The sequence below is a fragment of the Eurypyga helias genome, unplaced genomic scaffold, assembly GCF_000690775.1.
Source record: "Eurypyga helias isolate BGI_N326 unplaced genomic scaffold, ASM69077v1 scaffold2550, whole genome shotgun sequence".
NCBI lineage: Eukaryota > Metazoa > Chordata > Aves > Eurypygiformes > Eurypygidae > Eurypyga > Eurypyga helias.
This window is the reverse complement of record NW_010226046.1, coordinates 17,713-89,801: the sequence shown is the minus strand read 5'-3', so window position 1 is coordinate 89,801 and position 72,089 is coordinate 17,713. Positions and strand designations below refer to the sequence as shown.

The following is a 72,089-nucleotide window of genomic DNA, read 5'->3' as shown; positions in this document are numbered from 1 at the left end:
ATATCTGAGCCATCATCCCCCACTGGCTTGAATAAACACTTCATTTTACTTACATCTGAATGCAAAAAGTTCTAGGGCACAAACCTACATCTAACTGAAATAGAAAAGAAAAAAAAGTCTATTATTACTAAAACCCATTTTTCATTTGTTTAGTTGAAAATTATTTTCAAATACTGCTTTCAATTATTAAATCCGTATGTGATTAAATGGCATTATTGACATCGATTTAAATACAGATTGCTGTTCAACCCTTTTTAAATGTTCAAGCTCACAGAGGAGGGAGATGGACTTCTGTTTCCTAAAATCTGAGACTGAAGACTTCCCTTCCTTCCACAAATTAAAGAAAACAAGAGTTGGATTATTTAATGCTGGGCACACTTACATGCATCAAGGAGTGAATTTTTATTTTAATTCTGGATTCGTATACACTTTGATTATATATATTTGCATCATTTAAGCTTTAGCATCACAACCTACAGTCCCATCAATACTGATGAGAGGCTTTTGTCATTCTAAGGAGGTTGAGCCAAACACTGACTCAAAGACAGCTTTGAAAAGGAACGGAGTGAAAGTGATGTCAAATTCAAGCCCACAATCAGATCCAGAAGACTGCCTATTTTTTCCTTGTTCTTTAAGGTATATAACAAATAGTATTAAAAGTGCCTTAATGTTTAAAACGAAGATGCGTTTCAAACTACAGCTTTGAAAGCAGTGGGCTGCAGATTCTATAATGTCATTGAATCCTTTTTATGATACAACTGTGGAAATGTTGAGGCAGCAATAACTCTCAGTAGGATTACATCCTAGAAAGAAGCAAAGCAAAATGCCTGAAGTAATCCCACTGTGTGTTAATCACATGGTTAATTTGTTAAATTTGCATTTCATTCGTTTCTGTAGCATGGCAGAAATATTATTGATAAGGGGTTTATTATTATTATTTTGGTTTGGGTTTGCTTTTATTTTTTCCTTTATCTTCCAAGAGATTCTGCATTGATCAATCTGGTTTCTGTCTGCAACTCCATCATAATTAGTGACTGAGTATGTAGCTGAGTAAGAAGAGTTAATGATAGGGCATAGTCTTTTGTGTAGTCTCTTGTCGTGTAATTGTTGCTTTTCTGGGTTCTTAGGTTGTGTGCAATTTGCCTTGGTTTTGATCTTATTTTCTTGTGAAATTGCTTTAAGATAAGCCTCTCTCAGTGATTTTTTTTAAGTCTTTCTTCTTTGTTTGATTAATTTTCATCCTCTTGATTTCCTTATTTTCCTTTATAGCAAATGATTGGGGTGAGAATTCTAATATGGGGCCAGCCTAAGAATCCAGCTCTCTTGCTCCCCCCAGCTGCTGAAAAAAATAGCGATGTCCTGAAATGCGCCCATCACTCCTCTGGCCAGACATCTCACCGAATTAATAACAATCGCTTTTGAAAGAGAAAAATAGTTGCATCAGGACTTAGACACTCAGCAACAAAATTTTCCTCCATAACAACATCAGCCCCATTGCTAATCCCAAGCAATATAACCATAGGAGAACCTAAAGCTAAGCAAAGCATTTCTTACACAGCTTCTCACAGCTCACTGGAACCAAACATAAGCATATCCTCAGCTAGATCACAGTCCATCTGAAGTGCAGGGTGTTCCTAACCCCTTAGAGTAACAGAAAACTGCTACATGAAATAGATAGGACATTAATTGGTTAAACTTCATAGACAATATTGTCAAATTTCCTTCAAAACAGACAGGCAACTAGCCTTTGGTTGAGTCCTTTTCTTACTACCTTTTGCCTGACATAAAGGATCAGTACTGCAGTAGCTTTTCAAAGACAGCTCCATAAAGACAGCACTATATAATGAATTATCCTCAGGTATGGGTCAAAGCCACGCTGGTTTTACTTGGATTCATGGGCCAAACATTAAGTGGAGCAGGAAAAGGAAAAGTGAGTTGCAATGGTAGACCAAATGTCTCCAGGTCTCATAGAGACTTGTGATTTCTGTTCTTCTTCTCTGCAGGAGCAATCACATACCCCTGGACCTTTTTTTAAGAAGTGACATTTGCACTTCTGATTCATTGTGACTAAGGGAATCCTGTTTGGATAAATACAGGGTTTCATCTTTCAGTTGTTCCAGCTTTCTCTTGCAATTAGTTTCACTACTTCATTCACTGACGTGCCTTCTGACACTCACATTTCTCTAATGAATCAGCAAGCTCAGTTTCCATAGGCAGAACTGTATTCCCAATTGATAATATTTTACACTGAGGAAGCTTTCAGAAGGTCTCACCACTCAATACTGCATCTGGAAATGTAGAAACTGTTGAGCTCAAGTCCTGACTCAATGCCATGGCCTCTCTCATGCAAGGGTATGGAAAATGAGGGGGGAAAACATCCTTTAGAGGAAAGAGCAGAAGAAGAGGTCCGTTTATGCATGTGTATGGCGTTCCTTTGTTCTCAGGTATGACACATGCCTGCAGGAGATATTCTCCATTAGGAGAAATCCTTCAAGGGGATCCTTCAATGAATGATCTGAAAGGTGACTTAAGCACACAGCAAAGGTCTGATGGAGGCCCTGGGGAGGGGATAGAGAACTGAGAAAAGTGCAGCAGAGAGTTCACTGATCCTATCTTTTCCTATCTTTCTGGGAAGAAGGTAAATGGTTTGTTCTCTCCACTGTCTTTCAGGGAATACCATCTGCCATGAACCACCTGGCTTTTGCTTTGAAGGCCTGTGGGGGAGTTTAAGGCCACAGTACCTTTTCTAACAGATATATTTTCCAAAACACAGTTAGAAAACGAACGTGTTCAGCAGTCAGAGCAGAGCTTGCAAGGTTATTTTCACATTCTCAGAGTGAAATAAGTAATATGTATTAGAAGTCAATGCAACAGACTAGAGGGCCACTATCTCAGGGTCTGGAATGTAAGGCGGTAAGAAACACAAACCATATCTGACAATACATGGAGTAATAAAGTTATCTTCTAGGTTCGGCATGAACAGGCGTTCAGGCTAGCTTTTAGCATCAAAGCTGATCAATGTCAATGCAAATCTCAACATAGAGTGCCACATTTTACTGCAGTCCTTACGTAGAGGTTGAAGTATCCCTGGGGTTTCATCCTTTTCAGCCACACCCAGAATGGAACCAGGAATAAAGTCCTCTCTAATTTTGGTTATTACATAGGTCCCTGCCCAAAGTCACAGAAATAAATTCTGTATCTAAGATGTCAAACTAGAACTAAGTTTTGATCTTGCAGTCTGGCTAGAACTCAAGCTGATGGAATAATTCAGGCACACTCCACCTAATCAATCAAATGTTTAGAGAAAAATCAATCCAAACTTCTACATTTGGGTTTGACAAAAAAATCCTATATATCAGTCCAATGCCAGAATATTATATAAAAGGGCCAGAAAAGCTTTTCTTCAGCATTCTTGACTTGTGAATGCAAAATATACAAAAAAAAATTTGGAATATCACTTGTAGTTGTATGCCCCTAATGAAACAAAGCCTGATTTATTTAATCTCCTGTTATTGTTAGAACTACCAAAAAGAATTTAAAAAAAAAAAGAAAAAAAAAGAGGAGAAGCCCCTTACCCATGTTCACAAAAAATATGATTAAGAAAAAGTTGTCACATTTTAGTCTATGTTGGAATATGCCCTACAGTTTCAATAGTGGCTCCATTATTCTAACCACTGTGTAATGAAGAACTTGCTTGAAGATATATTAAGAGAAAAAAAACGAGTCCAGTATTATCCGCTCCTTGTGAACTTATATCTGTTGTACATAGAAGAGAATGCCCTAAAGAAAACTCCTAAAAAGTGGTTAATTAACATATAAGCCACAAATGTCGGAGTATCATAAATATTCAAGTAGTGATGGATAGTGGGATAAACCCTGAGTGCATGCCGTAAGTTTTTTATCTCCATAGCTATCTTGAGTTGGATATTTACAGTAAATTACAGCTGCACATGCTTTACTCCAGAGCCATATGTTTTATTATTCAACCAGATGTAAGCCATAAAACTGTTTTATCTATTTTGTGGTTCAGCCTAGTACTAATAAAATAAACTACAAATACCTGACTTATAGCTTTGCTGGCATTTTTGCACTCCAGTGAAGTGCAGTGCCAATACCTCAAGCAGTGAAGTGATCTAAGAAAATCAGATGTTCTTCCCATTTCTTATCCCTTCATAAGGACCTTAAATATTTGAATGAACAGTGTTGAACTATAACTTGTTCTTTTATTGTTTTTCATCACACGGACTATCACCATCACTGATAGTTCGCTTTTGTTTCCTACAGATTGAAATGGACATTGTAAGGGGCCTGCACTCTGTCTTGGCATTTACGTCACTGATTTTCCTTAAGTGTTACAAGGTAGCATCAAATTACTAAAATAATCATATATCCTAGGAGGATGTATTTAATTATGTAAAAAATATAATGTTGCAATTAAGACAACATTCCTTGCTTGGCTTTTTTTTTTTTTTTAATCTATCATATTAAACCTTGGACACAAGAATCAAATATATGAGTTTGTCTTGCCACTCTTTTGGGATTAAGAGTCCTTTAAGCATCTGTGAAAGCTGTTCTAAGTGCACACACAAATGTTTTCCGTTTATGTCAATTGTGTTGGAAGACAAACTCAGTTTTCATATCACTATTTTTGACCCAAAAACTGATCTCAGAGGTCTTAAAATCTTATTTTTGGTGTGGAATGTGACCATAAACAAGAGAGTATATAATGGGGGTAGAGAAGACATGAAGAATAATGTGAAAAGATCACAAAATACCATCAATTTTCTGAACATTTTTAGATACACTACTGGTCTTGGAAAAATACGTTCAGTCTCAAGGTTGTCATGTACATCTGTTAATAAGTCTCCCTAGCCCAAAAACATTCATTTGACTCTCAAAATGCATAACCCTAGCAGACTAATGAGGAACTGAATGCTGAATGTTTATCAAAGGAGACTCTCGTCTATTCCATCCACCTCTCGCATACTTTCAAAGAATTAATCTATTTTAACAAGAGACCCTCTCCCTATTCTATGGCCTCAATTCAATCTCTAAAACAGGGGATTAAATCCTACATTCTGCAAGTTGGAATTAAAGTGGTTTTGGTCGTTGTTTTTCAGGCTACTCTGAGTGTTAATTGGGGTAAAATCTGCAGCTTCTGGATTACCATTCACATTTCGGTTAACAGAGGAGGAAAACTTTGCCAGAAGTACCACAAGGACTAAGGAAAAAGAAGTCTTAACCCTTTCTCAGCATAGTAAACAGGTATCACTTAGAGGAACACAGGCAATTTAAAATGCTTTGATTGCTCTGTACACAATAATAAAGTTGAAGAAAAAACAAAGTATTTTTTTCTCTTCAAAATCCTTCAGATTTCCTTATGACTGATTAAATAATTGAGCAGATGTTACAGGCAGTAATGCTTTTAACCTCTTTGTGCTTAGATTTAAATCTGAAATAATGCAGATAAAGGAAGTGTGAAAGATTTCATACCATGGTCCCACAAGTATTTGTAAAATGTAAGTGCTGTTTAGATACTTTCTTATGCCCGATACTTCATCATTTTTATGTTGCTGCTGAAAGGATAAGGTCTCAAGTGTGAGTTCCTGTAATAAACACATTTTCTTTTGGTTCATGAGTCATAGACAATGCAAAAAGACATTTTCCTCTCAAAATACCAATATTGTGAACATCTGGTTCATACCCTTCTTAACAAAATTTGTTCCACTGCTCTATTACATATAAACATCTGTCATTTATATCAAGCAGTTGACAAATTCTCTATCATGAATTCTAAGAACTTGCATGCTAAAACATTAAATATCTTTCTTATACAAAATGGAAACTGTATGTTTGTGCTGAAGAGTGAATCCTATTGAACTGAGGTGACTTCTTTATCAAATAAGAAAATGGGTTAAATTTATTTCAACAGTCTTCAATTTTCTTACTCCTGACAACTGTATGTAATTACTGTAAATCACTCTTCACATAAAAGACAATGACATGCTACTGGGTGATACTGTGTGGATACTGTTTAGTAAATCATTTTGTCTACCTAAAAGACTGAAAATTTTGAGAAGTTTCAGACCCTCAGAGTTTTCCAGATATTAATGGTTAGAGAATTTTTTTTTTTTTTAAGCAGTTTTCTGATGGTGTTCGGTGCTAAGAGATTGTTCTCCTTTGCTTTGTTCAGAAGGGACAGCCACAGGAACATGGGTGAGCAGTGCATTCCAGAAAACTTTCTACTTCCAGAGGTTTGGAATCATTTCTGCCTCTCCTTTTTGGGACTTAGAGGTTCATGAGATCAAAATTGGGTCAGCTATCACTCATTTGTGTATTGCCCCAATGACTGTTCAAGCAGAAGGACTTCACCTGATTTTTCTTGAGGCCAAATAGCTGTTGTGTGGTCCTTTCTGTGTTCAGGAAAGACCTCTTTCACAGCAGGATACAACAAACTCTCAGGTGACTTCTGCCATGATCACCACAGGATCCTGCATCCTTGAGTATTCAAAGTTAGAACTGGGACCCAAATAGGAAGGGCTTGCTGTAATTTTTGATTCATTACTCCAAGAAATGAATCCAAAATCTACGTATGACCTCCAAAACCAGCTGTATTGGGTAGAGTCCACTATTAAGAGCAAGTCAAGATGTATAAATGAGGTGTCTCCTTCTCTCCATTGACTGTACAGACTAAACAGAGAGTCACCTGGCAACAATTAATAGAAAAATGGATTGCATTTCCTAAATGAGGTGCATAAAGTGGGCAGTCTGCACCTGGCTGTATGAGCGTTAAATTTGCCATCCTTATTCACAATGTATGAAGTATTTTTCATAGCTTTTCAGGACAGGCATTGCACAAGACATTTGTAACTAGCTGAAAACAAAGAAACTCTGTGATTCACTGAGAAAAAGGATATTTAGTTAGATGCATGACAGAGCCAGAGGCAACTTTGGAGCTGCAAATGTAATTACTGTTGGCCAGAGGCATTTGCTTTTCACTTTAAAGAAAAAAAAAAAAAAGGTGGTTTGCTCTGATTTGGCTGATTTCTGTCCAAAGAAGAACAGCATAAAACACGTTCAGTCTCAGGAGATCTGGAAGATCCTTCCTAAGAAGACAAGAGGTTTAGAACAGTTCCCTTTACCTATATGTGTAACATGAAAGAAGATAATTTCATCCTACTCTGCCTTTCCCCCACCCTTATTATAATAGGCTGAACATTGCTTTTTCATTCCAGGATGGACAAAGAATATGGAGCAATTTGATATGCCGCCTGTACTAGCACTGAGAAAGCCAAATCTAGTGTCCTAATGAAATCTATTGCAATATAAAAATGGTGTGCTTATTAATAAGGCAGAACATTATTAGATTTTCTTATTGAGCTAGAGCATTTCAAGGCCATTTGGGGCAGGGAGACACAGCAATGCCTTTACAGTACATTCTTTGTTTCCTTAACACTGATCACCTGTCATACTTGATTCCCACAGTGGACCTTTTATAGCAATTTGCTATTCTGACCTTTACATACATTTTTTGCAAGCTTTACTCTGGGACCATTTTAACTGGGATGGGTGGGTATATGATGAGTAGGGTAGCAAAGAGTAAGGAAGAATTAAATTTCAGTTGTGAACTGGCTGCATCTCTCGAACCATTCATTACTAGATTCTCTAACATTAGGGTTTTCAAAAGGTGATGAATTTTTGTGTGGAAAAAGGTACTTTGTTGGCTGGACTCCACTGAAGCATACTTTCAACATTAACTCCCTATTGGCAGCAGTTTCTGCTTATGATTTGTTTTAAAGAACACCAGTTTAAATTGGGCTAATCATAATGTCTGCTGGGGAAAGGTTAAAGCCCAGCATACTTTATACAAGCCTGACCCAACCAGAGCTCACATGCTGCAGATGGTAGCCATGCAAAAGGACATTTCTGAGTGTGGGAGTTAAGTCTATGTGGGATATGGCCAGATTACATTGGGGAAATTAACATTTTTCCATTTCTTTTTGCTTCCTGTTACCTCAGTTCCCTATCTCTCTAGCCACTGCATGCACCCACCACCTTCTGTCTTTCTGACTTTGTTGATGTCTCCTCTTTGCCTTTGACCTCTTCTATTCCTACATCCCCTGCTGATCTCAGTTCCCTCATGCTCAGTTTACATCCTCTCAATAGGCTGATCCCACTGCCATATGTCTTCTCAGCCTCCTCACACATTTCCATGGTTTCTTAAATCCGTCTTCTCACATCTCAGGCCAAACAGCTGGAACCAGAAAAGGAACAGCTTCTAATTAAAAACCTCCAATTGTAAATATCATATATTTAACAACTACTCATTGAATCTCTCAGAAATGTCCCTAATTAAATCCCCTTGAAAATATGGAAAGGTCTTCCTTACCAAAGTCCACAGAACAAAGCCAACGCAGAGTTATGTTTATTACTGATGTCATGAACTGAAAAGTCATTTTTCATTAAAATTAAAACATAAGCAAATATCATAACAATAATAATAATTTTAACCTGAATTTTACCTGGATATTCAGAATTAAATTTGCAATAAAAAATTTTCTGGGAAAAAGTATGTAGTTCTGATGAAATTTAGGAATCAGCAGACAATCAGCTTTACAACACGACATCAGGTAAACCCCCACTGATAGAGTCCCTGTGTCATTGGGCATCTGGTTTGCATCGCTGCTGAATTTCTGATTAGACCTTCCCAATCTATTTGTCAGTACTGATCTATGAGTGATAGGGCTGAAATGTATTTTTCTATAGAAATGTCTGTCAGTGTTTCATGTATTTTGGTTTAAAACAGATTAAAGCAAACATGGATCTTAGCAGAATGGTGAAATTCTCTTTGGGAATAGTAACCATTACAAATTGAGGACAAAATTGAATAGGTTAGTCATTAAATATGAAGGGGCAGATCCTCAGATAACATAAATTGTTATTGCTATTCCACTGGTGTCATTAAAGTTGTATTGATCCAACCCTGCTGAGGATATGCTGAAACAGATTAAAGCAAACATGGATCTTAGCAGAATGGTGAAATTCTCTTTGGGAATAGTAACCATTACAAATTGAGGACAAAATTGAATAGGTTAGTCATTAAATATGAAGGGGCAGATCCTCAGATAACATAAATTGTTATTGCTATTCCACTGGTGTCATTAAAGTTGTATTGATCCAACCCTGCTGAGGATATGCTGAAAAGTGGTACCCCACAGGAAGTCAGGAATACTGAAAAAAATACTGTACCTGTCCCTTACCAGAATCCACTTTGCTTGCAAAAAAAATTATTTCTTTGTAGCTTTATATTAAATTTTATTCTTGTAAATATTTTGCTCTGAGTTACTTTCAAATCCCTTGGAGCCTTTTCCCTTTGAAATGCAAGGGGCTCAGTGTTTCATTATTGCAAGGAACAATAACTTTATGCAATTTACATGTATAACTAAGCGCTTGGATTTCTAACCTCGAGAGTGTGGTATTGGAGCAGTAAAAGTTATTTCTTGAATACATAACCCATTTCAATTATACCTATACTGACCCCGTTTAGTTAAGAAAATGAAGCAACACTTATTTTATTTGCTAGAATGCTATTTATTCTTTCTCCTCCTTCTTTCTGTTGCAAACATCTCTCTACATACCACTGTTCAGTAACATTAACAGATAAACCTGTGGAGGCAGGAAATCCTGCCTCTAGGATGGTGGGAAAAAAGGCTACAAAAGACTCAAAAGGAGTTGCAAATATGAAGACCAGAGGTGAGATTTCTAATGCATCAGGCATGTAATTGCATTAATTCAATACAAAAACCTTTGAAGCAATGCTGCTGCCTCATCCAGACAGATTCTGATTAAGCAACAGAGGTGTAAAAAACGGTTACAGATCAAAGATTGATAAGATATAAGTTGAAGAAAATAGGTTGGGAAGATTTAGAAAAGATATTCAGTGGCTCTGAGGAAAAAGAAAATGTGTTAGATACAAGCTATGCAACAGATTGTTATGTAGCATTACAAATCTTTTCATTAAATGTATACTTCAAGAAACTCAAAGTGATAATGGATAATTTAAAGTTTGTATTTAAAAAATATTTTAAGAAAGAGAAAATGGATCATTCAGTTGCAGTTCAAACATCAGCCTCATTTACCTTCAACTTAAACATCTAAATTTAAACACTGGTGAAATAGCTCAGCTTCTGAAATATCTAAACTCACTGGTGGATTTAGGGATGTATCACAGGGTCTGTAACACATGCCCCTATTAGCTCCATAACCCCAGCGTTCACTCTGCGCAGCCAAATCACCCCAACTTGATTTTTAGGGCCGCAGAGGATTCATTGTAATTACATTTCTTCCTGACTACAAATGTCTCACTCAAAATCATAAAGAGCAAGGCAATACACTCAGGCATTCAGTCATATAGAACTCAGCAACTTAGTAGTATCACAAGTCCTGAAAATCAAGCACAGGAACATTATTTCTGATTCCATGTCTTTGCTGTTTGTGTTCAGATTAGTGCCTGTTTGGCTTTGGTTTTTGTTGGTTTTTTTTGAGAAGAGGTAGTCCAGAAATAGAGTGAGGAAAGGTGGGCACCTCTAGGAACCAAGATTTGGCTGATGATTGTAGTTTCAGGTATGCATGAAATGGCCATGAAATGGCATGGGCCTCTGGAGAAGTCAACAAGAGACTGGTGTGTTAGCAAATAAGCTTTTTATTTCCTAGTTGTTTTGTGGATAGAAATTCACTGGACTGCATATTAATATGGAGGCTTCCTAATACTTCTCAGCAAATTGCTTATCTCTGTAATTTTAAAAAGGTATTTTAAGGATTCAACAGGAAACAGCTACTGCTTAAGAAAGAGAGCAGTAGGCTAAATCATGATGAGGGTTTATGAGCAGCAACTGACAGAACAAAATTTATGTACTAGCAGCTGCTACAGGTGAGAATTTATATTCCAGAAACAGTAACTTCAGACCCCAAGCTTGTTCAAGAGTTTTCCAATAGGCAATTTCTTGGTTATACATTTTTTCTTGTGATATATAGCTGCAAAAAAATATTACCTGGAATCACCTTTCTGTAAAATAAATATTTTACAAATTTCCAGTTGCTTCAGATCTTTTCAGGATACACTCCTCTAACAAATGAAGTGAATCAAAACAGTGGTTTTTTGAAAGTTATGCATCAGCCACTACTGTAGAATCTTCAGATGGTGCTAAATTCTGCACCCTCCCTATAGCAAGATGAAGAAACTGAAAAATATCATGACATAAAATGGGAATAATACTACACAGGGAGCCCAAAAGTGAGCTGTGTTTGAAACTGTCCAGGGAAGCCATTTTCTATGCCCATTTTAAAACCCTGTGTTAAGACAAATACAGCTGTGGTGTCTTTCTCAACACACTTTGGCAATCTGAATTAGATGTTCTAACTTTGGCCAAGCTATACCAGACCACAGAAGTTGGAAACAGGTGACAAAGGTCCCCCTGTGTCCATTCTGTGGTCATCTAAAGATTGAAAGTCTAGTTTTGACACCTGGATAATTTTAGCACTCTAAGGATCTCTCCACATTACATCCACCCACAATGGCCTAAGCAGCTTCTCCAACCTCAGGTGTTTGCAGTGAGGCAGTAGTTTTTTCCTTTCAGAATTTCTCTTTTGTTTGGGGAATTCCCCTAGAAAACACCACCCTCACCTCCCCTTTTGTCATTTTTCATTAGTACTGTGTTGCAGCTCAACAAAAACATAATGGTAATGAGTTCCCACATACTGACACTGAAAGGACAGGCTATGGCTCACTGAACCAGCACTGTTTCTTCCTACACTCTGAGTGGTTTCTGGCCTATTTTAACAAGTCTTCCAAGTAGCAGTTCCTTTAGACTTAGGACACAAACCATGCCTCTTTTCTGACAACTGAAAAGAGCATAGGATAAAATAGCGTGGCAGCAAAGACTTAGTCATTGCATAGGTGGGGTTTGGAGTTCTTAACATTATGTTTATCCCCTGAAATTGCTTATATTTGGAGCTTTCTTGTGCTTAGAAGTGCTAATCCCACTGCTTAAAAGGCTATATAGAGGAATACATGCTTTGCATATAATTATTCTCTTCCTCAAGTTGCGCTGTGAAACTTATGATGTTGAGTCCTTAGTGCTCTGCATAGAAGTATTGTTAATGTCTGGGTGAATACCTCCAGAAACAGAGTAAAATAACTCTTCTTAGTGTTCTGTTGTCTGTCTGTCAAGTGAGACATTATTACTCTTTTTTTTTGGACTTTTGGACTGGGCAGAGATGTTGGTATTGAGTAGATCAGCAGCACGTGACAGAATCCCTGGGATGTTGGGAGGAAGAAAAAGAGAATTATGTAGTTAGCTGTATTGGTCTGTAGATTTCCATTAAACTGATGTCTCTGGCTTGCTATCATTCACTGTAATTGCAGTGTCTGGAAAGTCGACTTTCCCTTGGGACTAATCTATTTTAAGTTCAGTGGATCAGGGGAAGCTTTTGAAAGCCTTGTAAAATTCTTTACACTTGATTTTTTAATCAAAAAAATCCTTCCAAGGGAAGACAATACTGTGTACGATATGTAGTTCTTGGTCAAGAATTTATTAGAGTATTAATTTGAGGCTATTTCTTATGTAAATTTCCACAGGGAAAATATACATAGTGGAGCATCAAACACACATAATTATATAGATGCTAGTGGTTTTGAGAGAACACATCTAGATAATTTTAGTTTTTACATTTGGAATTATATTCTTTCTATTTGTCTATATTTCCCATGTTTTATCATCAGCCCTGGCAGAGCTATTAAGACAGTCAAAAGTTGCTGCAGAGAGTTTCAGACATGCTCTAAAGGAAACAATATTATAATTTAAGGCATTTTTGTCATTTTGTCCAAAAGGGTATGGTATAAATAGGCCTACTAGTCCTTTAGCCCTTCTGGAGATTCATTTCTTCACTGAAATAACCTAGAGACACTGTTAGAAACTCTAAACTCATTCCAAAAAATTTCAGAAGAGGATATCCATTCTGCCCTGAAATCTCTAGTGGGCAAAATGTCATCCTTCTGGCCTATTCTAACTATGGCAACCCCATCAAACATGCTAACCAAACAACAATGGGAGAGGTGACCTTCCTAATCTCATTTCTGTGGCTGCCCTAATGTCTGTGACTACTGTAACCTCTGTTCAAGTCTCACAATCAACACTAGATTCATACAATACATCAGTGGCATACTTACACCTTCCTTACTCCTCTGAACATCGTATAGCTTAAGAACCCTACATTATCTTCATCGACAATGGCAATAGAAAGCAAGCCGTGGTAAAAAATCAGCGGTTTATGTTCTTTTATCAAAAGCCAAGAGTGACCAACTTCATGGCTTTCACTGAAAAAAAACATGCCACAAGGTATGTTCTTGGCCCATATGGCTGACTACACAAATTGCCTCTTGAGAAAGAGAGAACAACCGCAAGTAGCAGCTGTTGAACATGTTGCTTAATGCATGGCTGGAAGGTGCACATTTGCCCTGTAAAAAGAACCATGCAAAAACTAAAGAATACTTTATTTTTTCAGTCTTCATAATCGAGCATTCTCAGACCTTTCAGACTCCCTCTTGCTTCCATTTTTGGGGTTGCCTAGGAAGCCCATATAACAAGATGCTTAAGGGGTATTAAGAAATCCTGGTGTTAAATAGATGCATAAATAGGCAGTGGAGTACTCCAATCCAAGTGATAAGCCTTGAAATGTGCCCAGTCTTCTAAACAGATGTTTAGAAAACAGGAGCACTGGAGATACTCCATGTGTGGGATCCTTTCTCCAGCACCTCAGGTAAAACTCAGCACATACAAACTCAAAGACTGATACTAGATGTGAACCTGAACTCTAATTTAAGAAAACTGAATCCTCCACCTTGCCCACTCTTCAAAAGTACCAAAGTACGCCCTTCCTTCGTGGGCCTGCGTGAAGAAAGGGCACTGAGATCTTCCCTCCTGAGGAGAGGGGAGACTCCAAATTAAAAGGCACAGCCTTTAATTGCGCAGCTGTGCAAAGGCACAGCACTACCTTGCACCGGTGGTCTCACAGCATACTTTATATCCTATCATTTGTCTGCTTTATGCTCAGCCTGGAAAAACCTACATGAGCATGTGCAGCAATGCCGTGGCATGCCCAGCCTTCCATCTGCACTGCAATGACTTTAACTGCTCCCAAGGCTGAACCTGCATAGGGAGCAGTACCTAACAGTGAGGTCACTGGACAGGCATTTTTTTATGACCAGTGTCATCAGTGTAGACCCATCACATAATATAATATCAGGGATTGCTGCCATCAAAGCCATGCCAAGACTGTATTTGCATTTGTGGTTTTCACACAAGAAGGCTCCCTCGTACTCCTGTTTAGGAAGACACAGGTCACATTTGCTCAATCCGTCCCTGTGTTCCCACCAACAGTGTCTCGTTGCCTGACACAGCTCTGGCGCTGATATTGCCTTTAAAGGCATTTTTCTGTTAGCATTAAACATCTTCTGAGATAATTCTTTCTTCCTTTTCTCTTTGGATTGGATCTGCTGTGAACTCAACAGGTTTCTCCATATCTGGCTGTGTGAATGAGAGACTTTGAAGACTTTGCTGATTCAAGAAACTGGAGTGATTGACTGGAACAGCAGTACAGTAATAGAGGGAATCACTAGGGGGATGTTGGAGCAGACAGCTGTTATATTATTTCGGACAGGCAGTTTTCCTTATAAATATTTACTGTATTGAAAAACAGACAGCTATTGTAGTAGTGATCTGGAAAAAATTTTGAAAAATGACTGGGATTTTCCCTCTGAGACCAACATCAAAAGCTGTAACTGAATACACTTATGGTCCAATATTGCAAAAATTTGGATTCAACCTTTATTTAGGCAAAACTTCCAGTCAAGCACTGTATTTTTAATGTGAGGGGTCAATGTGACTTTTTTTTGAACAGACATTTCAGGACTCCCACTTATTGTTCGAAAGTTTTACCCAACCTGAGGCATAATCCTGACAAAAACGACCAAACGCTGCTCTGATATAAAGGGGCCTTTACAGCACACACCACAGCTGGTTTGATTTACACCCATGGAAGACTTGATCCAGCGGTAGAGATCAGTAAATTTATTAAGAAATCATGTAATTGCATTTAAAATATTTTTCTGAGAATCTGCTGCTACTTTTGTGTTAGACTTCTGCACATCTTAAATATAATAAACCATTTCTAATAGCCATAACAAACAAAGATTACTCGGAAAAATCACAAGATGAAATTTCAAGAACTTAAATATTTGAGAGAGCCATAATTTGGTTGCTGCTGTTGTTGTTGTTTTTAAATTGGCTCCTTCGTTATGTAAAATGCTGTACCTATGAGATAATTGACTTTTCCCTATAATTAAACCTGCAATTAAAAAATTGTTATCATCACTTAAATAACTGCTTGGGAAACAATTGAATGAAAAGACGAGCTGAAATCGAACGAATGGTCTTTTCTCAGAGTGTGAATAACAACAAGGTTTCATAGTCTGTCAGTCACAGTACCAGCAAGCTTGGCTTTGAAAATGCTTCCATTTTTCAAGCTGTTAGAGGGATTGCTATAGATCCTGGGGGCATAAGCCTGAAAGAAAGATCATAATTCAGCAATAGGAGGTCTGCTTATCTCACTCAACAGTGAGCTGGCAGAGGACGGGGACCCACGCTTTGTTTACACAGGGAATAAACAGCATACCTTCTTCATGCCTGAACGGGCTTTCAGCCCCCATGGTACAGTGGTGCTGGATGGAGGGAAGAGACTGGGAGGAAAAAATGGTGTGTATGATTGTGTAGGTGCGTAATTAATGGGGCCATTCACACCTTCAAAAAAGAAAAAGGAATCTGCCTGGTCCTCACAGTATTCCTTGATCTCTTTGTTAAACTGTATTTGTAGGTTTCTATTGAAATGTCATTCAGGAAATACCACTCAGCTTCCCCCGACACAGAAAGAGGGAGGATAGTATTAAGTGACCTGTATGGTGAAAGGAAAGCCGTGACTCAATTTTATATTATTTCTAATTAAACAGAGGTAATTACAAAAGAGAAGGGGAAAATGGGAAGAAAAAAAAAAAAAAAACAGAGGAGAAATTAGATCCTATTTATAACACACATTTCACAGGGCTAAAATTATGCTGTGCCTACTTATCCTGAATTACTCTTCCACCTAGGGTAGCCCCATTGATTTCAGTGGATTGGTCTACTTGCAGAATATTCCTCTAAAAAAACAAAAACTTGCAGGAGAAGTTAAACTGATCATAACAGCAATGTGCTGGTTTATCTTGTAAGAACTGGCCATTTCACCCTTTTAGAAGAAATGTCTTTAAAATCTAATTACAGTGGTATATTTTAATCTGGAGTTACAGGTGACACTCGCCAAATAGAAAAAAGAGTAAATACCCAAGTTGGATGCTACAAGGCCAAGATAATCAAACGAAGCAAAAATAAGTCTTGGCTGAAAGAGAGATATAGTAGAAGAATTTAGACATGATAACACTATTGTATCAAATAGTGATATTCTTTGTCTTTGGCTTCTGATTTTCTCTATACATTTCTAAATAGCTTCCTGTTTGGATATGACTGGAAAATATACTGAAAAAAACACACATTTATTATATTTAAGTTCACCAACTTAAAAAATTACTATTTACAAGTTACAAACAGAAGACAAAGATTATTTATATTCCGCTACCTATGGTCCAAAAGATAAACTGACCTGAACCTACTTTTAATGGTCTTTAAGAATTTAACCAAGTAAATATTTCTATTTTCCTTCACATGTTTTTTTACCCCATCAAAACCAAATGAATGTAAAGCAGTTTTAACTGTTTTAAGTAATCAGCTTGACTGTCTCGGTTCTTCATGAAAGATAATGAGGTGTATTTGATCAGAAGGTTCATTAAAAATGATTACATGAAAAAAGGAAAGTCATTCCAAACAGTGTTGTTAATTGGAAAAGATGACTTGACGTATGACTGAAGTTTGGATCCAAGTTCAGAGTCAAAGAAAATGTGTAACAATTTGTTTTCCCATGTGCATTAGTTTGTGTGATGTTATGACATTAACAAGTCCCTCAGCTATATCAACTTTCATTCCACTGTGTGAAGTTGAAATAATTTACATTTTTCAAAATTACGTTTGAGTTTCTGAGTATAAATTACCCAGGAAAGTAATTAGCTGTTTAGAAATCAATGTTTCTAATAACCAAACAAGTGTTGAATCATTACATTTTCCAGCATCAGTCATATTCTTCATATGATTTCTGAATTGAGCGTGCTACATCACTGATATCTTATCTCTTTTAAATTGAATTACAGTAGAAATGGTAGCTGGAGAAAGTAATTATTTTTCATGTGTCAGACCTCACAGAAGACACACCTCTGATTAAGATTTACAGAACTGAATATCACATGCCATTGTTATCATTTCAGAGGAAAGCAAGCCTTGTTTTTTCAGACATAACAAAAATCATTGCTTTAATAAGAACACTCATATCTTAAGATACTTAAAATAATCAGATAAGGTAGATAGATTTAGATTAGATAAAAGAAAGAAGTTCTTCCCTGAGAGGGTGGTGAGGCACTGGAACAGATTGCCCAGAGAAGCTGTGGATGCCCCATCCCTGGAAGTGTTCAAGGTCAGGCTGGATGAGGCTTTGAGCAACCGGGTCTAGTGGAAGGTGTCCCTGCCCATGGCAGGGGGGTTGGAACTAGCTGGTCTTTAAGTTCCTTTCCAACCCAAACCATTCTATGATTCTATGAAATGCAAGGGAGGAAGAAGAATATATAGGACTGTTCAAAAAGAGATGTCCACAGAAACCTACAGCAAGATGTCAGCATATGGAGACTGGATTACACCATGTACATACGCTGAATAAAATTTCTTTCCTCAGCAAATTCCACAGCACTTTGAAGTACAGCTGGGCAACAGGACTGGACTGGGAGCTCCCCTCCAAAACCTCTCCATCCTAAACATCTTGTCAAGACAGAATGAATGGCATATCTCTCTTCATTGCTGTAGAGAGATATTAGATAATGAAGTTAAACTAAACTCCTCACTTCTGCACAGCTGATGGGTGAGATGAATCCTGGGCACTCTGTACTCTTTTTGGGGGTTTTGCAATAAGTCACCAAAGTTCAGGTAACTGCTCTGATCTAAGGAGAATAGGTGTGCTTTTAAAGACTGTATTAGGTAGGGTTTTTGGAAAACAGTCAAAGTTTCAACTTGATCAAACAAACAAAGGTGTGAAAGTGCAACTTTTCTCATGAGGAATCTGTGTTTGATTACTAGAAAAGAAAATGACTCCTTTAAAAAAAATGTACCCATGGCATGCGTCATCTGTCTTCTCTGTTAAATGGGTGTTCCTGAAGGTTTCACAGGGATGTTCAAGGCTAATTTACAAAGTCAGTTTGTAAAGTAATTTACTACTTTAGAAAGAAATGTCATTAACTGCTGTGTCTTTAAAAGATGGGAATGTATTCTTTATCAGGGACTCTAATCAAGGAGCAACTAAGAAGAATACTGCGAAGACAACATTTGTTCTACCTTTTTTAAGAAGTTTATGCATCTTACATAGTACAACTGATAACTGTGAAGTAAGCAGGAAATTACTATATTTTAAGCTAAATTCTACAGGAAATAAATTCAATGTTTTTAAGCACCTGGAACTTGATTTTTCATTGCCTTGTCCTTGGATATTTTTTTGAACATAGTTTGTACAAGTTAATGATAATGCAAGATATGAGTGTGCAAAGAGTCCAGTCATTGAACCCTAAAGCTTTGAATCTGAAACAGTCTCTCTATAAGCAAATATATCTCCCAGAAAATTCAGAAAGGGCATAAATATTATTAAATGGGTATTAGACAGAAGAACAACCTACAGATAGAAACGGTAATACTGATTCTTATTGGAGGAAAGAAAAAATATATTGATGGAATGTATCACTTGATGTTAGTTGCATCACCAAATTGCAGACTACATACTTACAACTGAAACCATTAAAACTTTGCTGGGATCCAGGGAATCATTAAACATCCTGGGACTCTCGTTCTGCAAAGAACTGCTTCATATTCCACTTGCCCAAATACAGTTTCTGCAGAGAAACATCTAGACAGTGCACCACTGTAGGCTGCAGATCCTCTGAAAAGGTATGGTGCGCTGAATATTAACACCATTTCACACATTCCCAAGATGTATGCAATTACCTCAGGGAGAGGAGCTGGGAATGTGAGGTCTCAAGGGCTTAGATAATGACATAAAATAAATTGCAACGATTACCCATGTATTTTTCCAAGAGACATATTATTTAAAACCTGTCTAGGCTTTCGAGAATGAAAGACAGAGGAATGTCCACTTTATGAAATTGCTATTAATGTGTGACCTAGAGTTGAAGACAAGGTTAATTATGGGTTTTTAACGGAAGTATCATTCTGGTTTAATATCAGTACCCAGGCCTTAAATATTGAAGTAAGTCACATTTTTCAGGGACAATTGCCTTTGAATGAAGAATGGCGGGGCTCTGATCTTTGCTGACCCTACTGACACCCACTGTGTAATCCATAGCAACAGCGTTGCTACAGCAACCAGAGAACACGTCGTAAAATAGGATAAGACCATGAAATCTGATGTCATACTTCCATGAGACAAAAAATTGCAAATAGCTTCCCAAAGAAGATTTATTAAATTATCGATATATTGTATAGAAATTGTATGGGATCAGTCTGAAATTTACAGGGATCATTGTGCCATGACACCATCAAAATAACTGGAAGGCAAGCCAATCTTACTGCACATACTAGTGTTCTGGACAAATGTTTGGCGCTTAAGAAAATTATCCTCCAGTCTTGTGTATCTTACCTTTACATTTTTGTTCTTTCAAGTTTTTTCTCTCATCAGGATGTAGTAAGCAATAAGGTAAACTTGATCTAATCCCATACAGTTATTCCTAAATTAAATGTAGAAGAAGATACAACTGTAACCAGTGCTGTGTGAATAGGAGGGAATTATTCAGGATATTATAAACAGAGTTTCATTTTGCCATGTTTACAAGCTGATTTTTCCTTAGGTTTGTGTACATCCATCCAACCAGCTTGTAATTTACATGGACGTTCACAAACACAACAGAGAAACTGGTAACATTAAATAATACTTTCTGACCAAAAAAAAAAAAAACCAACCTAAACTTTTGACCACAATATGCTCCAGAACAAAAGTATAAATGACATGTTATATCTTTTAACCATAAACCTAAAAAACTAAGCAATAAAATACAGCATCACACAGGCTGAGCTCTCAGCAATTTGAAAAAGGCTATGCTTTATCAAAAGCACAACAAAACAATCTGAGAACAGAAGTCCTATTCAATAGTAAAAAGTTCTTGCCACTCAGCCCTCACAACATTTGTTAATTAATATAACTTTGCAGTCAGCTTAAGTATGTCTTGCTGAATGGATGGATTGTGCTATACATATTATAATAGGCTCAGTAGCTACATAGCACAATGCAGGGAATTTTTTTGAAGGATCAGAAGGACTTACACTAATCAATTTCATACTTTTTTTTTCCTGTGTTTAACAATAGTCAGAGCTGGATATTTCAGAAGAAGATGTGAAACCCTTACATTGTATGCAACCATGGAGTTCTATACCATAAAGCTAAATTTCTGCCAGAGCAGAGATGGTGATCTACCTATTTCCACAAGCACAAGGTTTGATGGCTCCTGTAATTTGACTCTCTCTTGTTGATACAGCTAATCAGTGTGGAGTGCCTTTCTCTGAAAGTTTTGCCTGTATATTAATAGCTTGTGATGCTATGCTCTACTGCACATATTATGCGGTAGACATTCTGCCTCCATAGGAGATTTTAAAAGTATGTTGGTCAAAAATATTAACCTTACTGACATCTGCATCTCTAAAGATGACTTTTTGATACTGAAAGTTCAAAGAGATGCTCATACAAATCACAAAGTCAGGCAACAGTGATTTTGTTCTTACAAGGTCTAAGGGGATAAAAAGGTATGAGTTGTTATATGCTCTTTGAATGCTTATATACATGATCACAGCAAACCAAGCATGTTATTTGTTTGGGGTTTTTTTTAATATATATATATTCTAAGGTTGATACAAGACAAAATATTTCTTTTTTCTAAAATTACTTGCTTTATCACCAAACATATGAAAACTGACCATTCTCTTCTAGAAGTATTTTTGCTTTTAATCCACTGATGTTCATATTTATGGCTTCTGAAAACAAACAAAAAACCAAAAAAAACATAGTCTTTTCTTTTTCATTAAAACATAAACAAATCCCAGGATTTTATTTTAAAAATCATTACTATTCAACCAGCTCTAACAATCCTATGGTTATCTGTCACAGAGGTTTCACTGGAAACACAAGATTATCTTTGTAAACTAATTGAAACTAGTCAGCAAAAGGATAGGTTTTTATGGCTTAAATTCTAATGCTGACACCAAATTTAAACTGTTTGTGAAATCCGGCTGAAAATTCAGAAGCAGAGAATTGAATATAATTCTCTTTTTTTTTCCAGGGGGGAGGGGTGGGGGTTGGGTGGTGGCGAGGCAGGGTAAGATATTCACAGCCTTGGTCTCCCTACTGAATCATACTATTAAGTCCACTAACTGGTAATATAGGAAAATCTTCTGGGAGATCTGTTGACAGAAAAAAAAAAGGATTTTCCATGTCCATTAGCTGTAATTTCAACAATACTTGTTTCAGTGGGGTCAGTTTCACAGTTAAAATATAAACTCCTGCAACAACCTCTTTCCTTTACTTTGACTCTAAATTTCTATAGGGTCTGGAGCTCTTTTAGCCAGATTAAAAAATGTGTTAAACTGAAATTATTACATTGTTGGAAAAGCAGGAAGTTTCTTTTAGGTTTGGGTTGAGGTGTGTGGTTTGTTGTTTGTTTGTTTGTTTGTTTTTAAATAGTGCTTCATTTTTTAGTATCCCCTTGCATTTTGCAGTAGAAAGGACAGTGAGCCAGTCTTTCACCTTTGTGAAGGACGTCACTGAAGAAAGTGTTGGTGTGCCGAAAGTCAGTAACAGCTGTTCTGGCCTTTGTGTCAGGTGCTATTCAAAGTGTAATCCTTAATTCCAGGTGGCTACTGACCCCTGATACAGGGCTGTCACCTTCCTTGGTGTGCCTTATAGAGAGGGTCCCCTGACTCACAAACTGGAGGATCTATTGGTGTGTGTGTCAGCACCTTCCCTGCTGACATGTCCCTTCAAAGGGAAGGACACCTCTGACCAAAATATAGATACAAAGTGATTTAAACAACTTGCCTAGATCCTTTCTTGCATGGACTTCCAGTTCAAGAAAGCATTTAGCTTTCTTGTTTCCTCAACTGAGATGATCTGAGACAATCCTGGACAACCTTCATTTCCTTGTATAGCATGTAAGATCTAGATTTCAGTCTTCCAGGCTCGGCCATCTGCTTTTATTTCAATTTTCTCCCCATACTTCAGATTTTCCTGCCAGTCTGATGGGCATTACTCATTCATTTTGCTTTCTCATATCCCTGGATACACACAAATGTACACATGCACTTATCCAGGTCAAGCACAGACTCTAGTACTGGGGATTCACAGGCAGCAAGAACACCTAAATTAAGAAATACATCCACCTCTGCTCTTTCCAAATGCAGATTCAAAGATCTACTGCTGATTCATGTAGTCTGCAACCAGTAACTCATAAGCTCGATTTTCTTTACCTGAAATAAAATTAGTCACAGAACACCCAATGAGGGTTAAACTATTTTCAGTGGATGTAGTTTATTTCATGGATGATTTTTTTTTTTGTTTCTATGAGTTTCTTCATTTTCACAGAGGTCCCCTTCCCTGTTGTATTCATTGTGAAAAGCAAGCAAAACTAATTCTTATGTTTGTTCCCTTATGTTTCCTGCTCCACTGCCATCAGTAGGAACTCTGCCATTGAGTTCAGAGGGTGTTGGATCCAGCCCTAAACAGACTCATGTACTGCAGTAACATCGTTTCCTCTTGTTTTCAGTGGCATACCTTGCTCTTTCTATTAATGTCCATCCAACACATCAAAGACTGATTGAGTCAAGGCAGGTTATGGCTAAAAAGAACATAATCCCCACCAGCAAAGTTTAAGGCTGAAGCTATGACCTATTTTAGCTAATAAACAAAATTGGCTTAACAGGTGTCAGAGTTCCACTGCAATTAACCCCTAATTTTTGTTTTGCAAGAGTGAAATAACAACAAAAGCAATTTATCTGTAAAATGACAAGTTGACTCTTGCCAGTTTTGTGTTAAAACCAGAGAGTTTTGTAGGTATTTTTTCAATATATTTTTAATCACGAACATTTAATTCTTCACATATGTGAGGTAGGAAGGGAATATTTACATTATTTGATTGTTTTATCTACTTTCCAGGCTCAATTATTTTATCAGCTGAAAAGCTGGAAAATATTCTTATGCCTAAATAACTTTATGTTTATCGTTCCTTTTATTTTTTTAGCCAGTCCCCATGATACCATTCTAGTTCTGGTAATGTTGATAGAAGGAGATGGAAACATTTACATTAAGTTATCTAATAATTCTATTCATTCAAAGACATTGTCAAATATGTAAACCACTCACCAATAAACTTGTATAATAAATATATTTTGTACTGCATAGTTGTACTGCACAGACAGATCCTAACCTCTTTTACAGCTTTTATATTTTCATAGGTTTATAGCTTATTTTTGTATGTAAATATTGGTTCTATTAAGAACAAATCATAAATAAATCAGATTCCTATTAAACTGTAAGATCTTTAGAGTTGATATTCTTGATTTAATCTGTGATAGAGGATGTACAAGAACACTGGTGCTGGTTCACCAATCATAAATAATTATCATCTCCAGTTTCTTTACATTTTCCCTATTTTGTAACCTGTTGTTATCAAGTAGGCTTGCAGAGTCAGAGTGAGTCTTTATCTTGCCAGCTATGTAGGTAACTTTGATTTTTTGAAAGTAATTTTTGTGGCAATTAAATTTTGATGGTCTGTCAGACATGTGCAGCCAGTAACATAATTGGCTCTAATTTAAAAAATAATAATTTTTGCTGTGCAAGTAGCCAAAGAAAACAAAGAAAGGGGACAAAGGGTTAAAATCTGAGCCAACTGCCTTTCCTCAGGAAAAGCCTGTAGTTGAGACAAGGGGAAATCATATATGAGAATCATTTTCTCACTCTATATATAAATAAAGAGAAACTTTACTGTGAAAATATTAGTCATGAGGTTGTTTCTGACAGATGTCCTTACATCTTGATTCCATCACAGTCCAATGTAATGTTTTTCAACTCTACCTCATTTCAGTATATATTTACTCAGAGACAGGGAAGAATGACAGGAAAATGTAATATTCAGGGTGTTTATTATAATTTCAGAGCACAGAATATGCAGATAGCCATCATCACATCACTGCTCCATAGTGCTGGGCAAGTAACAATCACAAGATTTAAAATGTGCACAAACGTTCCACGTTAAAATTTGACAGTTTGTATAGTACCTCCCACTAAAAAGAAAAGGAGGAGAAAAGAATAATAAAAAGATGTTGAGGGAGCTATAAATTGTTATGCCTTTGCTTGCCCTTGATTGCCCCTTTATATTCATAAGAACTCTTCCTCTCTTCAAGAGGCTGCTACTTTTTGTGTTAGTGTGTGGCAGAAGAGATGGTCGCTGCTCCCACTCGAGGCAACTGGGTTTTTGTTCTCCCAGGTTTCTTTGTTCTGCATTTATGTGGCTTCCCTTTAGGTATAGCATGCTGAAACAGGAGTAAGGAAGCACTTCTCTTCACAGCATGTATATATGCAGTGTATACAAGCGCCTCTCCCCCTTAGCTTACGCTGGCTTCAGATGGATGAAACTCGATAGTTTTTAGTTACGCCCATTGGAGTTTGCATTGTGTTTCAAGTAAGCGAGATCTGGATGACTCCTGAAACATTCCATCACATGCCTTGCTTCAGAAAACCCAGATCTCTCTAGATGTCCCTAGCACATGTGTCTTTGAGGGTGAGAGTTGGTTTGTGTCTCACGTGAGTGAGGCACCCAGCTGTTCATCCTCAACAGCTGTGGCCCAAGGGAGTACTTCAACAGGAGATGATGCTGTGGACCTTCCTCGTCTTCTCCATCTCTGCAACACCCTGGACTGAAGATCAACAGCTACTGTGGGAACGGGGTTTTGAATATTTCCTACTGAAGTCTTATGTTCACTAATAAGAAACCTCTCCACCATACTGTGAGGGGCCCAGAATTTAACTTTGCCTCCTCAGGCTCCACCGGGTCAGTGACTGAGCTCCCCATTTTTCATCTCTGCTGTTCCTTTAATGGCAGGATACAGATGAAAACCTTGTGCTTTCAAAATACGTGCTTTCAAAATAGTCTGAGCAGATCTTCCCCACAGCTGCTTTTTTTTTCTTTTTCGTTTATTTTTAATGAAGGTAAAAATACAACCATGAGTGTGATGTTTAAGGAGAAAAAAATCCTGCCATGAGGAAAAAAGAGGAAAAAACCCCTCACAGTCAGAAGAATATCCTATTGTTTGTTCCAGAAGGCTCTCATGAAGATGACCAACTTAACCTAACATTGGCAGAGTCAGGATAATTATTTTTTAAAAAGTAAAAAGTAAATCTGGTTCTCAGTCAGCTCCATATGCTGTTTATGAAAATCCTGTCTCACCAGAAAGTTGCTGTTTAATAGCTGTGAAACAGAGCTTAAAGAAATATCATTGATTAATATAGTACAGACTGATAGAACAATCTCCATTTACTTGAAGCTTTCACTGATCATTATTTCAGATATTCAATAGGGGTCTGGAAGAGGCAAAATTAAGAGTCACTACAGATCCAGATTTATATTACTTGGACATCCCATTAGGCTTTCTGAGATGCAAAGAAGGGAAAAAAATATTTTCCCACCCTCCCATACAGAATAACTAGATGAGGATCTCATGACCAAAAGTTATTGTTGAGGCTTGGCTTCCCAAAGGGATTTGCAAAACCTCTAAGAAGATAGAAATGTTTTTGTCATCCTCACAACAAACAAGTCAGAAAAGCCACTGTTAATCAGGAGGCAATGTAATTGCAAACATGCTCTTTAGAATACTTGTACTACCACTGTGTTTAACAGTGATGTATGATTTTGAATGCCCTGACTTTGTGTAACCATTGTGACTTCAAAAAACATGATTTTTATAGGATGGAGCTGAGGCATTTGAAACCACTAATTCAAAAATCTCAATTTTCTAGCATATACAATACCTTGAAAAAGTGAAGTTCTGCCATCAGTTATCTGAGACCGCTTCCTAATTATCTCAATATTCCTAGGATATAGCTGCTCAGAAGTGAGCTCCCTGAAGCACAGAGCTATCTGGACTAACTTAACCTAGTTAGCTCAGACATCATTACCACTCCAGGGGCGGCAGTCCGAGTTAATTTCTCCTCCTCAACAGTGCAAATTGCTCTAACTTCAGTGGAGATAGTCTTAGAATAAGAAATTACCAGATTCCATAGACATGGTGTACAACCTCTTCTTAAAGTTAGCTTTTAATGTGGGCACAGTAAATCATCATTAGCATTTGTGTAATATACCAGGGATTTTTCAAGTGGTGACAGATTTTCAGGTATGCAATAAAACCTTTTTTTTTTCCCCGTGAAGAATGAAATGGTGAAGCAAATCTGAACATTTACAAATGTTATCATTCATGGTACTGAAAGATCAAGTAGCAGAACTAAAGACACAAGCAGATGCACTTAGGAAAAAAATCAATGCGTATGAGATATTTCTTTGATGACACATGCCTAGTTTTAGACTCCAAAGAGGTGACAGCAGAGGGAGGCCAGCTGCAGGGATGGAAAAGATGAGTGAAACAGAGATAAGGCACAAGAGAAACAGGATAATACAAAAGATAATGATTGAGTAATTGTGAAGAAAAATATTAAGAGAGGAAGGAAGCACAGCAAAAACAGCGAACGCAGTAACAGTGTCTAATGTATCAAGTATTGGATATCATAGATGGTGAATCAGAAGTTTTAATACAACACTTGAAAATAAATAAGAAGTGACAAAACAATGTAATCAAGGCTAGAATATTTTTCACTAGTGGCAAATTAAAAGCATAGAAGGGAACACAGAGAAAGAGGCATTTCAAAGAACTAAAAATACGGAAGCAAAAACATTGTGAACTTTTTCCTTTATTTAAAGTTCATCTTTATTCTCTTGTCTCGGTCAGCAATAGTTGCTCTTTATTACTGAATTTTATTTTCTTTCCTGTATCATGGGTTTTTTTATTATTATTACAAAGCTGTGTTTAATTAATAGCGGCTTTTATTTTGCAGGCACATGGCTGTTAGGAAGCGTTTCATAAAGGCTACATTTGTTAACAGGTACCCTCAGTACCAAATATATCCCTCAGGTATTGGCCTCCTGGAGGTGGGTAGAACAGCACAACCTCATATCCAACCAGGTAAACACTCCACTGCGTGACACACAATTCCTGTCAAGAGAGAAGGACATATGGCACAGCTTCATAGCAGATTTGTGTCACTAAAAGTGAAAAGAGAGGTACTCAGGAAGAGTAAGACATGTCATGGAGGAGGTCCTGTTCCACAAAGCCATAGCCAGGGAATATGTCTTCTAGCGGGAGCCCTTTTCACATGGAGCCTGATGAGAAGACACACAGCATCTGTATTTGCACCCAACACCACTAACCCTCAATGCCTCCAGGACAACAGCACAACTGCTGTGGTATCACTACACCAGCTACAAATTGCAGAGTATGATTGAACAATTTGCTCAAGACATGAGATGTGAAAGGTGCACCAAGATTTTTTTTCTATTATAACTTTTAGTAAACTTGCAAGAAGAATAAAACCCAGTATGTTCTTTCTGGATGTGATGGGCGTTGAATTGTAAGGGGTGGAGGGTAGCCCACAAGAAAAGTTCTACTTCCAGCTTAAGCTCTAATACAAGACCTTGTCTCCAGCACAGATCCTGACTTTATCATTATGCAAAGACCTGTAATTAAATGCATCAGAAACCATGGCCCTCTATATAGAATTAGATCAAAAATATCATAACATCCATGAATCAATGTTACTGAGTATCTTGCTGAGATATAGAACAGAAGATGTCAACATGTGATATGGCTTTCCAACAGAGCAGTTGGTTCTTGGTTGAAAGTAAAAAAAAAAAAAAAAGTTAAGCTTATGTAGTTTTTTGTGTGTTTGTTTGTTTTATTCTTTTCCCTTCCTCTTTAGATTAAAAAAAAAAAGTTTTTTAAGAAAAGCATTTTTTTAATCTAATTTAAATAAGATCTCATATGGAGTTATTTATTGACAAAAATAAAAAGTCAAACAGTGAAAGCAGCTCACTGTTTTTCATATCATTAGTATAATCACTTTCTTGGTATCTGCTTCTCACATGTAATTCAGCTGTAGATAATATCAAGTGTTGAGGTGTCAGTTGATTTTTCTGGAATTTCTGAATGTTTTCATCATATCATTCATACTGAAACTACTGGATGATTTGGTCCTCTACACCATTCTGAAACTCTGTAACAGCCATGGTTTGTCTTCCATCCAAATGAAGCTTAAGCATCACATTACCATGGGTTTCACTCACCGCAAGTTGCATTTATAGTAAAGGAGACTGAAAGTTTAAATGTTTGAAAGTGCAGTCAAAGCTGAAAGTTTTCCAGATGAAGAGAACTTTATCTTAATAGTTAAAACTCACACCTGTTCAGAGGACTATGCCAAGTGCTTAAAATGAATTTAAGCCCTCATAATATTGCTATAAATTTAAGCAATAACTTATCACATGAGCCTTGATCTGGCTCTAGACCCAGGAATGAATTTCACCTGTGGTGAGTGTTGTGTGAAGGGAAAAAAATGTATGAGAAAGATTCCACAGAACTACGCACGCTGATAAGTTAAACAAGAGGATTGGCAGAGAGCCTGCTATGATTGGTCATATTGGATAAACAATGTGAGAAAAGTAATCTGAGATATTTTAAAAGCCATTCTAAATCCTTACCTAGAAACAAAGGAGAGATATACTACACTTTCTTTGTTAGCCAAGAAGAAGGAGTGAGGATACCATTCCTCCATTCATGCCTTTGTTGAGGCTCTGAATTTTCAAATGTACTGAATTAAAGCCAGAGGAAAATCTGAGCTCTAGAGATACAAAACAAACCAGTGATAAAGAAAAAGACTGTATAATAGGATAACTATTAAATACCATTTTCTACCAATTAATATTATAACAGATACAGCTCTAATGGGATTAGAAATATGTAGTTTGACATGGTATCTCTGTGACATAGAGCTGAAGAAAACTAAAAACATTTGAGTTGTATGAGCCAACCAAATAGTTTAATAACTATCAAAACAACAAATATTTAATTCAGGCAGTAAAAATCTAGCAGCAGGTATCTAAAACCAACTTTAAAGAGCTTCATTGATCTAGTGTTCAAGCTGCAAGGCTGCTATTTCACACCTTGTCTGTGCTGCCCACTTCTGCAGGGATTTATCTGCCTGTTCAACACGAGTTCATCATGTCTTTATGCGCCTCACCACACAAACTGCACATCCAAATGTAGGTTGTACATTTGCCGTCAAGCTTTTACACGATTGGTGCCTGTAACAAATAAGGGGATTTGAAATAAGGGTTAAATGAATTACCGTATTTGTCTGGGCCTCTGAGCTGTTACCAGGCCTTCCACAGGCTTGCGCTGTGCCTAGAAATGGGTATTTCAAAGTGCAAGGTTAAGGGTTTTATATAGAAAGAAATAATTGAGTAATCAACCAATTCATCTGCTCGGTCAGGTGATAAAGACACTTCATCCTTAAAAGTCAGGATAGAGGTAATGCTGTTTGTAAAATCCCTTATGAAACTCGTGAATGGTTAGGTTTTTCTTTAAAACTTCAACTTTCGGTAGGAAATGCAATTTAACTTAACAAGGTAATATATATGCTTTTGAATGACCTTCCTTTTGTTTTACAGTGACATGAGATATTCTGACATAAACCTAGAGCCAAGTAGAATACAAAGCAGACAGGAACTCTTGGAAGAAAATCAGCAGATTTTGGAACTTAGATTTGCATTTGCAGGTACTCAAATATGGATTTCACTTCAGGAAATACAGCATACAATTACAATATAACTGTCCAAACATTACTCCGGTATGGCAACCGTATTTCATTCCCCTATTATGCATGATTTCTGAAACTAGTTTCAAAGCTGTACTCCAGAAATGGCTTTATTCCAACTCATTGTGTTTTGGATATTACTGAATGTAATAAAGACCAGTTACTGCTGAATATGAAATAGCTGTTATTCATGTATTTGCTGTGCTAGTGACAAACTTAGCTTAAATTTGTGGTTAACTAAAGCAAAACTCAGTGTGAGATGCAAGAAAAACCTAAGCTAATTAATTATCTAATGTTTATATGCTATCAGCAGTGATAATAAAACGCCTTTATTCACACTAATAGAGGCTCCATCATATTGCTTAAATTGAAAACAATATTGTGAGGGCATAATTGTAGTGGTGTTCATTAGACAGAACCAGAGTCATCCTTCATCCTGCTGTACCTGAGCAAAGCTTGTAAAAGTGAGCTTTAATTAGAAAACAAGGGTTGCAACCTATCATAGACTAAGTGTATAGACCTTCTACAGAGTGTGAATGCATAACATGAAAAAATTATAATAGGCTACCTGGTTTTACTGGGTTTAAAATATTCTGCATGCTTTTTATAAATAGCTATTGTTCTGAAAAGGAGCGGTTGTGACATATTGTCCTCTTTTTTTCCCCGAAGTATTAACTTAAAAGTTTTCATTAAATACAAGCATATGAAGATTGCAGGAGCATGGACATGAAAGGACATACTGTGGCATATACATGTGTACACAGTATTTTTAGGAGAGGCTCAGTACACCTGCAAGTAAATGATAACGTCTAATTTGAGGGTTCTAATTCCATCTAATTTGAGGCTAAACCATTAAATAAATGAAACTTAAGTTGAGGTAAAATTAAGTACACACTTCCTGGACCAAGCTGTCTTTTCCTCTGCAGCAAGCTGTAACGATCCACGGGGATAACAGTGGTTAACTATTTCAGACGTGTGCAATGGATAAAAATAGCCGAATCAATACTTCTGAATGTTAGCATTTAACATGATTTCACTATATGCCACAGGAGCATTTTGGGTTTAATTATGACTTTGCATCAGAAAAATTAAAGGTTTTAAATCTTCCAAGTAAAGCTTTTCAAGAGTTTTCCTAAGGGAATCCCATTGTCATTATTATTGTTTTTTTGGCAGGCCCACTGTGTGAAGCAGACTTATCATTTCATTACTCCAGGACATTAAATTGCTCAGCAGAGTGAATACATTCCCCTCTCGGTGTGTTGAGTCATGCGGCGTCTATGCAGGGTTTGCAAAATTCCTTTATCTCCAGTAACCTCTGTGACCCACCCCGGTGACTGACTGGCACCTTCACTGTGTGGGGTTAGGATACCTCCAGGCTTTCACTTTGAGGACCCTTTGTAAACTGTTCTTTTAAAAGCTGAACAAGGCCTTCACAATTATGAAGTAATCCAGGAATCTTTTCTGCTTTTCTAAGTTTTTGCACAGATCCTGGTGTCAGTGGAGCCATGTGCCTAAATGAGCTCTATTACGAAAAGAGATAAAGATTATAATTGTAGTATTTAAACTGACCTGTGATTATCTGAACTGAATCTGACACAGATATGCTCCATGCTAGAAGTTGCAGTGGATACTGGCAGATTACTAAACCCTGGCATCTCAACAAACATTTTCAATTTAATTGTATCAAAATGATGACCCAGTTCAAATTTTCCCATTTTCATCATTTGGGTTGGAAACATCAGCTGATAATGTTGTCAGTAAAATCAGCTGTCCTAGCCACAAAACTGATAGCCCTGGGCAATGGTGGCTTTTCTCAATTAGCACTTTGCCTTGCAAAGCTGGCCCGTGCATAAATTGGCAGGAACACTCATTGAGCTAAATCAGATGAGATGGAACAGCCAAACACATGAGAAGAAATGGTATTTATCCTGACCAACCTGCAAAAATAAACTGAAAAATGGCAATTATTTTTAAAAAAATAAATCAGTAGTACAACAATCTGCCTAATAATTCTGCCTCAGGGAAAGGGTATATGAACAAAGGTGTGGACTTGACCAGTTTGGATTTGATTTTTTGAAATAAATGTCCACATACAAACCTGAAGAGGAAAAAAATGATACATCTTATTTTTGTCTGTGCATGCAAGATACAAGATTATAGTACAAGACATACATGAAATTACTTATTTTTCAATCTCTTCTTTCCTCTATATCCTTCTGAAATTACACAGTAATTTACAGTGCGAACACACCTAAAAAAATCAAGAGACAAAGAGAAGATAGCTGTCTGTGCCTACCCACAATAGCGGCATATTGTCTTAAGAGGTATTGTACAAAACAAATTAACTAAAAACAGCAGCCACAATCCTCCTATAAGAGCAAGGTAACGTACAGCCACAAGGCACTGAAGGGCTTTTGAATCTCATGATTAGTCTTGTGGTAATGTACATGTTTTTCCTTGAAACAACGTGGCACTAATATATACTACTGCGACATTTTTGGTACCCCAAAAAAAGCAAATATTTTTGAAAATATAATAACAAAAATGTAATAGAATAACAACAACAACAAAAGAAACATTAATCTGTTCTGTACCAGGTGTATATGCTACTACAAAATGAGTAAGTAATTAAATATAGCCAATAGAATAGGGCACTTAGGATCTCAGTGGTCAAAAGCTTCAGAATATTTCCAATTAGCCAAGACTAGATTTTAATATCTTCATGCCACACCCTGTGAACAGCCACACTGATTTCTTGGTGCCTGGACAGGGAGTAAGGAACTAAGAGGACACGAGGTGGATTTCTAGAGAGCACTGCTCCCTGCCTGCCAGCATTCCCCTCTGCATTTGTCCTGCTGGATTTGTATGGTGTTGCCTTCACTTAGAGATTCCTGCATTCCATTCTCCCTGCCCGTCCTTCTCTGGGAATATCTCCCCTTTCCACTCCAGGCTCTTCAAACACCTAATCTCCAGATGGAACTGTTCCTTGCCTGAGCATTGCACTATGGTAACTGCTGATGAAATAGTTGTCGGGCATGACTGGTCTTCTGGATTCTGTTTCCTTTCCCGAGGCCAGCATTACTGGAAAAATCAAAGTGGTTGTCATGACATTTATTATTACCTATAAATGGAAATTTTCAGGTCTAAGATTTATTGGAAGTTGTAATATATGATTTCACTGCAGAAGAGGATTTTTAGGTTTGGTGATTATGTTGTGTTTGTGGTTTTTTTTTCAAATGTCCAGCAAAAGGGGACTTAAAACATGGACATCTTCCTTAGCTACTCAGTAGCTTTTTGAGTTGGTATGTCCAAGATACATTTACACTTAAAATGGCACAGTGTTCTTCCTTATTTTATTAGTCATTATGCTCCTGGCATTTTCCTTCTGAACTTCTGAAAGTTTCCTCAAAGGCAGCCAAGTATGCAAGTTCCCTTTTATTTCTTAATTCCAAAAGGGAATATGGTAAGTGCCTGCTCTGCTTTTTATTAATGCATAGTTTACAGTGGAGATAATCCACATGATCCAAGGAACAAAAACCACCCACTTCATGCAGGTGTGTGGGCAATGCTAAGTTTCACTGTGCTGCCAGAAATCTAACACAGGCCTTGAGGTTTATGCTCACTGGATAAATATGCAATCCTTCAAATCATTTTGCATCCAATACACCACAAATTTATAAAAGTAAATAAATAACAAAAGGCTGGCACTTGCCTTTTAACACAGTCTTTGAAAAGCCTTGGTACAATAATGATTTATGTTGCTTAACAAGAGGAAAATAATGCCTAGTACGCAGTTGTTAACACTTCTTATAAACCTCTGAAACAATCTTTTTTTGCTCAGTGACAGAATAAATGTTCACAGGTTTTCGCACAAGATCTCTAAACAGCTATCCAAGTTCTGCAGGTTTTATCCTCCAGCATTCTTCCTCCTTCTGTTTGCTATTTCACTTGGCTCTGCTCTTCCGTGTTAATATGAGGTGCCAATCTAAAGTAAAAATTTCAATCAAAAGCATATAAATTTGCTGATGTGATGATATATCAAACACAATGGCTGCTAGAGCAGGCTTTAAAGAAAACCCACAACATTCTGTAATACCTCAAGCATATACTGTACTGGAGAATGTGCACGCTTCGTTATTGCATCTCAGAAACAAATTCTCCATATTCTGATATAATGAGAGAATAAAAATGCGGAAAAAAAAAAATCAAAATGCTGTTCCCTAGTCTGACCCTGTTCCTGCGTGGAACTGTCTATCCATCTACTCCCGGGCACCTGATGCTCTGGGAGGGGTTATTTGCTCAGATGCAGCAGTCTGTGAGCACAGGGAGCCAGCTCAGGCCAGGAGGTACTGTGGCTTTTTTTTTTACCTGGATGCGTGCCCTATGTCTTATAACTAGAAATATTAGAATGCTAGAATATTAACCTTGCATAAAGGTTGTGCAAATGCAGATGTATTGTTTCTGGACAATGGCTCCAAGTGCCACATGATGCCTGATCTAGTAAATATGGCCAGACCTGTATTGCTTCTGTGGAGTCATACTTGGCTTTACTTGTTGGCTGTACTCCCGTTTCACTGTACCTACTGAGGTCTCAACCCAAGGTTTCCTTTCAACTCACCAGACCTGGCCCTGTGTGTCCATGGCACATGGGAAGAAGGAGAGACTGGTGATAGCCAGCAGCCAGTATTCTTAATAGAAACCTTATTTCCTGATTCAGCGTAGTAGACTTTTGACGCTGCTCTCTCTCATCTTCAAATGAAAGTGTTGGAAAGACAACTTCTACCCATTCATTTTAATACATTTTAATCTTGTGCCTTACTTTGCCACATTTATTTAAACTTACCCCACAAGTCCTCCCACTGATGTTATTAAAATGTCAGCATACAGTGATCAGGCTACTTGGAAGATTCTTCCTGAGAAAAGATGGAGTAATTTTATCTCTATAAATTTTATCATCTCATACACATAAAAAACCTCTTCAAATGAATGTCCAATAGAACAGGTATCATAAGAAATTATGTGGGCAGATAAGTATGATAATTTACTATTATTGCCTTTTCCTATTCCTAAACTCTTGCCTATTAAGACAGACAAATAATTCCCTCCTTAACAAATGTCAAATAATCTTCACGTTAATAGATTTCTAAACCAGAGATTCTCACAACACAAGAGGCATTGCAAACAGTGCATGACTGCGTGTTTTGGCTCACAACACAAGTGACTACCTGGGTGTCATAAGGAGTGCCTGCAAAACAGCAGGCCTTGGTAGGGTGCAGAGTGACGTGTGGGCGCACACCGGAAAACATGGAAAAGGTTTTGTACATAAGATACGTGTCTAGCAGTATATAACTGCATGATGGTTTTGGTAATTCTCATCCACCTTGTATTGTTTAGAATTCTCCACTGCTGTATCACGTTTCTGACCAGACTGCAGTACTTCTGAGACGGGGCTTGTGTCTAGCTGTTCTGTGTCTAAGGCAGCTAAGACAGTACAGAGGTGTCACAAGTACTTATTGTTAATCCTTTCTTCTCCCTAGTCCTATTCTCATCCCTGTTTTTAACTGCCACTCTTTTTAGGAATTCTGGTATTGAAGATTTGCCACTCCTCTGTTCCTCTGTGGAACATGCTGCCTTCAATTCAAGCAACTAAATCAAGTCAATGGCACCCAGCTTGTCTCTCTAGGCTTTCACCTGCTGCTTCAAGGCAGAAAAAAGAGCAGTTCTCCCCAGTCTGCAGCTGTAGGCCAATTATCTTTGGTCTGTCAGCAGAAAATTTAAAGAAATACACACTTCTAGTCTTTTTTTCTTTTCTTTCAAGTAAACCACAGGCCAAGTGTTCACCATTTAATTTTCAATTTAACCCCACTGACTTCAGAGCCTGTACATAATAGCTGAATTTAGCTGAGTAGATTATGATTCACCTAGTTCTTCTCCCCAGGCACTAGATGGGGAATTCATGCACCACATTTGGGTCTCTGGATTCCACTACAGAAGTCAGATACCTAAAAATTAGGTTTGAGCATTGCCATGCCTGCAACTCTTTCTGCATCTGGGCCACAGAGACCTACATCAGCTGTGCCTAAGGCTGCTTTTCCCTCCCACACCCCTTCAGACTGAGTTTTCCTGCCCCACCTTAGCAAATCAATGTATGAAGGGCATTAAAGACACAGAATCTCTATTTCACTCTTTCAGATTATAAACGTTTAAGAAGGTGCCTCTGATTTTAGGGGAAATTCAGCTTCATTTCTAGGGATACAGAGTTTTTCTAAACGTAGGAGTTCGTTAAGAACTCTAGATGTATTAGCAAGATAGGAAGTCTATTATTCCCCCTCACAGCAGCAGGAAGGAATTAAAAAAACAATTAGTTCAATAGGTGACAGCCTCCTTTAATGACCACTTAAATAGGAACAATAAAGTGACCCACAGCTTACACCTGTACTATTTGGACACCACCAAAAGAAGCATATGGAGCAATACTGAATTCTCTGTTGACCTAGCAGAGACTTTATTCGTGTTGCCATGGGGAATACACTGCTCATTAATTAGTTTACTCATCCTTAATATTTTTCTGCATTAGCTTGTAAATAGACATTTCTAGGTTAAATCAATCATTTGTCAAGGATCTGATGGGTTGGTCATGTCCTTGTCGTAGAAAATGGTTAACACTGCATTAAGCAGCTAAAAATTGTCATCTCTGCTAATGGAAGAGAGAGAGGAATCTGTCCAAATCCCGTGGACCTAATTCTAAAATAACAAGGCAAACCAGGGAGGCTTTCATACACTTCTTTTCCACCTTGTAGTTGAGAACTGAAAGCAGTTATAGACACCTAAGCAACAGAAGCCCATGGAAAAGACATATGGCATAGGATACATCATGTGATTACCGGGGTGCAAAATACTGAAGACACCTGAAAATGTCATCTGTGAATCTTGACTGTTGGTGGGAACACCTCTCACCCAGAGCTAAGCTGTTTGAAGTGCAAGGCCTCAGCTGTTTCCTCAGTACTTCCTGCTAACATTCTAGTCTTTGATGCCAGCACCAGCTCTGCCTCTTTTAGGATAAAGTATGTGCCTTTAACACGAGGATAGATTTTATTTATTGATCCTTAAACAATGTTCTTCTCTTGCTCTATTTTTCCCACTGTTTGTAATGCCATTTGGTTTAATAAATTCAGGGTTGTGACTATTATAAAATAAAGTCCCCCAAATGCTGCAGTGGGATGGTATTTTCTTCAGCTATTGTAATCTGCAAGATTGTCCCTGCTGCCTGACCTTTCAGTATAAGCCATCTCGTTCTGGCTCTTAGTGGTCGAAAATGCACAAGTAAGTTGAATTCATAAGTTATGTTTACAGCAGTCTTCCTTTCTGCCTTTACTCTTGTTGAGAAAAAGAAGGATATTGATTTCCTATTATTTATTTTCCACTGTTCCAATTTTAAGCCCTTTGCAGTTATATGAACCTCAGGGGATCTAAAACCACAGTGCTGAAGGGGTTAAGCAGGTTTTTAAGCAAGGAAAATATGTGTCCAGACTTGTTGAAGCTTTTAAAATGCCATCTAAAAATCAGTGTATAAGAGTCAGCACCGTCTCAGTCACTGAACATAGAAAGCAGTACTTTGAAAAGAGCACTTTATTGTTCAAGTACTCTAAATTGAATTTTTAAACATCTGGAGCTGCAAAAGCTCTACGGCTGACACTGTTCGTTACAGGAGGAGGCAGGGGATGGCAAGCAGCCGTGGGATCAACAGCATAACACCTGGTTTCTGACCTAAAGTGACTAAGAAACTGAAGATCTCATCATTGGCAGCCACAGCTCCACTGCAACATGATCTCTTCCCTGATATATTTGTCTAATGCTCTTTTTAGGCCTCCTATAGGCTCTCACTCCAGCAAACAATCCCTCTGAGTTCTCTCTTTTCTTGTAGAAACTGGCAGAGATGAGAAACAAAGTAGGAGAGAGCAAATGGATCTCGGTGGGGGGAGCCTCTTTCCCCTTAATGACCAGCATGCCTGTTGCTCCAATGCAGAAATTCAAGTTTTGTCTTTAAAATCACCAGGCATCTCCTAGACCTCATGGATTCCCTAATTTTTCCTCCATTTCCACATTACAGCATTCACGCTTCATGCTAGAGGGGTCTAACCGCATCCAATGCTTCTCAGTCTGCACCGTGTATTTGTTTCAGTCCTACGCACTTCCGTACATTTTTTGGTATAGACGTGTACAAAGTCAGTGGGAATTATGCCTGTGTATGCCAGAGCTGAATATGGCCCCAGATTTACTGTGTCATCCAGTGTTTGTAACACAATAGCGTTTGTCAAAGTGCCAGTGTGAAGTGCAAGTGGATTTCAAACAGCTGTAGCATTGCCATATGCTGCCCTTTGGTTAAGCCACGACTTAAAGTTCAGCTTCCCATTTAGAGCAAAAACTGACAGATTCATATTTTTCGGATCTTCAGAAGCAGTCAGGCTCTATGATGTGCCTTTCCTCACCTAGATCCTTCAGATGGGCACTGCTAACACCTCCCTCTGACATTAGACCCAGCGGATGCCTTGATTTCTGAAAAAAAATATTCCTGATGGAGTTCACAGTCATTAATGAAGTGTGTGGGATATCAGCCCAAACCAAAAGCTCAGAGGATAGCTTACAAACAGGCACATTGCTAACAATACCCAATCTCCTACTTAGGACACTTAACCAAATCGGGACAACGTAAGGGTCAGAACCCTCAGACAATATTTAGGCTGTGTAGATGGGCCTGAAGTCTCTTCTGAGACATGTGCCATGCCCTCCATATTAAAGGGGAATTCCCTAAGTGTCAGGTTTTGGGATATCTTTGATCTGCCTCTCCTATTGGACAGCGACAAGATAATGCCACTGCACATAACTGGTGAGGCTGGGCGAGCAGGGTTAGAACCTGACTCCCTTGACAGCTGGTTTGTGAATTTTAGTGCCTTAGAGGCTGTCTGAGCAGTACCTGTTCCGCTACCACAAGTGATAAAACAACAGAAAAGAATGACACATTCAAAATACCTGGCAGGGCACTAACTGGAAATCATATATACATATCTTTGTTCTGAGTCATGCTGGCCATGTATTTAAACCCAGGAGTCCTACCTCCCTGGGAAATAACCTAAATTGGAAGGCAAATGCATGTTTTTAGAAGCGATGAAGATGGTAACAGTCCGGCTGCTAGCAGAGACCCTTAGTATGTGGGAAAGGACCCAGCCTTTGCTCAAAACGTTGGTCTGTCTACAAAAGATGGATTGAGAAATAAGGCAAATTGTTAGTATAGGGGTGATTCATGTGGTTCTTCACGTGGCTGAAGTCATCCAACCGCATCAACAAAAAAACTCTACTTCAGGCTTAAGAAATCACATTTGGGTCAAACGCTGTTCTAGGAGCCAGCAATAATGTTAAGTGGAGCTGTCAAATAATAAATAGGGAGTATAAGCCTTCCCATACCTCCTTCTGCAACCCAGAAACAGCCTCTCCTGAGAAGTGGCTGCCCACCTCCGCAACTGCAGAAGACGCTGCTGTGATAGTTGCAGCTGTTTCTCCCTGCCTCCGTGACTCTCACCACTCATGCAGCTTCCAAGGGTTTAATTAAGCCAGATCGTCCTCATTGTTCGTTTCTTGCAAAGCACGGCTGGCGGAGCGCTCGGCAGCGGTACAGCAGATGAGCTAAGGCACGCCAAAAACCCTGGATCAGCCCCCACGTGCCTTCCATACATGATCAGCCCACTTCCAACAAATCTTTTCATTTCCAAAAGGTTTCTGTCACAGCCGTGCGCAGAAAGCTGAATGACTGAGCACCATCCCTCGGAGCTTCGGCCCTGCGTTTATCACGCGCTCGTCACTGTGGCGAGGGCCGTGCGAAACTCCCATTTTGTGCAACACGGGGCAGCTCTTCCCTTTGAGAAGGAGCGATCAAAGCGCTGGGGATTGAGGCCTCGCCACCTCCTCTCCGCCTCCCTGCAAAAGCCTGAACAGCCCAGGGTAATCCCTCACTGCTGGTGACTGAAAGAAAGAAATAAAATCAGTCCTTGTAACTTTGGAGAGCGGGAATGAGGCCGTCCTGGACCAAGGTGTACTGGTGTTTCCATCTGTCAGTAACGTGACACAGCTAAAATGGGATGGTAAGCTATCTGTCAAAAAAACGATGCAAAAATAAGTCTCCCCAGTCTCGTCTGGATGTTCTTAGGGACTAGTCTATTAATGGTGTCTTGAGTGAGGGGATGCTGTGGAAACATTGCAAGCAGCCAGCTACACAGCAAAACAAAAGCGTTGTATAACTTGACAAATATAGTTCTGATGCTATCTTTGAAATATTTAGGCTGGGTGAAAAACCCAAAGGAAAAATGTCTGCTGTTTTAAAACGCAGCACTAGAAGGCGGTGGAAGGGAGCTGGCAAAAGGGATTTATGTTTCTCCTGCAGGAACAATGGCTTAGTATAAATCCCTTGTATTGTGTGTAATCACATAGGTTACACCTACCAGTGGCCAAAGCATCCAGACTTTAGTTTTATCACTGCTCGTCATAAGAGACAGAAAGGACAAAGAAAGCTACGTAAATAAGCCCCAAGCTGGCTGCCACCAGGCTGGTGCCCCAACAGTAAAACCAACAGCACTTTCTGTTTCTCAGTATTGAGCTGACTTAAGGAAACAAAACAAAACCAAATATTGGTTATTGCTAAAAGTCATTCTGTCTTTCAAATATGCTCACTCACTTTCGAGCTGCACACCAATCACTGTTTCTTAATTCTACTCAAATGATGCCTTGCAAAGTGAACTGCTTACAGTTTTCTGAAAAGAAATAAATTTAATTTTTAAAAAAAATTACAAGAAACAATACAAAATTATCTGAGCTATTTTTAACTTAAGATATTGATGAATGGAAATGTAAAACCAACTAGATTGAAATGAGCTATATTTAAATTGTATTGAGGAGTTTTAGTGCATGTTATTTTCCTTCAGATGCAATTGAATAAACACAAAAGGAAGAGATAAAGCCACATAAAAACACAAACTAAGCCTTATTGGAAAATAAGGGGCTTTTAGAAGAAAACACACTCTTGGTACAAGGTCTGTTCCTGTGTTCCGTCAGAACATTTTTTTGTGTCTGTGAAGAAGTTATCACCAGCTGAAATCCAGAGCCTGTCAAATAAAAGGAGGAAAGCCTAGGGCAACATTTGAAAAGAAACTTTCATCGTGAGCAACAAAAGCTTTGTCCAGAAGTGAAACCTTATCTGGGAAGACATGAAGCCCCAGAAGGGTCTCTGGGACTGCCAGGGCTGGTGTACCAAGGAGGTGACCAGGGCATGGCATCAGGGTACGTGATAAACAGGCTGAAGGAAAGCATTCACCATTTTCTCAACAGCGTCAATTTGAGGGAAGACCTCCAGAACCAGCAACATGAATCTTTACAGCTTCAAAGCTGTTTTGAGGCCTGGGAAGTTCACCTGTGCTTTGTTGGTTATGTACAAAAAGAAAGCATGGCACATAATGAAGGCAAGAGTGTGAAGCACAAAGGCGGCACTATTTTTAACTCTTGCATCATCATTTGGGTTTCCCCAAAGCTTGAGATTTTTCAGTGTGACACATAGAGTTCTTTTGCTTCTTCTTTTGCCTTCCGGCCTCTCATTCTTCAGTATTTCTCCTTGTGATGAAGGCTAAAATGCAATTGCTTCTGAATAATTACTAAATTGTTCATATGATCATATACTTGCAGACCTTTGATCTCTTTTTCACAGGATCCTGGCTTACAACAGCTGAGTTTAAAGAAAGCCAACATTCAGTATTTTGATCTAATTATGAGATTTGGAAACACTGGGAACGTGGCGTGTGGGGATGAACAGATATTGTAATAACAGCAGACAGCTGACCTGCTGGTTACGCATATGGAACAGAACAGAACACAGGAGTAGGAAGGAATGAGTTTAAATATAAGAAGAGAGGACAAAAAAATATGTCAAAATGTGAACAATTTTTATTATACATTTGCTAGTAATCCAACCTACTTTTAATGAACAGATACAGCAAATTGCTGGAGATGTTCAATAAAATACAAATGACAATTTTCATGGCATTTAATAGCAGTCTTTTATAAAAGCATCTCATTGTTGGTATGTTTTTGAGTACAGTCTTTATAATATTCTGGCCAACACTCTTATAAAGCACTTTCTCATAGCTAAGAGGTATAATATAATCTATATGAGTATTGCTTATGCATGTGGAGTTCTGAACTGTGATAAGTAGGATCAGATATCAAACTGAATCATGCTAATTTATATCCACTGAAGGTCTGATCTAGAAGCAAACATTCCACCCCCCGCCAATGGATTCCCCATATTATTAAGTTAATTGCACTTCTTCAGCAGCCTAAGCATGTGAGGCTCTGTCAATGCACTTATGAAAGCATGAGTCCTACTCCAGAGGTTATGCCAGCTTTGTACAGGGTTCTCTATTGTTTAGATTTTTAATAGTCCTATAGTTACTCAGTTCTTGCAGACATTTGATATGTTTTTCACAGGATCCCGGCTTGCAGAAAACACTGAGTTCTTGTCTCCATCCTCCATCCCACGTAGGCTCTTTCTCCTCAGTGTCTAGCAGAACAACCTGGCCTGATCTCCTCACCTGCTCGAAACAACAGCCAACGCTTACCAAATACTACGCTTATTTGTCTTTCATCTGTCAACAGATACTTTCTCTGCTTGCTGTTACCTGTTTTCCACTGAAGCCTTTACCAGAGCTACAAAGTCCCGTCTCTCTAACTACCTCCACAGCTGGGCTTGTCATCCTGGTCTGATTCCTCCCTGGAATTTTGTCACTACAGAAGTTCCCAGGCCTCCCTCTTGGCAAGTCTCTGCTCTCTCCACACACCTTCCCTCCTCAGTCCTCCTGCCTCTGGTATCCAGGCCTTACTCCAGAAACAGCCACCTGCAGCTCCCCCTCCTCATCCTCACAGCACGTGGGCAGGCTCTTGCCCGTTTCACAAGAGTCACCAGCCTCCCTTTCCCAGCACTTCGCCCATCATCTGCAGATCCAGGCACAGGCAACGATACCATCTGCACACTACTTCCAATAGGAACTCCAGTTCCACCATCACCCCCACGATTTTATCTGTAGGGTGACTCCTATGGGTGCATTACACCTTAGTTAAGCATCAAAGTTATTTCCATGAGTCGTGTGAAAGGCAGATATTATTTTATTTCATAGGTGGTATCTCAGTCAGCTGAACCCAGCACCATTCGGATTATGAATGGCACAATCATGAACACACTGTGGTATATCCTCCAACACTCATCTTTTTCCAAAACAAATATTGCTTGATTTCTGATCTGATACTTCATGTAATGACATGCCAAATGTATAATGAATATATTTCGTGTTTTTAAACCCTGGGCTTTTTCCCCACCAAAATTTCTATTGTGGGTATGAAGATGGAAAGTGTCTCTTAGAAAGACTGAGTTTTCATTTTCCTTTATTTTGCTAACCACTACACAATTTTCCGCTTTTCTGCAAAAAGAAAATTTACGGTGCCCATAGAATCAAAACGAGCGTGCTGCTGACTGAGTGAGCATTTTGATCAATGCATCACAGAAAAGCTAAAGAGAAAGGCTAAAGAAAGAGGTATAACATTTTAAGTCTAGGCAGTAACATTGTTATGCCTAGTTTGTGAGGCACTATTTTATGTAACAGGTCCTTATTCCGCTCTAGATGGATAACAACTGTGAATTATAATTTTATTTTCCACTTAGTAGAGCCTATTGACTTGGGCTAGTTCTTGCCAGGGAACCAGTTTCATAATAAAGGCAGTAAATTCTGATTTTGTGCTTGTTTGATAATTAATAGTGCAGTGTCAGCAGCAGTGCAAAATGCAAGTATGAATTTTTCCCTCCACAAGTTATAAAAGATGGGTGATAAGTCAATGACTTTACACAGAGTGTCTAAGGCACATATCACTTACTCAAATGAGTTTAGCAGACTGAGTGGAGGTTCCGTTATGTTTGTGAAGGTATGTGTGCAAGGCCCTCGCGTTAAACCAGCACCCTTGACCCCAAGCGTAACTATACAGATATAGTCACACCGGCAACCATTTCTTCCCCTCCAGCGGAGACACCATTTTTAGCAACACTGCCTTCCCCTTATTGCTGAAACAGTGACAAAAATAGGTGTGTGTGGGTGCCAGTATACATGCTAGTTATAAATATTACATATATAATTATATATGTTTATCATAGATGGCAAGAAGAGGCACAGAAATGAAAATGCCATGTAAACTTGACACTACTGAATTATTTTTCTTATCACCATCTTCCAGTGTTTACCAAGGCCTAAAATAAAAGCAATAGCCTTAGCCTTAACTAAGCTGGAGTCACAGCTCTAACAGACGGTTGTACCAGAGAAGCTTTTAGCGTAGACCAGGCCTGAGCACCTCACAGCCATTAACAGTGTGGGGACCCTCACAACAACCCACTGAGACAAGTGAGTGAAATCCCCCCGTGTGCAAGCATGAAGCAGGGAGTAACGTCTCAACCCAACCAGGCACGTGTTTGCCCCTGGGTACACAGAACTGCCTCCCTTGAAGTGACTCACAGACCTAAATGCAGGATTAGGCCCAAGTGATTTACCTGAGAAGTCAGAGGATGCTCACACACTCCACCATGGGCACTTATGCCTTCTGCTGGACCAAGTAACCCTCCCGAGGACATCTGTGGCAGAGACAGGAGGTGAACCGAAGTGCCACTATGTGACTTTCCCTCTAAGGTCAACTTCCAGCACAGATTCTGTGAACTGAACCTAAAAAATGAACTACTTCAGCAAGAAGCCAAGTTAGACCATCCCTTCAACAGCCTCCAGGGCTTTCTGTGAGGCCAGTTTCAGAACACTTGTACCATTGCAACACATACAGTGTCTCTGCCATATAGTCATGTTTTCCCTGGTTATTCAGAAAAGAAAAAATACTTGACAAATGAGAATTGCGTGACCAGTGCTATGAATAACTAGTTGCCTTTCTTCAATGAAAACTATGACAAATTGGCATCTGTCGTTAAAGTGACAAATGCATCTTTCCCCTCTGTAGAACCTCCCACCTGTTACTCCATGGATGATCGCGCCATTTATGCGATGCTAGCAAACTGGAAGGTGCTTCACTTTCAAGGTGACTGGGCTTTGTCAAAAAATGAAGGTATTATCTATTAAATGAGAGAATTAGCTATCCTAGTGAAAACTAGAGCAACAGAACCACGGATCTTGTATTAAGGCATGTGTCACCTTCACATGTTGGCCCCCATCTCCCTTAAGGCACACTAAAGCAGGGACAGTATGATGCATGGCCCCACTGAAAGAACCATGCAGAGATGTTTTGATGTGTCAACATTTCTATTGCTTTGCCATTCTCCCAGCACCTTCCATCTCCTGTCTCTTCTTGCTCAGCCCTGCCTGCCACCCCAGGCTTGCCGCACCCCCTCCTTGGGAGCAGCAGCAACAGCCATATATTTTTTTTCCTCTGTCTCTGCCCACAATATAAAACCACTCCATAATGTCTGGGAATTATTCATGCGGTTATAGTCTCACCTCCCACATCATCCTGGCAACCTGGCTACTGCACCTGACTGAAGCTCACTGACTTCCAAGGGCATAAGGCTCTCATGTGTTTTTTAAAATCTGACGATGTATGTAAGAGAAAGTCTGGGAAAGAAGTAGGTTAACAGAAGTCAGTGTACAAGGAGCTTTCTTTCCTGTAAACCACTAGCAATCAGGGTGGAGAGATGAGGGGGAGGAGAGAGAGAGACAGAAGAAGGGAGACAGAGAGGGTCGGAGGGAGGGGCAGAAGGAGACAGGCTTGGTGGCTTTCTTATTTATCTTCATCTTTTAAAAAAGAAAAAAAATGGCAAAACAAAAGAAGAAAATACTTAGAAGGCAAGGTTTCCATAGGAAAAAAATATTTTATTTTTTTAAGAACAAATTCAGTTTGAAACAGACATGGAATGTGATTTTCATCATTTTCATTTTCTGGGAACTAATTGCAATGTGGAACTAAAGCAGATTTCAAACTTATGACCGGCTAGTTTTAAAACGGAACGAAACAAACAAACAAACAAAAACAAAACCCCAAAAAATAAAATCAAAATAAACAAACAAACAAAACAAAGAAGGGAGAAATTATTTATAACTCAAGCATAATACTGTGTTACTTACAAACTGGACAAAAAATTCTTAAATAAATATTCATGGTACACAATTTCAGCACAAATATGCGGCAATTTGGCAACCTTTTATACCATTTTTTTTCCTCAATACAGTGCAAAGGGGAATGACACTGCCTTTAAACAAGCTGTAGCTAAATACATTGCAAAATTCAAATTTTATACAAAACATCTTGCTCAGACTTTATAAAAAACCAACATTGCTCTATATACACAATCTGGTTAAGAAAAGCCATTTTTGTCTTGTTTTCATGTGGGTTTTTTTAATTATTATTATTTAAAAAGGTGAATAAGGCTACTGTAACACCCCAAATCCATATACAGTAAATCTGAACCTATTTACAGCATCTTCACTTAGACATGATGGTGCAAATTCCAAGTCGGGTGACTGGGGATGATCATACAAGCAAGGCATTTACAGTAACTTTTCAAAGCTGGACCAACGTCAAATAAAGGAACAGTTGGTAGATTGTCATAATTCTGCACCAGACACAAAACAGACGCACAGTACATTTTTTTTCTTTTCAATTGGTTGCAGGTTGCTCTTGAGCAATTCGTCTGATTTTTTTTTTTTCACAGTTCAGTACATAACTAGAATGTCGCCAACTGATGAAGCATAGATTTGATTTAATGAAAATCAGTATCACTAAACCCATCTTTTCCCTACCTCCCCCTCCCCCAAAATAAAATCTTAATGACTTACAAGAGAACCTTGTATGGATGGATTCACAGAGAGGAAGGGTTGTTGAAAAGAATTACATATGTACTGTAGTTAGTCACCATGGTAACCTTCCACAGAACCATGGGTTGGGATTTTTTTGTTTTGTTTCTCTCTTTTGGACCAACATCCCAACATCATTTTCAGGTTCATGAAACAGAGAGAGTGATCATTTCTATGACAGATATTTTTTTTCTTTTCTTTTCTTTTTTGTTTTTTTTTTCTTGCAGGTGCTCAACAGAGATCTGAGAACCCCAAAATGCTGTTGCTGCATTTTCTTTCCAAATCAGAAAGCAAAGTGTTACCATAGTAACATGACTATGTTAGAAATGTCTATTTGCATAGCACATATAAAAGTAGAGGTTTTTTATTTCCTCGCCAGGGTGGGAGTTTCAGGGGAATAACCACGCTAAAGAAAAAACTCTAACCTGAAAACCCCCTCTACGAACCTCAACGAAACCTACTGAACACATCAGCCCGTAAGGCAAGGGAAAACACGACGCAGAAAATAAATGCCGGCACACCTTGTCACTGTTAAATACGTGATGCACTAGTAACATTGACTTCCTGATATTTTGGGCCTTAGATTTCCTAGTTTCTCTTATGAGATGCTTTGGATTTTCTTTTTTTTTTTTTAAATATGCTCCCATTGTTATTTTTGGATGGCTGACTTTTTTTCCCAGAAGCAGTTTCTTTTTTTTTTTAAATGTGTATATATATGCATATATATGCATATAAAAACACATGTGTGTATATACCTATATAGACACACACACACACATATATATATGTAAAATGATGACAAGTTAAGACTATTTTAATTGCCGCAAACTAATTTCACATCTTCTGGTGTAGATTCTGTGCAATCTCAAAATATATATTAGTAAAAAAAGCAAACCAAAACAAAAAAGTAAGAACGAACGAAGAAAAACTCTCACTTTATATCCCTTGTGTTCTATACACCTATTATAAATAAGACATAGCTTCCGTCTCCATCTCAGTGTCATAATTTATTTATTCTTACAGACTGCAAGAGGTTTGCCATGTGTGCTTTAACTTTGCAACAGAGCACCAATGAACTGCTGTGTCAGTCACAGTACCTATACTCACTGTGCAGGGACAGCAATTCAAGAAACCAAAGTGTCAGAACGGCTCAGTCAGAAAGAAATTCTGCCTTACTTTCAGAGATGAGAAAGGGTTGTGGTTCGGTGGGGTTTTTTTCACAACTTTACTAGTGATAGAATTACAGCTCATTTGACCCATTGGGTTATAATCACCTCGGTCAGATTTGGCTCTCCGCTATTTTCTTAAATGCTTTCCCTGTGTTTAGTATAATGTGATCGTATAGCAGCTGAGTCTGCTTAAAAGTCATCCAAAGCAGACTATGTTTTTGCCACAGCTTCAAAGCTGTGTGTTTTATTGCCAGTACCACAACAGCCCTGCCCTAATACATCCTCAGTGGCCTGCTATTGGCTTGTCCTCTCCAAGCCTGTTCACTTGCTAACAATACCCCTTTGTTCTACTGTATTGAAGGTACTGGGTTTTTTTCTGCACACTGGTATTTGATAACCATGAATTCCTTCAAATGCAGCCCTAATCCACTGCGCGTGTACTTGTGTCTCCTACTTGCCTCTTAAAACTTAGCATACCAAAGTGCTGTGCTAACTATTTTTTATTTTATTTCCTTCCCAGCTTCTATTTTTGAGGCAGCAGTATTCGACTGCAACTGCAGTCAGCCCTTCCCTCCACCACCCAGTCCTGCTTTGTTGACAGCCTAACTTTTTGGCTGGAAGGCTCCTTACTATCAAACACAATTTCTATAAATGCATTACCCATTCAAGTGAGGCTGCTGTGGCAGATGGATGGAGCGTGGATCTCCAAACATTAATGTTCCATCAGTGATTCAGGAGGTGGAGTGAAAGGAAATCTTATGTGAAGGATGGCAGAGCCCCGGATAACAGAAACAAATGGAATAGTGATGGACTAAAAGCAAGAGAACTTTAACAAGTCTTACTTGGACACCAAGGTCTGTGTGACAAATCCAGCACACACTGAGAGAGACACACAAAAGTCAGAAGATTGCATTTCAAGCTTGATATATCCTAGAGCACCTTCGCAGGATGCCTAGAGCTATTAACATCCACGGATCACTCCATCTTCCCTTGGCTTTTGTACATGCCTGAACGCCTGCTGCACATGGCTTTGAGGATGATGAATGTAACGAGTACAGCAATCAGAATGGGCATCTTCTACATAAAAGTCTTCCAGCTTTTAGTGAATACTTATTCACCGAGATAGGAATTCTACAGACTAGGTAAGCTGTCCAGCTCGCGTCGGCTCCCGGAGAAAGAGCTGTCGCCTTCTCCCCCCCTGTGCTTGAGTCAATGCTAGCGCACAAGGCATCATCACAAACCCCAACAGAAAGCATTTGACCAGTGAGTTTCCTCTACGACTCAGCTGTACCACAGAGTTGGTTGTGTGTTTCTCAGACCTTGTAATAAATGTTTGCTGGACTCTGAGGAGGCATCTCTTGAACTATGTACACAGGATGTCCATAGTCGCCGCTGACCTTTTCATAGTGGGGGCAAAAGACACTGTCTGCAGTCCTTAGAGGAATGATAATGTCACTGGGCTCAGAACCATTGTTGTTGCCACTGCGTTTTGGGGTGGCTAACGTACTAAGTGAGAGAGTTGTCGTGTGTTGCGGGGAATGCTTCCTGTGTCTTCTCCGGTACTTCAACAAAAGAACCACCAAAGTGATGATGATGACGATGAAAATGATGCACCCTGATGCAATCCCTGCAAATAAGGCCACCTCTGAACCCAGTATACTGGAATGCCCAGCCTTACTGCCATCTGTGCTAGATCCTGGAAAGAATGGAAATACAACAGACAAAAGTTATTGCCATCCTGCAACCAGTTTACGTTGCTTAAAAAAGTGTAGAGTAAGCAAGACTGGAAGAATTAACTGACAGCTAAACTTTGACAAACCAATTACCCTGTTAGATAGCTAAATGCAAACAGCCGAAGTCAGCAATCAATATTAAACAAGACTTTGTGTCTGTTGGTCTCACTTTTGTGCTGCTCCCAAACCACCCCGTTTCATACATCATCATCCATCAGGGGCGAGGACTGGCACTGACAAGGCAGCCTTTGATGCACACTGCATCTTTTAACAGATGCCGGCCAGCCTCGGGCAGCAGAGAGGGGTGGGGTGGGACTGTGAGGGGAAAATAGCACAGGGGAATGACAGTTCCCAGGACAAATGGTACTGTTCAGTGTCACACGTTGTTCTTCTGCTATTTTATCTTTTGCACATTGATTTAAGTTAAAACGTCTTTAGTGCCTCTTTACCGTGGACTGCTCTTGCTTGCACATGAAACAAAGGAGCTTAAGGCAGTGCAGGAGATAAGCAAAATGGCTACGGTATGTCCCTGTATTAACTTACACTTACTTAAAAGAAAACAACACCACGTATTTGGTAGCCAGGAAAATCTCATGTGCTGAACAGCCTGTTGACTATTTGGTGCCACCACAATGTCATATTATTTGTCACAAAAATTAAATGAGTGCTCACCTAACACTTTCTCACTTGAAAATTTAAACTGACTTCACTCTCTTGATGCCCACTCACAGGTGGAAGAATGCTGCAGATGCTACGTCCTCGTAACTGTGAACTTTTCCTACTGGAATCTCCATAGGAAATGGCTGAAGAGCCTTCCCAGCAACCACCATATCAAAGATTCATTAGCCTAGTAACTAATCACAGAGCTAGCAAGGAAAACTTGCAGCCCTTTTCAGGAACCCCAGAATCAACTGTCGGCAAGTTTTTCTTTCTTTTCCAACTCAACAAATTTTCTCCCAGAGGCCTTGGGTCTTAAGAATTAGGTTTTTCCTTGTCCAGCTAATGTCTGAAATGCATCCTGAAGATATTTGTTTGGAACCATCTTGTTTAGATAATTTTTTTTTTTGAAATATTTAAATTTAGTGAAAGACCAGCCATTCATGTGTAGACTTTATATGGTCAGTTAAAAGATCAGGACATTAATTATAGATGCTTTGAAATAAACTTTATAAATGGCTGTCGAGAACCACTTGATAATGTATTATACGGGAAGAGAAAGACAGAAAGACTCGTTCATCTGCCAGAGTACTAAATGTAAGGCAGCATTTACCATCGTAAAGCTGCTTAGCAAATGCCCTATCCAAAAACTTTACTGTAAATGAGTGATATTCTCACAAGATGTAATTAACTTCTGCTGCAGAGTGGAAGAGGGGAGACAACAGCCCTTGCCAAAACTTGCAGCTCCAAGACACTATCCACCGGGGCATCAGAACTGGCTTTACTTCGTCTCAGTAAGAGGACATCTGTTTTTCTGGCACTTTAATGGTAAAATAAAATGCGTCTCGGGACAAAGGAGGAGACTGCCAGAGCCCCATCCCAGGGACAAGCCCTGCCACACCTACCTGAGTGGTCCTTGACAAAGGGGCTGGTGGTGGAACTCTTCCCGTTGGTGCCAGCTTCCTGCTCGGGGCGCTTGGTGGGATCCGTGTGCCGGGGCAGCCCCGCTGAGTTGGGATCTAGGGGAGAGAAAGACGACTCATGCAGCTTTGGCGCTTGATGGTACAGAGCCTTGTAAGTCAGCTCTAGGTACCTCGTGAGACACGAATGGCTTTGAACAGAAGAGTCTTTATGCAGAGGTCTGGGAGATATAAGTACGTAATTTTCCTTTTACAGCAAAATGGTTATATTAGTTATTTCAGAGGTTTAAATTGTGAGGCCATCTGCAGAAACTATAGGGACTCCTGTAATTGGCAAGAAAAGCTTTGCAGATGACATTTCAGTTTAACTGAGGAAGTTGATTGACTACTAAACCAACTTCTACTTAGAAGAATAATTCTTTCTTCCTGCACAATAGGTTATCTATATGTGAAAAGAGACAATGAACAAAACCCTCTCTGTAATCGGAATTCATAACAAGCAAACTATAGAAATATTAGCTTCTCTCCTTTCATGTATTTTAAATAATTTTGAACAGCAAAGTTGTGGCTTTTGTTTTTAAAATAAAAATAAAAATGACTGAAACACACTACTCCCAGGTGACCTTCCCTTCTAAGGATCTCTCCAATGAAGAGATCTTATTATGCTAACCCTCCTCCTGTAGAAATCTGTCAGTAGCCAGAGAAGAGAAAATAGGCTTGGCTTTCAGACTATAAGGGAGGAATGACCACACTAGACTCGGTTGGCTCTCTGCTCTAGACTGCTAAAGGAAGCCTGAAAACTAAAAGGACACTGAGGCTGATCAAAGTGATTGCATGAAACAGCAGATGGTCTTTACCTTGTCCAACTTTCATGAGGATCTTCATGGTTTTTGTCTGGCACACCCCTCCCTCCTGGTTATCCAGGCCCTCCAAAGACCCATTTGATGTTGCTGATTAAAAATAAAAGAAAAATAAAAAAAGTAAAAATAAATAAAAATCAGGAAATCAACAGGTAAAGTGATGTGTTGAACATGAGTGTCTGAAAGCAGAAATCTTTCGATCTACCAGGACCTGTTCCTGCTGCTCGGGCTGACCTATGGAAAGTTGTGAAATGTTGAAAGCCAAAGGAACGAACACATTGGTAAACCATACAATATATACGAATGGAGGAATGTGTTATCGAGGTTTCAAATTTACCCAGTCACCTTGTTTTCTATGCACTACCGACTGACTGACTGCCTGACTTGGACGAAAACACGGCACCTTGAGAAAAGATGATGGAGTCAGCTGAAAAGGAAGCCCTGGCAGGCTCAGAGGAGCAAAGCACTGAAAATTCACCCTTTTTTTTTTCCCCCAACAATATCTTTATAATCACCACGTTACACCTGCTTCCTCTATTACAAATCTCCTGCTGGAAGAAGTGAAGGCATACAAAAGACCCAGGTGAAAGCTGAGATTCTGCACTGATTGGAAAACCATTTAATATTTTAAAGTACAATCTCACTTTTCTCAGCACTGAGGAGCCTCCGCGGGGGTGGGAAAACGCTCTATTCTCACGGAAACCTTTTAGCTCGTACAAACAAATGGGTGCTTTCCCCTGTGTTTATATTGTTCTCGCTTATCTAGGTGCCGGCTGGAACTGCACGCCCCGGCACAATCCCGCCACGAGCTGACACCGCAATGCGATGTGAGCGCAAAGCACAACTCCCTTGGAGAATCCAAAACGTTGAGTCACGGTCTAGGGTTGCACCGCCCCTGCCACCCAAGCCAGCTGTTGGTTGCAAACCCCCAACAGCTGCTGGACAACTATTTGGCAGCTTCCCCAGCCACGGGCATTGGCACCACTCCGCGCTGTGCCAGGCACAGGTCACGTCGGCGTGTGGGCTGGTTCCCTGACACGGTGGCAAAGCAGGCATGTCTGCCGACAGTGGACTCTGGCTTCACTATTTAGGGAACGCATCAGGGGTTTTCCCGCCCCGGTTGCCCTGGGAGTGGAAATTTCACCATCATTTCTCCAAGCTGTTTATCCAAGGCCCATGAGGCAGGTACAAGGAGGTTCATGCACTGGCACCGGGCCACCAGTCGGAGAAAACAAACAGAAAATGGGAGATATCAGAGCTCGCTGCTTGCCCTGACTGTGGCGAACTGCTTAAGCAGCACTTTCCAGCCTCTGCCCCTCTCCTTTCAGCTCGGGATCTAATTCAGCCAGGGCTTCACACTGTTCGGATCTTTGTTTTTAATTCTCGCCCCTTCTCTTTCGCCTTCCTTGGGGATTTTCTTTCAAATGCAGCCTATGTATATTTCCATTTTCCTTCACAATGTCTTCCTAGCCCCATGGCAGTATTTTTCTTGCTCTAATCTTCTCTCTAGCCATAAAGATATAAACCCCATACCGCTGAACCCTGCTTCCTAGCCTTTGATCTACTTCTTGGTTTTGTTCCCCTTCTGCCTCTTTTGTGACTAACTCGCATTACAGCCACCCCACAAACTTCCCAAATTGTGCTTTCTTTTCCTAAAATTCCCTTTTCCTTATACACAGTCCCTCCCAGTTCCTCCTCTTGTTCCCTCCCCCCTGTAAAAACATGAGAATGGCCATACATCCAACTACCTCTTTTTTTTTTCTTACTTGCAAAAGGACTTTTTAAAATATAAAAGAGCATGATGAGTAATTTAAGATAAAAGCCAATCTGAAATGTGCCACTGCAGTGCCAAGCTCAGAAAATAATGGAGACATATAGTTTTGTTTTCTTTTGTTTTTTTTTCCAGAGGGAAAAAAAATCAATACTAAGAACCCATTCTGGACATAAATCAAATGTGTCTTTGCTGAAAGTGTTTTTTATGACCTATTTGCCAACATACCAGCACAAGGACAAGGGGGAAAAAAAAGGCAGCAAAGAGAAAATACCAAAGCTGAGCATCAACTGAAATTACAACTAATAAGCACTGACTTTGTCTTGCGTTTTTTACTATTCTTCATTTGTTCTTTAAGCGAGGCAATGGGGGCTCACATCTCTTCTACCTGAACACCTTCTACTTGATTGTAATCGAATAGAGTGCTGCTTCTTCTGAACACCAATGCCTTTTTATTCTTTATAGGCCTATCCATTTAACCCACAGAGCAGGAGACCTCAGAAAGATGCAGAGGATGCAGCTTGACCTCAGTACGGAATAAGAAAGTAAGATGACAAAAAGAATGCAAAATTACTTGAAATACAGTCTCCAAAGGGGAATGCCCAGATGTACAATGAGTCTGGTTGTGTGCCTACGCGAGCGCAATCTGCCCCGCTCGCTTGCTAAAAGAATGCTTTCATAGCTTTGATGTCAGATGAATGAATTTGCAGAAGTATTCCCTTTTTCTGCAGTTCTTCAAGAGGTTTTCAGAAAGCCTACGTTATAGCTCAGAGTACAGACTGCTACGTCCCGAGGAACGGTGAATTTTCAAAGAGGAGCATTTCAGTGACAAAGCAAAGTTTCCATTTCAGCTTCTCCCTGTAATTAAACCGACAATTACCCAAGGCCACGGGAGGAAATTATTTTTCAAAATTCATTAAGACTATCGAAATATAACCTTATGTATCCCTAGTGTACCAGGAAGAAAGTGGGTAGTTTTAAACACATCATTTCAAGCATTGAAAAACTGAACAGAGAAAAAAGAAGTAATCTGGGACATCAGAGAAACCACATTTTCATACTGCTAATGCCCCTTGACAGTTTAGCGTGCAGAAGCCAAACAAGGGAGCAAGTACAAAATACTGCACACTTGCTGTTGCCTTTCTATATTGATCTCCAAATGAAAATTATACCCACTATCATGTAAGCTCCTCCACTGCACTCACACTTCTGCAGGAAAGTGACCCTGTACCTGGAGCATCTGCTCACACCGACAGGGTATTTAAAAAAAAAAGTGTCTGTGATAGGGGTTTTGGGTATAAATACAGAAACACAACACAATTTTTTTTGCGTCTAAAATGTAAATGTTACTCCCCGGTGTGTTTGTATCATCAAATGTTAGATCTTCCATCCAGTTTATTTTTATATACATAGATATAAAAAAAAAGAACCAGTTTGGGTTTTTTTAGGTCTAAATATGGTTATTTTAGAGGCAATTACTCACACATGAACTCATACATGGCCATACGGTAAGACAACCTGATACTACCTAAATATTAACATTAATAAACATAATTAATGATTAATATAAAGCTTCTTATGAGTATTAAACGTTCTCACGATCCCACACTTCACTTTCTATTACCACAGCAACACACAGGAAACTAAAAGTAAGTACAATGTTGCTAAACAGGTAGCAAAATATTTTTAAACTTTCTGATGGACAGGTACCTCTGATCTTCTGAGGCCTGTCCTGTTCCACTGGTGTCAATTGCAAAACTAATAATTACAGTCAAAAATGGACTAAATTATTCAGTCACCAGTTTATCCACGCCTATAAACAAATACATATAAATGCCCTAAAATCTCTATTAATTTTAAGACTTTCTGACAAAATCATAATAATTTATAGGCAATGTTTATAGCAGTCAGTCAAAAATTATGTTTGAGCTCCATATACACTGACACTGTGTGCCCGCATTCCTTAAATACAGCAGCAGCTGCCAGTTTATAAGGAATATAAGTTTGGGCTTTCAACTTTCAGAAAAAAAAATTACTTGCTACGAAATCAAGTTTAAGAGTCTGCTCATACATGCTTTGGGTAAGCTAGTATATATCTTCAGTTTCGTAAAACACTGCCTTAACATATCCTCTCCCTTACAGATGAGGAAATGAAATTATTCAGGCCAAAGAATTGCATTCCACTTCTGCCTTCACTTCTTCAAAATTTATAAATTATTAAAAATCCCCCAAAACAAATGTTTTTTAAAAAAAATCAATGTATGATTTTTGGCATTCATTTACTTTTAAAACTTCAGAAGAGTTGTTTATTGTATAAAATGTATTAGTCATAAAAGCAGAAGCAAGGAATCAGTGAGCGAAAGAGAGTCAGCTGACAAGAACAGTTCCTGGCTATGATTCTTATACAGTCCCCATGGAGAGGAAGTAATATTACATTTTAATATGTCTTCATTTGATTGTTATTACTCTGCCTCCCAGGAGGCTAAGCCACTGCATGGATCTTGGCTGTTTTCAACCTATCAGGCTGGTAACATTGCTCTAATCAGATGGAGAATTAAGCTGCTGGATTTGTGCCTGTATATAGCTTTTCATTCACAAAGAGATTAGAAATGAAGGCACAGTCACAAAAATTCGACTTCCTTTACTCCTAAAAAAACCACACATTACCAAGATGAAAAAATGCCATCACAATTACTTAAAACACCAGTAGACAAAAATCTCAGTCTCTCGATTCTTCTACAATTATTACTCGTACATTTATGTTTTAGGATTACAAAAAACAATACCTACTTGCAAATTAAATGTCATGTCCTTTGAACCAACACAACTTTACAACACATTTATTTCTAGAGCTTGAATATGAAATGGACTACATAGCTGAAGAGAGAAATTATGATTGTCGTATTCAATTTTCCAGTGAAAACTAAATGGAACTTAGAACACAGACTGTAGGAATGAATCAGTGGTGCCAAATGACGGGTGAGGGCAAAATTGGTTTTGTCCCCCCTTAGTGTGCTGGACAATACAAGTCACTTGGCAATGTATCAAAGACACATCACTGACAAATTCATCAATAATTATTTGCTGCACATGTAGATCTGTTAATAGAAAAATGAGAATTACAGATTTCTTTGGGGAAGATCAGTACTGTCCACTAATAGTGGTTTTCACCATTTTTTTTTCTTAAATACTTCTCGAATTCAGCATCAGAATATAGGTTTCTCAATATCAGAGCTAAATAGTGTCAAATAACCCTACCCATCTACACTTCTCCCCAGCTGTGCTTAGAAATGGAATGGAAAGCCTCAACAGCAGCAAAAATCCATGAAAGCTTTATATCCAACAGTAGTAAGACGTTATTCTTCAAGCAAAGCTCCACTTGATCTCATATGCACTCACAGGATTACTAAGAGCATGTAAAGCTTTTGAGGGTTTTTTATTTTATTAAGTAATAGAACACGATTTTGGCCAGGCATCGTGTGTTTGTGCTCTGACTGCTTTCATCTGCTTTTGGTTCTTTTAATGAATCTCTTAGTAAAGCACCAAATAAGTAATTCTTCTTTCCCATAAATTGTCTAAATTTATGGGACAGGTTTAAGAACACCAGAAATCACACACTGCGAAACCACAAATCACAGATCACAACACAGAGGTTGTTTCTAAACCAGCCAGGGATGAAGAACAAGGCAGCTGTTTTTTTTTTTAATTAAATGAAATTAAATTCTTTCCCCCACTCCCCTGCCTTAGTAGCCATGCCAGAACTGCATAGAGATCTGAAACAACCAAAAAAATTGTCCAGGACACTCACTAAAGAACAGGTAGCTTGGCAAACACTATGTTGGGTGAGCTGCAGAAAGTTTAGAGAAGGTAATTATACTAATTTCAACCACTAGCAGCTAACGGTTTACCCTTGCTTGTGGTGACAAAAAATGAGACTGACACTGAAACCTTCACTTTAAAAAAAAAGACATTTCCTTCCAAAATGTAGCTATCAGAGGTCCCAAACCTGGACCACAAGTGCTGAAACTCAAAGGCACTATGAACAGTTTGTCACCGTGTTGTCTGTGTTTTTTTTTTTGCTTAAACTAAATCTTATGGAGTGTTTATAAATACTCTTGAAGACAGACCTTTTTGCCCTCTATCCACACATGAGGCAAAATTTCTATGTGAAGGAAAGGAATAGAATTCTTCTTTCTTCTTTTCCACTTCTTATCCCTATTGTTTTTTTTAAACTAAGCCCTATGTTGTATGTCTCACGATTTATATTTAACAGGATCCACAAATTATATTCTGCACAGAGAGTAATCAGCAATTCCTTCTCCAGTCAAACTAAAACCAGAACAAAATGAAGTAAAATTAAAAAAAAAAAAAAAACCTCCCAAAAAAACCCACCAGGCCTCTTCTTGCCTCGAAGAAGGCAATGACTCAGCAGTGAAACTTTGTGATTCACTTTCTAACCACTGCTCTAAAATGTGTCTTGTCCAAATGTGAATGGTGTGACTTCTGGTACTTGGATAGGACTCATGATACAGAGTCTTTATATAATTACCCATAAAATTCTCCACTTGTTTGCATATGTCAAGAAAGGAACAGATTTTATTACCGTTTCAAATTATTTTGGGGGGCGTGCAATGTGGAGGAGACAAGCAAGACAGAGCCAATCAGTTCTGTCCTGTAATATGCCTTGGTATCTACCAACTGTTTAATCCCAGGCACACCTCTGGAAATCCATAGACTCTCCTTCCCTCATCTTACGTCATCTGACTGAGAGGGGCTGCCCAAGTATTAAACACAAAATAAGGAGAGAGTTCTTGTAAAGTTTCCCCCTTCCCTACATTCTGAATGATTCTCTTAAATTCCAGGGAGGTGTGGCATCATACAACAAGAATACAGGTGGTTAAAATGAACCCCTTTATGTCAACAAAGTCTTTCCATAAAGGGAAAAAGAGACAGTGAGCAAGACGGCGTTGGAAAGCTTCAAAAAAACCTGTGAGCTCCAACATCTTTCTGCTGCCTATCATTTTAAAAACACCACCACTTTATCTCTGGGTTAAGGAATATCACAGCTGAAGTGTAATAAACAGTAAACTATTTGCTGAATTATTATCCGTTGCAGAAGGTCACAGCATCCACCCACCCACAGCAAAATCCTACTTGCTCTACTGCTGTCAAGTGCCCCTTTACAAAATTCTCTTGGAATGATTTAGAGATTAAAAAAACACAAAGCATCACAATGCTGTATCACTATGAATGACAATTTAAGTCTTTCACTACAGTTAAGCATTTCTAAAAGTATTTCAGTTCTATATTTCACATACTCTGAGAAATGTTGTCAGATAATGATCTCCTACACACATGGCTGCTTCTAGTTTACATAAACAAATTATATATTTGTGAGTGCTGAAGTAACTGTGGCAGATGTAAGCCCACTAATTATGATGTATTCAGTGTATATCAGAAAGTATGCATATAAAACAGATTACTAGCTAGTTAACTTCACCAACCACAAACAAGTATTTTGCCCAAGTTCATCCTTTCTCCCGGCACACTACTGGCAAAAGCCTCTTGTAGATGGGGAGAAGTATCTCCCCACTACCACAGCAAGCTTTGCTAAACAGTTCAGCTAAACAGAACTAATAGAATTACTTAGCATTCGAGCTACACTGATTGTTACTAATGACAAGCAGGCTTGCTGGAAATGAAAGCAGAAGCTTTAACATTAAATGAGGACCTATTTTCTGTATCCCACAAGCTCAACACCACTCTTCAAGGATGCTCATCAGCCTTGAAAATCTCTCTGGTTTCTGTCTGTAGCACTTGGATAAGAAAGGGTTATAGTGAAAGTTCATAGTAAATAAATAACAAACCTTTTGCTCATTCTACTGTCACTAATTGCATGCAATGATATTAATGACCCAGTAATTGCTATACGAGTAGCACTGAAGTGGAAAACATCATTTTGAGGCAGAGTTCATCTCTAGGTGGTAGGACTTCACCAGTAACTGAGTTAATGCCTAGTGACAGTTTAGAATATAACACTATAGATGAGAAAATGTGCCAGTCTCATGGTTATAACAGTTTAGATGGACATGACGTTATTTGCTTTGACCACACAGAGTGCAGGAGTAACCCCAATAAAGTGCCACAGTCAGAGTTTGCCCTATAAATGAACCTCATTCCTTTCAGGGGAGATGCTCTATACTATAACAATCCAGAGCAATTTTCCACATGTTTGCTCCAATAAAAGAATACCTTCATCTCCTGCTTTTACATCAAGCACAACAAACGTGTGCTTTATTGCAAAACACAGAAAGCTATTTACATCATCTAACTATCCTTCAGCAACACAGAGTTTGGCGCCTTCGTACCGAGATCAATTATGATACTATTGGATGACTGTGCGCTTGGCAAAGATGATCAGAAGTTAAGCGCTCTTTTGATTGCACTACGCTCATGTTTGTGTTTAGAACCTTAAAATACCCACGGAGTAAAACTTAATGAAGGAACGCTGCTGAAATAAAGCAATCTGAATTTCCAAGGTGCTACGGGACCTCTAGTTCACATACTTGCCATAAGAAATTATGGGGTTTAGCTTTGTTAGAAACTATCACGTTGGCACATCTTGGTCCACTTTAAGAAACTTGGCTGGGACGGGTATGTTAAACCTCTGGCGTTTGGAATTTTGAAAAGTCAGAACTAGACAAGAGAACTGATACTTTTAATAATGACGCTCATACAGTTTTTAGTATTTCTCTAGAGTTTTAATCGTATAACATTAAAGCTTTTTAAATTATTATTATCTAAATAATGTCTTGATTATGCTACTAAAGATGCTGTGGCAGCCTCTGGATGGCAGATGGAATGGAATTTCAGGACAGAGGCCAAACACCTGGAAAGCAACTGGACAGAAATGGCACTGGGGGACCCGGTGGACACCAAGTCAACCATGAACCAGCTACATGCCCTTGCAGCAAAGGCGACCAACAGCCTCCCGGGCTGTGTTTGGCAGAGCATTGCTAGCAGCCAGGGGATCACCCTCCCCTTTATCAGCACTGAGGAGTTCACAGCTGGAGTGCCTGGTGCCATCATGGGCTCCCCAGTACAACACAGACATGGACTTACAGGAACAAGTCCAGTAAATGCTCATGGAGGCAATGAAGGAACTGGAGCACCAGTATAAGAGAAATAGGTGATGACCGGTGAAGAAAATGTTCAGGGGGACCTTATCCATAAGCATAAATACCCGGGGAAGGGAACGAGGCGTAAAGAAGAAAAACCTGGACTCTTCTCAATGGTGCCTGCTGGCAGAACAAGAAGCAATGGACACACACTGGAATTCAGGGAATGCTGTTTAAGCCTGAGAAAACATTTGTAAATATGAGGGTGACTGAGCATTGGAACAGGTTGTCCAGGCAGGCTGTGGGAGTCTCCAACCTTGGAGATATTCAAAACCCAGCTGGACATGATCCTGGGCAACTGGCTGCAGCTGAGCCTGCTTGAGCAGGGGCTCGAGCAGGGGACTAGATCATCTCCAGAAGTGCCGTCCAAATTCAGCTGTGCCGTGTTCTGCGATTAACTGCACTGCTGTGGTCCAACACATTTACGTGCTAACGTGGAATACCTGAAAAACGAATCTGTCTCAGTTTCCCTGGCAGGATTTGGATTCAGACTTGTGTTTCTCTCACAGGAGCTCAGTGAGCACATAAGGACAAGTCTGCTGCTGCGGCTTAGTTATTTTTGCTGCCTTCATCTAATGAAAAGAAAACACATAAATCATACTAACAAAGATCTGAACATGCTTTTTAAAACCAGTCTTATCAGCTTAATACGGACCCTTCTCCTGCTAAAACTACCTTAAGCCTAATCCTTTTACTCACAGAAATATTTGCATGATTTCCTTGGGACTGAAAAAAAGCAACTGGAAGACTGCCCACTAGAGCTTAGCTTTGTAGTCTGATTTATCAGAAATAAATCCTGAAATATTGTTCCTCCAAAGCTTCCAGGATTGACTCATGTCAGGAAAGAAAGTCCAAACTAACATTTAACCCTGTTTTTCAACCACTTCAACCCTGTGTTTTAGCCAATGCAGCGTCTCAGACAACAGAACATTTCCTGGCAATCCAGCTATGTAAAGACTTTAATGAGGTAAATAATTTCAAATATTTAAAATCAACTTCATTAAAGCCTTTACAAATGCTTATCCAGTTCCTGATGTTTTATTTTAGGACTTAAAATGCTGTAATATGTACCACATAAAATACAGGCAACTCTATAAAATAAAGACTGATCATCCCCCTTGATGAGATAAATGGTCATCACCAAACTTAGGTACAAAATGAAAGTTAAATGTGTTTCAGTGTGCTGATGCACTCCTGAGTTTCAGTTTAGACAGAAACCTTCTTCATAGCATGGCATGCCTCCCCAGTACACACCCCCTTGTTTTGAACAGTTACTCATACCCTGCATATAAAGCCTATAATACACACTCGGCGCAACCCTCTTCTGCATGTAGTCCCATTAAGCATGTATGTAAATCTAAGAACATATAAAACTTGTAGAAGATCAGCTGTTTTTTGCAAAGTACTTCATGTCCCTTATTGATACACATATATATATATTAAGACTTCTAAGTGAGAATATTGTATCTTTCTTTGTGAATGTGCTCTATTTCCAGTATTTATAAATTGTTTATGGGGAACTAAAAAAAGAGGAGAAAAATAAACACTGACTAGAAATAATATACAGCTTCCAATGAAATTTTAAACTCTTTTTAATTCATGACTGTTTCCTGAATAATTCTTTCTTCCAGTGTGAATAATTATTCTTCATTTTCCTCTGATTCCATATCTATTTGGAATACTTGTGGGGTGTGGGGGAGGATAAATGTATTTTTTTCACAAGATGCCATCAATTAACGAACTGAGCATTCCTATCTTTCATTTCCTTCCCTTAGGAATAGAGAAATATTTTTTATTACCTGCAGAACTATCTCTGTCTACTTTAAAGGAGATAAACGGGCGGTATCACCTAGGTAATTGCACTGAATATGAACAAAGTCCATCAATCTAAAATAGCCTTATTCTCTTACGAGACCTGTGTGGTCTGGGACAAAACCCCAAAGGACCACGACTCCATTAATCCTGTAGGTCTCAGACCCTGTTAGAAATCTGAAGCTGCACAGACAGTGATTTTTTTTCTCCAATAATATTATTTGTATGAGCTGTATTTATATTTAATTCAACAAGAGCTAAGTGCTATTGCTGATATAACCCTTAAAAGACTCTCTGCAAAGTCAAAGACTGACCTCTGGATATTATTTTACACTAAGAAGAAATCATTTATGTAATTTTCTGAGGAAGGAAGAGGAGAAGGAAAGGAAGAAAAAAAATTATCTTTGTACAACTGGAATCAGGGAGGCTATTATCACATAGGCTTTCATTAATCCCACCAAAAAATAAATAACGATAGATTCCTGGACCACAGAGTCTTTAACAAAAAGCATGAAAAATGTCTGTGTTGCAAAAGAAATACTGAGACCATTTATGTCATGGGTTTGGCTAGTTCAGAATCAACCTCCAAACAAAGAAAAAACTACTGTCTCATTTCAGGTAGCACTTGCTAAGGGTTTGGGAGGTTGCAGACTGAAACCTGCCTCAGAGAGGTGTCAGAATGTCCAGCCAGTCAGATTAGCCAGAGTTTAAACCGGTTGGTCATAATACCAAAATAACATTTTAATGTAAATCTATTTGGGCACGCAAAGAGATTTATTCTTCCCAGCTGGGACGTATTTCAGGGCACAATCTATATTGTCCTTTAATGTGTTCATCCTCAGACAGTTATTGCCCTTTAATTGTAACAGAATGACAAAGTGAAAACATAAAAGGCTTGTGATTTTTTCAAACGCAGCTAATGTTAAAGTTTCAGAATGACTGTTTCGATTTTAAAAGCCACAGTACCATTAAAGCAGTTATCCAAAATGTAATGCTACTACCCAGTGTAAACCTTTAAATCAGTCAGGGATCAAATACGCATATATGTTTTCTTAATTTAAGACAGAGGCCAATTATGTAAGTGGGTCACTTGAAAAAAGTTGACCAAAAAACATTTAAGCAAAGCTGTGTATTCCATTTTGCCAGTGTCAAAGCCAATGAGCATCATTAGCTCGGTAAGCTTGGCTAATGAGGTCGCAGCAGAGCAAGCATTTTAGAGGAACTCTTCTAGGACCATTCTGTAGCTCCTCCTCAAGTCCCAAGTATTTTTCACTGACAAAAAGCAAATTTTGAACAGGCAAAGACTTCATTGCAGGTGACTTATTTTTTAATACTGATAATCTTCAGACCATAATCTTCATTTTACTTATGCAAAAGGAGATGAAGTGAGCAGAGTATGTGCTTGGCCAAACTATCTCAGGAGCAGGATGGTGGCTCGAAGGCAAGCAACACTGCTCCCTTCCTTCTGGTGTGGCTTCCCGCAGGTTTACCCTCAGTGCAAACCCAGGGTACCACAGTGCTCTCCGTGCCCTCTGACTAAAGGCCAAGTTTGTTGGGAAGGGTTCAGGACAACTCCGGTTCACCAAAAAGTAAACACCTTTAGCACACTACATATGCTTGTAGAACGCTGACACATCTCCCTCCCACACAACCATCTGAGAGAAGTAGTGAAGCAGTTACACCACGACCCAAGTACTTGCAGATCCCCTAACACTGAGAAGATACTCATCACTCATTCTGAGCAATCCACAACAGCATAAAATTATACTTTATTCCCTAACCACACAAAGACACAAAAAGGCTTTGCAATGTAAACATCAGATTTGCAAATCTGCACACCCTTCTTCTGCTTAACTTTGCCCTTCGCACAGATATTTATGTTGTTGGGCATAATGTATCTTCCTTCATGCATCTGATTAAGGATTTCCTTAGAGAATTACGGTATGTTAGCTAAATGGTCGCATATTTTAGGATAATCTAACATTAATACTTCTGAGATCTCAAGTACATTTGACCATCTCCAGTTCTGCTGAAAAGAAATCAGGTAACTGTAGGAAAATTAATCTATTAATTTCCCAGGAACTAAATTGATGATAGCAAAGAAGAGAAAAGCAAGGACACTCAGTTACATCATTTATTCACTTTCACAATACCATTCAGTATCATCTTTCCAAGTACTGCTGTTCACAGAATTAACTCTTTGTATCCTGATACTCATATTGAGGAGTATCTTGCCAAGAAATGGATTATTTTTGGATTAACTCAGAAACTCACCTATGTTTTCAATTTTTAAGAAAATTGTGAACTGTGGAATGAGAAAAGTTTTATGTGCTTAGACCTAGGGAAGTATTGAGATCTCCTTCTGCTATACCTACCATGAATACATCTGGTTGATATTAAAATTATGGCTTGAAGAATTCCTGTACACTCTCATTACCCTAAAGATACACAGAGTTCAGGAAGCTGCTTCATCCTGTGTCATAACTCCTCACCCCAAAATGACTAAACCCCTAATCTGAATAGAGATTTTACTGTTTAATACAGCTCCACAAACCACATATTATTACCTTAGAAAAACAAACCATGTTTTCAAATAATGACAAGATGACAAAGGTACATGACGATGCACAAAACATTTAAAGGGCTGACAACAGCTTGTCAGCATAAACAGTGTCAGATCAGGCTGTAGACACAGCGACAGCAAGCACTGCAGAGGTGCTGGGCTCAGTAAACTCTTGTGTCAGGTTTGTTTGATGCCCCTTAGTCGAGGGAATACAAGATCCTAAAATAACTTCAAAACCAAAAGCTGGCATAGAAAATGCATCCTTGCCTTACTTCACAGCATTCTCATCGTCACCCCAAAACAAAACAATAAATCATGACAAAAATTAAAATTCCCAAACAAAGGGAGGGAGGGCAAATATCCAAGTCAGTGGGAGACCCAAGGCATTCCTCTTTTGGGCCCAAGCACATTTGCTAAATTACAGGTCTGGGAATAGGGATGTACGCAAACTATTTACAGACTGATTTGTGTACATGATGAAGATGTATTATATTACTTATAGAAATGACAGTAAACGTCCTGACTACGAGAACTTGCATCTGACAAAGCTGTGACAGGTCATGAGCATTTGAACATGAACTGTTAAAATCCTATCTAGCTCCAGCATCTCTGTAAAATGGTGTCCTAGCTGAGCCCTGGCCTAGTTTTCTACCCCTCTTAGTGTTTCTGAGACCAACATCACTGAGTTCATTGTTTTCTCCCTGAATCATAGAAAAGCGAGTTTTAGCTTCAGGATGTCAGGGTTTTCAGGGTTTGATATTTTTGTCCAACCTATTAAAATGTATGGGCAATCCTGCTGCAGCTCAGTTGGTATGCTAGCAATATAGTGATAAATTAGTCACTTGTTTATGCCAGAACGAGCAGGGAAAGTAATATCCTAAGGCACTCCAGCATTACTGCAAGGCCAGTGTGATTTTTGAGGCATTAGGCTGAAGGCTGAGCAAGTTCTTTCAACCAAACTATACTGTAATCTTCCAGGAAATGCAATGTCTATTATGTCTCATTGCCATAATGAAATAATTATACAAAACTAATGAAAATGAGACATACTTAATAATTCTCAGGGTAAATCCATGACACAGATACGACAGAACTGACAGGGTATCAGAAAGCTCCATTTGTGCCCATATTTTCAAGTAATAATTGTAACAGTGCCATTTGTTCCACTAGAGCTGGTCTGCTGTGGATGTTTTTAAAAACAGCACTTAATACTGAACATATTTCATCATTAAAGCCAACTGTTTGAGCGTGGTCATTTTTATGCTACACATTTTCACTGGAGTTACAGACAACTACTCAACATCTATTCTTGCAGCTTCTTCCCTGGTAAATCTCACTGGATTTCACTGAGAATTTTGTCAAAGTAAAATGCTGTGTAAGTGGGATCAGGTTTTTATACACCTCTCTGACTATAAACAGAGAAAGCACCCACATTAATCGATCTTTTTTGTCAAACCTGAAGAAACAATACATGGTGTTTTACATCTTCCACAACTGTTATTCAGTAACTTACATATTTAATACAGTGAATTCTTACCCAGTTTCTGTGATATACAATCTGGTTTATACATAATGACACAGTGTGTACCATTATGGGCATAACCAGGAAGTGAGCATTTATTTACATTAAATGCTTTTCCATTTTAGAAGTACTTGCTCAGAGCATTTGTAAAATTACCAAAATTTTTAACTAAGAAACTAAGAAAGATTTACAATGACAGACATTACATGAAATAGTTATCAGCAATCCAGTTTTCAAGGAGGTGAAAGAAATAAGACACACCAGTATCCAACTCCCTTGTAACTGCAGAAAAAACAATGCAGAGAATTCATCCATCTCCTAACTGGTGATCCTAAATGAGATCTGCAGGCCATAGTATTACAATGACAAAACCTAAACTAATGTAAATTGTTGTACTGCTGAGGTCTCAGCTTATGCTAACTCCTGATTCACATCTTAACTTCACACATCATAAGTAATTTGAATCACTAAACACAGTGCTTACCTCCAGACTCCTTTTCAGCCATAAATCCCTGATCAAACTAAAACTCACACAAAGTTTATACTGTTGGACACAGGCCAGTGTCACGCACATTCTTTTGACAAGCCCAGGACCATAAAAAAGAGGAAATCCAAGATCATGCTAGCCTAGGTTTTGCCCAAGAACCCTCCTAGCTCCTGTATGGACACAGTAGGTATGTACTGCAGCTAGGCATGCTCCACTAGAGCCCACCAGTAACCCTTATGGGGACATGACACTGTCAAAGTTAGTACCAAAGTAGCCAAAAGGTCAGTGCAAGAACCCCTGGACCACTGGAAAAAATGGCCAGCCATCTCACGTAAGATGTCTCAGCTCAGAATGGTCGGGCCATGCTACTCCTACTCTTGGCGTAAGGGCACCCAAGGCCAACAGCATGGCAGATCACCAGTGCTGCAAGCAGGAAACACCTCATGGTTTAGCTGCATATAGTATCAGTGTGAATAAGGACATGATACTGTGCCCAGCAGGAGAAGCCCTTTAGAGGCACACAAGTACAATCTAGTTTGGTTTACACCAACCAAGGAAAGAAGAGACATAGGCCCCATAGAAGTCAGGAATAATGTAGAAAATACGCTGGCAAGAAAATATTTTCAGAGAAAAAAATACAACGCCCTTCACATTCTTCTTCGTTTCCTTATAATGTAGCAGACAACATACAAAAGAACAAACAATTCTATTTAAAAGAATGATCAACTGATATATTGAACTTACATATGACGTAATAATCTTTGTTCTTCTGAAATTCCAGGCCCCAGAGATTAGGACTGAACTCTTGAAACTTGATGGTAAACTTAACATCTTGATCTGGCTTGGCACAGTTGAGTAGAGGTGTATTGTCCTTTTTAATAGCACAGCTATCTGCTTGGTCTTTATCAACCATGTAGACCTTGTAATATTCATACTGACCAACAGTTTTAGAGTCCACCTTTGGGCATATAATATCCAGTTTATCTCCTATCTGTGGATATAGTACCAATCCTTGTCCAGGAAGGAATCTAAAAAAAGAGGGAAAGAAAAAAAAAGAAAGAAAAAAAAAGGGGGAGAAATGTGAGACACTTGACAAAATATCATCCAGAAAAGTAGCAACTGCAATGGACAGAAAGGAACAAACACAGTTTCCAAAACCAAAATGACAGGCTGAGCAAACCAGATCTTAATAGTTTGGGCCTGACTCAATTTAATATCAACAAGATGTTTATTTAGATCTTGGAAATCACAGATGGATTTAGTTTTATAGTCTTCATCCCCAGTTTTGGGAACTCTAGAAGGTTTTATGACATTACTTCCGCATTTGGCCATTTACAGCAGCTAGTACGTCTGACGGGCTACAATCCTGTTTTTCCACTTTGGTAACATTTCTAGTATTCTTGCACATATTTTGCTAATTTTGGATATGGGAGAATGACAAGAATAAATCTTTCAAACCCTCTGAGCAGCCGTCTGGGAAAGGAAATAAGACTTTAAGAGTTAACAACATATTAAAATGCTGATTGGTGTTACTAGTATAACATAAAGGAACATCAGTCGCTCACCAGGACCATGACTATAAAACCGGGGTGGACAGAGATCTACCTCACTCAAAGACCACACATCCTTCTGATAAAACACTTTTCTCCAAGACAGTGTGACCACTCCACTACAGTGATTTCTTTTCATTAACTTCATCATTACCGTCATTATTTTAGCTCTTTTTTTAGTTCTTGTCCTACAAGGAAACATGGGTGTGCTTTTGCCTTAGTATAGATGAAGTCTTCTTACACAAACTGGCAGTGAGGTTTAATGCTTGGGGTTAGAATTGATATTGTATCTTTCCTACTCATTAATTAATAGGCAAACTTCACCCCTTCTTCAAATATAAATAATTACTTGTAGTATTGATTCATCCACAGAATGAGGACCCTTGTTCTCACAAGGACAAAAGCCACAGCAGGTTTGTTTGTTTCTTTCTCCGTAAGATATATTTGTTCCAATTAAGGCCAAGAAGTGTGTGTTTTAGAACCACAGCCAACAACACAACGTCCACAAATGCACAGACCTAAAAGCCTGACTTTCTTTCCTCTTTCTCCTGCCTGCCAGCCTTTTCCAAAGATCTTCCTTAATGGAGAATCGGCCTGAAAAACCGACAGAAACAATTGCCGCCTAATGAACACCCTTCTCCAAGTGCTAGCATTTAAACAGCACATGTAGTAAATCTAGCTTATTCACAGGCAGCCTTCCTGGAAACTTTAAATGGAGAGTATTAGGGCCCAGGCAGAACAAAGCTGTAGGCGTCAGTGACCTCCAGCCTCTGGCTTGGCTAAAGGAGCCCACCAGCACGTAGTAGTACTGAGGGAGAATTTACTAAATTAGGGAAAAGGATGATGTGACGCCCCAAATTTCAAATCCATCATTTACAACCGTTCGCTCCCACACAATGCGAGTTTATGATCTGTGCTAATTGAGCAGGATTATTTTCACTCACAAAGCCTATGTAAGAATTATATTTGTTGTGAATCAGCATGTAGCAGGACAAAGACATGTAATTACAGATTTAGGGAAAAAGAACAATGAAATGTTATGGCAAGAAAAGCAACTGTTGATGTATAAATCACTGCGCTCTTTTGTGTCGTGCAGTGTAATTTCCAGACTACAGAATCTAGGTTTGGCCACGGCTGTTCAGAGATGCACTGGAGATGGGGTAAAGCTGCGCCTCCTCCTCCTCCTCCAGCTCTCGGACATGCCAAAGGAACACGGTGACTACCGCCTCCAGAAAGCCGAACTGATGAAACAAATGGAGAGGTGGAAATGCATCCTCCTCGGCGTCACGGGCCTGGTGATGGACAACCGAAGGAAAGGCCAGCTCTGCAAGGGCGCCGAGGAAATGGCAAGAGGAAGACCTCAGCCAGAAAACGTTCCCAAGGGAGCAGCATGGATCCTGGCTCAGGCTCTCCTCCAGGATCGACTCTGACCAGGCAAAGGCAAAGGGACAGAGTCTCTGAGCTAACCTCCATCACCTGACTTTACCGCCTTGTCTGACCACAGCCCCATTTTACTGTGCTCCCGTGCAGCAGCATTGTACCATAAAGATGAAAATCACTCCTATTCCCCCATGCCAGGACAAAGGCTGGTCACTGTCGCTGCAAATATTTCTTCTTGCTAGTAATTGCTCTTCACGTAATGGGAATGTGTTATATCAAACACGCAAGATTTCTGAGGACCGGATCTTTGGTTTTAAATCAATCAATTTAGATTCCCATGCATAACAAATACAGAATTCATAAGGTTAGAAATGTGCACCTGTCTGTCACCATCAATAATACAACCTAAAAGGTGCCCTGAAAAACGAAAAACAACTATTCCAATTTCAGATTCTGTGTATATGTAAGTGTGTAATGAAGCAGCGGTGGTGTATGTTCTCCATGCAAACCCCGAGCGCAAATGGTGGGTTCAGAGGCGTCAGTGCCAGGCAATCCTCAGAAAGAGCTACTAGAGAGAAAGCACACTTGTGTGCCTCGGTTAAGTAGCCACGAATTGCCCCATAAAAGGTAGAGAACAGAACCACCCCCAGCAGACAGCTAAAACACATTTTACAAGAGCTTTAAACCGACACACTGTTAGACTTTACGGCAGGGGAATATTCTCGCTATGGCTCTGAAGTCTGTACAGTTTGAGAACTAAACTCACTAAACCTCCTTCCATTTGAGTTTCTGAACTTGTAGGATCTAACGCTGATGGGATTAGGAAAGAAAAAAGGCTGAAAATGAAGGGATTAATCTGAGAACTTGATTGTATTGAAATTTTTTACACAGTTTGCAGTTTTGACTGTGACCTTTGTGAGAAAGATATTTTTCCAATTTACTTTCCTTATTTTCTTACAACAATAAAGCACAAATATGGATGGAGAGAATAATAAAGTTTCACCTCATGAATTTCAGTTCGACAACAAAGCTCACAATGGCCGATTAGTAGTTGGCATGATTATTATCCCGGCATTTGTGCAGTACTTTTGCTACTGTATTTTCATAAAGCCTTTAAATCATTTTCTGGGTACTATGCATTTTCTGAAGCTATTTATTAAATGTCAGGAGGATTAAGACTACTGTTTTATGATCCTATTTTTGAAAACCCTGCACCTGAAAAAAAAAAAAGGACAATGTATATTCAGCCTCAGCAGAGGTTAACAAAAACTTCAGGATTAATCCTGAATATTTCTACAAGTGCTGATGTAGCCTTAAGCATTCTGGAGTAGCATCAGGACTTGCTTTCCATA

At 38.9% G+C, this 72,089-nt stretch overlaps 1 protein-coding gene across 1 annotated transcript; it reads right to left on the bottom strand.

Annotated features, from left to right (window-relative positions):
* Window positions 1-49,586: 49,586 nt before the first annotated feature.
* EFNB2 (ephrin-B2) lies at window positions 49,587-71,518 on the bottom strand. Its single transcript, XM_010151206.1, has 6 exons — window positions 71,445-71,518; window positions 69,624-69,647; window positions 68,552-68,835; window positions 52,472-52,564; window positions 51,600-51,713; window positions 49,587-50,000 (listed from the first exon to the last, which is right to left on the bottom strand). Exons 1-6 carry the CDS (start codon window positions 71,516-71,518, stop codon window positions 49,618-49,620), a joined length of 972 nt encoding a protein of 323 aa, XP_010149508.1. The 3' UTR covers window positions 49,587-49,617.
* Between the last annotated feature and the right edge of the window lie 571 nt (window positions 71,519-72,089).

What these genes read in the sequence shown, in the direction of transcription:
- EFNB2 (XM_010151206.1), bottom strand. Translation starts at nt 71,518, where the DNA reads ATGGAAGGAGGTTTAGTGAGTTTAGTTCTCAAACTGTACAGACTTCAG. An exon ending in AGCGAGAATATTCCCCTGCC is followed by an intron (nt 69,648 to 71,444) that starts GTAAAGTCTAAC and finishes TGAGTAGGAAAG; the next exon opens with ATACAATATCAATTCTAACC. An exon ending in AATATCAATTCTAACCCCAA is followed by an intron (nt 68,836 to 69,623) that starts GCATTAAACCTC and finishes CTCTTTTTTTAG; the next exon opens with ATTCCTTCCTGGACAAGGAT.